The 71,465-nt window shown below is 44.0% G+C and overlaps 3 protein-coding genes and 3 pseudogenes across 9 annotated transcripts in view; 2 read left to right on the top strand and 4 right to left on the bottom strand.

The window, feature by feature from the left end:
- Positions 1-13,541: 13,541 nt before the first annotated feature.
- Positions 13,542-21,090, bottom strand: LOC136537440 (uncharacterized; annotated as a pseudogene).
- Positions 21,091-21,539: 449 nt separating this feature from the next.
- On the bottom strand, positions 21,540-25,798 carry LOC136540635 (uncharacterized). Of its 3 annotated transcripts, none has more exons than XM_066532636.1 (10): positions 25,732-25,798; positions 24,044-24,494; positions 23,768-23,965; positions 23,322-23,689; positions 23,107-23,235; positions 22,832-23,025; positions 22,465-22,759; positions 22,287-22,379; positions 21,862-22,199; positions 21,540-21,768 (listed from the first exon to the last, which is right to left on the bottom strand). In XM_066532636.1, the coding sequence occupies exons 7-9, from the start codon at positions 22,621-22,623 to the stop codon at positions 21,897-21,899; spliced, it is 555 nt and encodes a 184-aa protein (XP_066388733.1). In that variant the 5' UTR covers positions 22,624-22,759; positions 22,832-23,025; positions 23,107-23,235; positions 23,322-23,689; positions 23,768-23,965; positions 24,044-24,494; positions 25,732-25,798; the 3' UTR covers positions 21,540-21,768; positions 21,862-21,896. The 3 variants fall into 3 exon arrangements, with proteins under 3 accessions (XP_066388733.1, XP_066388734.1, XP_066388732.1); XM_066532637.1 differs by lacking the exon at positions 25,732-25,798 and adding an exon at positions 25,036-25,137 and having other exon boundaries at positions 22,465-22,747; XM_066532635.1 differs by lacking the exon at positions 25,732-25,798 and adding an exon at positions 25,036-25,137.
- A 174-nt stretch (positions 25,799-25,972) lies between these two features.
- On the bottom strand, positions 25,973-30,278 carry LOC136540636 (FH protein interacting protein FIP2-like; annotated as a pseudogene).
- A 27,221-nt stretch (positions 30,279-57,499) lies between these two features.
- Positions 57,500-60,925, top strand: LOC136537441 (WRKY transcription factor WRKY51-like; annotated as a pseudogene).
- LOC136535684 (ABC transporter G family member 22-like) lies at positions 60,509-68,808 on the top strand. 4 transcript variants are annotated; one of them, XR_010779031.1, is made up of 12 exons: positions 60,511-60,626; positions 61,254-62,279; positions 62,356-62,426; positions 62,531-62,754; positions 64,913-65,068; positions 65,152-65,335; positions 65,413-65,718; positions 65,805-66,092; positions 66,202-66,486; positions 67,058-67,165; positions 67,285-67,972; positions 68,082-68,808. XR_010779031.1 is itself a non-coding variant. In XM_066528048.1 (11 exons), the coding sequence occupies exons 2-11, from the start codon at positions 61,865-61,867 to the stop codon at positions 67,504-67,506; spliced, it is 2,196 nt and encodes a 731-aa protein (XP_066384145.1). In that variant the 5' UTR covers positions 60,509-60,626; positions 61,254-61,864; the 3' UTR covers positions 67,507-68,808. The 4 variants fall into 4 exon arrangements, 3 of the variants coding, with proteins under 3 accessions (XP_066384145.1, XP_066384142.1, XP_066384144.1); XM_066528048.1 differs by having other exon boundaries at positions 60,509-60,626; positions 65,413-65,655; positions 67,285-68,808; XM_066528045.1 differs by having other exon boundaries at positions 67,285-68,808.
- LOC136535685 (cell number regulator 13-like) overlaps positions 68,108-71,465 on the bottom strand; it is a 4,960-nt gene continuing 1,602 nt past the window's right edge. The window contains exons 3-8 of one of the 2 annotated variants that reach the window (XM_066528049.1): positions 70,169-70,617; positions 69,698-69,804; positions 69,364-69,435; positions 69,030-69,136; positions 68,618-68,711; positions 68,108-68,405 (exon numbers count right to left, since the gene is read on the bottom strand). In XM_066528049.1, the coding sequence (XP_066384146.1) occupies positions 68,356-68,405; positions 68,618-68,711; positions 69,030-69,136; positions 69,364-69,435; positions 69,698-69,804; positions 70,169-70,617 (879 nt within the window). In that variant the 3' untranslated portion in view covers positions 68,108-68,355. Of the gene's footprint in view, positions 68,765-69,029; positions 69,137-69,363; positions 69,436-69,697; positions 69,805-70,168; positions 70,618-71,465 lie in introns of both variants that reach the window. The other variant, XM_066528050.1, reaches the window with a different exon arrangement.

Consider the following 71,465-nt stretch of genomic DNA (forward strand, 5'->3'; position numbering starts at 1 on the left):
CTAGCTATTTGGGTGCATGGTGAATTGGAAAGGGATGGACTGCACACGGCCAATTTGAGGGGCGACAGCGTTCGGCTTAATGGTGACGATGGCGATGACGAAAGCTTAAATTGGCGCTCGACATCGTACTACCACCTAGGGCAAGTTAGGCACGATGCTATACCCCCACTCGTCCTCCAAATGTGGGCAAATGCAAGAGGGGACCGGCTCAGTGAGTTAGGCCTTGGCGTGGCGCGGCTGGCCAGTGACCCTCTAGATGATGCGATGGGAAAATGTGGCGTGCCCACGCGTGCAACCATGAAGATGAGGGCCGGCGAGGCCAACCCATGCACGTGCAGCCGCAACATCAACATGAGTAGTAGCTGTGTAGGCGATGCGCGTGAGCACACTTGGGCAAGCGGCGACATCGGTTTGGACGAGACGAACATGTAGGCAGACGCGACGGCGGGCAGTGACACAGGCGGACGTGATGGAGAAGGCAGAGCATCCAGGCCCTCTGGACCCTAGTGCGTGCATGTGTGCACGAGTCGCGAGCCAAGCACGCAATAGCGGTGTGGACCGGGCGATAGTGATGGCCGAACGACCAGCACGTGGCGATGACGTGTGGCCAGCACGACCAGAGCGTGGTGGCAGGAGGCCATGGCCAGCAACGTAGGGGCCACACATGCGGGCGTGCCTACATAGGCGCAGCTATGGCGATACGGTCGGCGTGGCAGCATGCGCTAGGCAGACTCGTGCAGCGGTGCTAGGCCGAACAGAGGCGGTGACCGCGCCTGGAGGTGGAAAATGTCTTGTGCACGCTTTTTAAAGCTGCAACAACAGCCAATTTGATGATCCAAAAGCCAAACCAGTCCTTCTATCCTCAAGAGTGTACATAGGGCTATCAAACTAAGCCAAAACATCTTGCACTTCTTAACCCGATCGTTCTACAAAAATTGTTGAACATGGCTTTGTTGACCTATTTTCAAACTTACGTGAAATGACTAAGATTCAAACGGTTTTGCATCGAATTCCTTTTCCAAGCTACTTGATATACTAGCTAGCGAACTCCATCCTCGACCGCACGTATTTTATCGTCGCCTATGAAGTACATACTATGAACTTTATCAAAGTTTCGCATAAGCGTTCTATAGCATTTTTGTTCGATAAAAATTCACTTAGAATACTAAACGATATAAAGCGACATGAAATGTAGCATTTGTTTCTTGTTTTAGATGAACATTTCATGTGTCATACCTTGATTTATACCCTATATTACACACATTTACACACAAGTATGATGCTCATACAGTGTTTTAGTAAAAACTGTACAATATAACACCGATAGTGTTACCAATCTACTCCCTAAAATAAAATCTCGACCTGAGATTTTATGTGCCTAGTGTGAGAAGGAGATAGGAGATACATTTCGATGCAGCAACTAACTATCAGAACCAGAGAGGAGGTGGGGGTAATGCTTCAATAGGTAACTCTCTTGTTCCCATGTGGCCTCATCCTCTGAATGGTTTTGCCATTGCACTTTGTAGAACTTTACCACACTATTCCTGGTCACTCTTTCTTTATCATCCAAAATTTTGACAGGGTGCTCAACATAAGTCAAATCTGGTTGGAGGGGAAGCCTTTCAATTTCCACAGCTTCATCTGGAACCTGTAAACATCTCTTCAATTGTAATACATGGAACACATTGTGTATCACAGATAAAATACCGAGAAGCTGAAGACGATAAGCAACTAGGCCACACTGCTCCAACACCTGATAAGGTCCCACATATCGAGGTGCTAGCTTGCCGTGGATACCAAATCAATGCACCCCTCTCATAGGAGACACCTTGAGATACACATAATCTCTAGTTACAAACTCTAAGGGCCTTCTTCGCTTGTCTACATAAGCTTTCTGTCGGCTTTGAACTACCTTCAAGTGACTTCGAATAATGCTTACTTGCTCTCGAGCCTCTTTGATGAACTCAGGCCCAAAGTACCCGTGGTCTCCCACTTCAACCTAGTTGAGTGGTGTCCTACACTTTCTTCCATATAGAGCTTCAAATGGTGCCATGTGGATGCTTTCTTGGTAGCTATTATTGTAAGAAAATTCCGCTAGCTTCAAGTAGGCATCCCACTTCTCAGGGAAAGAAATGGCATAAGCTCTCAACATGTCCTCGAGCACCTGGTTCACCCTCTTAGCTTGGCCATCAGTTTATGGACAATATACGGAGCTTTTGAGGAGACAAGTACCAAGGCATTTCTACAGCTAGTCCCAAAAATGGGAGACAAAGACTGACCCTCTATCAGAGATGATGGTGAGAGGAACCCAGTGCAGTGTCACAATCTGGTCAAAGTATATCTGAGCGTACTTCCTGGCTGCATACCTGGTGTCCACCGAGATAAAATGAGCAGACTTAGTCAGGCGGTCCACAATGACCCAAATGGAATCATAGCCCTTAGATGTGCGGGGCAAACCCACCACAAAGTCCATGGAGATATCTTCCCATTTCCAAACAGGAATGGGCAAGGGCTACAAATATCCTAGGGTATGCATATGATCTGCTTTAACCCTACCACAAGTGTTGCACTCCACGACATGTTGGGTGATGTCCTGCTTCATGTTGGACCACCAGTACAAGCAGCGTAGTTCATGATACATCTTGTTGCTGCTAGGATGAATAGACAGCTTTAAATGATGGGCTTCACTTAAAATCTTCCTTCTCAACTCCTCGCTGAATGGAGCCACCAGTTTATCCTTGTATCTCACTACACCATGCTCATCAATACTAAAGTGAGGGCCATGCCCTTCGGCAATCAATTTTCTAATGTGGGGAATTTCTTCGAGGTCTTCCCTTTGCTCCGGAATAATCTGCTCCAGCAATTCTGAGGTCAATGCAATGTGAGCCAACACCTCTGCATGGTTGAGAGACAAAGGTATTTCCTCAACATGGTGTGACTTTTGACTCAAAGCATCAGCCACAACATTGGCCTTGCCTGGGTGATAATGGATGAAGGGGACCGTGATGCCTAAGAGGGGGGGGGGGGGGTGAATTAGGCAACTTAAAATTCTAACTCTAAACTATGACCTCTTTTTCTAACCTTAGCAAAACCTATGTAAAAGACAAACTATCTAAATGTGCAACTACAATTTTGCTAATGTGTTGCTATCTCTACCTCAAAAGGAGTAATACAATCGATGTAAATGCGGAAGCTAAAGAGCAAGGTAGAGATATGCAAACTCCTATCGATGACTTCGGTATTTTTAATGAGGTATCGAGATGCGTGCAAGCTTTCCCCTAGTCCTGGTTGGAGCCCCTCGCAAGGAATCCCTTGCAAGGGCCAAGCTCCCGGTCGAGTAAGTCCGTGGATAGCCTCGGGCTTCCCCACGCACAAGTGGGTCTCCGATATGCCTTCCGGCAAGCCTCTCCTAGATGCTCCCCACCATCTTCACTATCAAGCTTCTGGCCAAAACGCCGTGGGCCTTGTTCCCTCTGGTACACGGTGGTGGCCACACTACAAACACGGTTGGTGTGATCTCATAAGACTACAAGCCCCTCTGATGTATAATAATGGTGCGCGCAAGCACCGAGTGGTAAGAGGTATGCAAACCTCACTAAACACTAGGCCTAAACCTAGAGCAAACGCATAAGCGGTGGTCTAATCAACCTAAGCACTTCGTAAAGCACCTACGCTAATCACCTAATAAAACACTAAGCACTATGCAAGTGGAGATCACTAAAATGATGTATCAACACCCTTGGTATGTTTTCTCAGCTCCACTCACCTCATTTGGCCGGTTGAGGGTTGTATTTATAAGCCCCACTAAGAAAGTAGCCGTCGGGGATAAAATCCCACTTTTCTGCTACTGACAGGATGCTGATCACGTCTTGACCGGATGTGTCCGGTCGTCCTGACCGTTGGAGCCGTGATCTACTGATCGGACGCTAGCAGCGTCTGGTCACATGCCACTAGACACGTCCGATCACAAATTCGCCGCTCTAGAACCTCTCTGTACTTGATCGGACACTGTTGTCCTATGTCCGGTCGGTTTGCCGCCAGCATCTGGTCCAGCGTCCAGTCGCTGCTGCTGTTGCCGAGCCTCTTGATTGGAGCGTCCGGTCACTTTTCTCCAGTGTCCGGTCCAGCGCCTGGTCACCTTTGGAGCTCATTTCTTCGTGATCTTGCGTGCGGCTTGGTTGTTATCTTCGTGCTTGGACTTTGCTTGATATCTTAGGTCTTCTCTTGTGCTCCTAAGGTCTTCTTTGAGGTGTTGATCATCGGATCATCACGTCGCCTTTGTCCAAGTCACATCTTGCATCCTGTTGAACTACAAAACAATCACTTACAAATTCATTAGTCCGATTTGGTTGTGTTGGTCATCAAACCCCAAAATCTAAAGTAAATGGGTCTAGGGTCTATTTTTCTTACAATCTCCCCTTTTTGGTGATTGATGACAACACGACCAAAGCAAGCAAATAATAAAAAATGAATTTAAAACCTATCTACTTGCTAGGATGCAATGCAAGGAGCAAGGTTATATGATGTTAAAAGATACTACTTGTAAGATTACATGAAAACTTATCTTGCCCTTGCAAATGTCCCCATGTGGTATTATGGATTTAAGCCTTGCTTCCTATAAATTCTTCCCATTATATAGGCTAATCCATAATCCATTATCCTCCCTTTCTTGGACCATTACTACAAATTAATGCTTGCTTTTGGTCCTCTAAATTCTCCCCCTTTGGAATCAAATACCAAAAAGGAAGACATTAGTAGCACAAGGGAGGGTCAAACTTTGTGATCCTTTGTGTGTAGAGTGAACTAGATCATAAAATTTGACTCTCACATTATATAGACTATGCTCTCCCTAAATATATGCATACATATGATAGAAGGCAAAGCATATGCATAATTGGCAAAGTATTGCATAAGGGAATTTAATCTATATAATGCACGGAGAAAGCATATAAATATCAAAATGAAATCAACATAATGATATTGGTTTAGAAATACCATATGTAGGAATCAATTTGATTTCTACCACTTGCAATCGGTGGTGGATATTTGAAGTATGATGCTTAACTCTGGGGACTCCATTTTCCTTGTAATGAGACTACTACACACATGATAAGCTTAAAAAGGTGTTAGTCTCAAAGCATCCAATTTGTAGTGTAACCTCCCCCTAAATTTGTGTACACAAGTATGGAATACTTGTAGGAAACATGCACATTGATTTTAGAATCAAGAATACCACTTGAAACATGACATCACATGAATGTGAGAGTCATTTTCGAAGGTGATATCGGGGAGAGATTATCTACAATTAGGACTTTGGCACATATTAGATGAACAATTGTAAGACAAGCTATGTGCCATGCTCCTAAACAATTTTAAACCATGTAGGATTGCTCTAAGGAATAAGAATGAAACCGAGCAAGCCTACCATATGAAATACCTAGTGTATACATGACAAAAAAAATAAGAATGCAAATGTAAACCTAGGCATGAAGAGTAACTAGATGCTAAAAGATACCAATTATAGGAAAAATCAAATCTAATACCAATTGAAATAAGTTGAATCTAGTTACGTAACATGGGAAGGGGAATTTGGGTCCATAGTATTCACTAACCCACTTAGCAATGTCTTTGTCCATCATGATGCACCCCATGAAATGCATCCACTCTTTGCCAAGTCTCCAAATTCCCAAAGTCCATAGGACTTCTCACTTCCCTTTCGGGATCCAAACCTTCTTGGTGCTCTTCATGTTGGAAATGATTTTCTTTGGCACCCAAAAGTGTTTGGCCCCATTGTTGGCTTGCTTATTCACCTTGATGGCCACCACCTTGTCATTTTTCTTCTTCTTCAAGAGATAAGGTGTGGAGGCCTTCTTGTCCACCTTGTTGGTGTAGGTGTTGGAGAGCTTGCTTGTTTGCTTCTTCTCTTTCTTCTTTGCTCCTCCCCTATTCTTTACCTTACACTCATAGGACTTGTGACCTTCCTTGTGGCACATGTAGTAAACCATGGTTTGTCCTTCATCAAGCTTCTTCACTCCCTTGATGGTGTTATCTTGATGAAGTTGGGCTTGCTTCGCCTTGCCTTTCACTTGAGTCAAGTCCTTGGTGAGGCAAGCTACTTCTTGCTTGAGTTGCTCATTCTCCTTTGCAATCTCTTGTGTGCATGTATCTACAACAACTTTCTCAACATAAACTTGGTTGCACAAAGGTGAGTCTAAACATAAATCATTACAAGAAGTAGGGGCATCCTTTTTAGACATGTTATAACTTTTCCTTTTAGATTCCTTAGTGGGAGTTGTACTAGCGGCTTCAAGATTAGCAACTTTATTAGTTAGCTCATCACAATGTTTGCACATGGTTTTCATTTTAGCAAGGAAACTTTTATATGCATCTTGTGAGCTAGCTAACTTTTTTTTTAATTTTTCATTTTTCTTTACAAGTTGCTCATCATTGATTATGCATGCATTTGTTGTTGCACTAGCCTCAAGTTGCTCAATTTTAGTAGATAGTTGAATATTAAGATTAGCAAAATTCTTATATTGTTCAAGCAAAGTTTTGTATGCTTCTTGTGAATTATCTAGCTTTTCTTTTATTTTTCCGAGCTTCTTTTGTTGACTAGTGCAAACTTTAGTATAATTAAGGTTTTGTTGCATAATTTCTTCATAAGAAGGCATATCATCATCACTATCACTCTCACTAGAGGATGAGCTTTCGTTACCTCGTGCCATAAGGCACACATGAGAAGAGCTAGATGATGAGTGCTTGCGCCCTCGCCTCTTGTGATGGTGTTCTTCTTCACTTGAAGAATCATCCCATGTCCTTATTGATGTGAGGGCTTGTTTCTTGCATGCCTTCTTCTTTTTCTTGGGCGTGGGCTTATTTGGACAAGCTTCCACAAAGTGCCCCAACTCGCCGCATTCATAGCATCATCTCTTTCTTTGCTCATTTCTTTGATTTGTGAAAATAAGATCTTGGATTTGGATGGGCACACCCTTGATATTGAGCTTTTGGATCATCTTCTCCACCTTGTTGATTAGTTTGATTGATTCTTCATCAAGGTCAAAGGTGGAGGAGGAAGATTTATTATCATCACTTGAGTCATCATCATCATCATCATCCTCATCTTCTTCTTCATCTTCACTTGAGGAGCTTGAGCTTGTCTCAACTTGCTTGCCCTTCATCTTCTTTTTCTCACCACATGCGAGAGCTTTGCCTTTGCTTGATGAAGATGCTTCTTCTTGACCCATCTTGCATGACATTTCAAATGTCACTATCTTACCAATGACTATGGTCGGGGTCATGGTGCACAAGTTTTTCATATTGTGAAGGATGGTGATGATGCTTGCATATTTCTTTTGTGGTAGCACAGAGATGATCTTCCTTACGATGTCTGCATCATCTAGCTTTGTTAGTCCTATTGAATGGAGCTCATTGATAATTAGATTCAAACGAGAATACATATCACGAACAAGCTCATCATCATTCATTGTAAAGGAATCATAATTTTGTTTAGCTAGACAATGTTTTTGCTCACGAACATTAGATGTGCCGTCATGGAGCTCTTGAAGTTTTAACCAAATTTCATGTGCCGTATTTAAAGTGAACACTTGGTTAAACACACCCATACTAAAAGATTTAAACAAGCAATTTTTAGCTCTAGCATTGAAGTGCATTTCTTTTTCATCACTCTTTGTGGGTTTTTTAGGATTCTTAATGGGTTTCATCACATCACGAGTGACTCTCCAAACACCTAAATCAACCACCTCAAGGTAGCAAGCTATTCTAGCTTTATAATAGGGGAAGTTAGTGCCATCAAAGTGCGGAGGCCTAGAGGTATCCATCCCAACCACTCTAAATAGCGTTGGCTCAACGGTGGTTAAGCCAAAGGTCCAAATTGAGCCAATCGGCTTTGATACCAATTAAAGGGGACCACGATGCCTAAGAGGAGGGCTGAATTAGGCAACTTAAAATTCTAACTCTAAACTATGGCCTCTTTTTCTAACCTTAGCAAAACCTATGCAAAAGACAAACTATCTAAATGTGCAACTACGGTTTTGCTAATGTGTTGCTATCTTTACCTCAGAAGGAGTAATACAATCAATGTAAATACGAAAGCTAAAGAGCAAAGTAGAGATATGCAAACTCTTGTCGATGACTTTGGTATTTTTATCGAGGTATTGAGAAGCGTGCAAGCTTCCCCCTAGTCCTTGTTGGAGCCCCTCGTAAGGAATCCCTCGCAAGGGCCAAGCTCCCGATCGGGTAACTCCATGGATAGCCTCGGGCCTTCCTCATGCACAAGTGGGTCTCTGACGTGCCTTCCGCTTCCGGCAAGCCTCTCCTGGATGCTCCCCACCGTCTTCACTATCAAGCTTTCAGCCGAAACGACATGGGCCTTGTTCCCTCTGGTATACGGTGGCGGCCACGCCATAAACACGGTTGGCGTGATCTCGCAAGACTACAAGCCCCTCCGATGTACAACAATGGTGCATGCAAGCATCGAGTGGTAAGAGGTATGCAAACCTCACTAAACACTAGGCCTAAACCTAGAGCAAGCGCATAAGCGGTGGTCTAATCAACCTAAGCACTTTGCAAAGCACCTACGCTAATCACCTAATAAAACACTAAGCACTATGCAAGTGGAGATCACTAAAATAATGTATCAACACCCTTGGTATGTTTCCTTAGCTCCACTCAGCTCATTTGGCCGGTTGGAGATTGTATTTATAAGCCCCACTGAGAAAGTAGCCGTTGGGGATGAAATCCCGCTTTTCTGCTACTGACCGAACGCTGATAACGTCCTAACCAGACACGTCTGATCGTCCCGACCGTTGGAGCCATGATCTACTGATTGGACGCTGGCAGTGTCCGGTCACATGCCACGTGACGCGTCTGGTCATAAATTCACCGCTCTAGAACCTCTATGTACTTGATCGGACGCTGCTGTCCTACGTCCGATCGGTTTGCCACCAACGTCCGGTCGCTGCTGCTATTGCCGAGCCTCCTGATCGGAGCGTTCGATCGCTTTTCTCTAGCGTCCGGTCCAACATCCAGTCACCTTTGTGAGCTCATTTCTTCGTGATCTTGCATGTGGCTTGGTTCCTATCTTCGTGCTTGGACTTTGCTTGATATCTTAGGTCTTCTCTTGTGCTCCTAAGGTCTTCTTTGAGGTGTTGATCATCGGATCATCACATCGCCTTTGTCCAAGTCACATCTTGTATCCTATTGAACTACAAAATAATCACTTGCAAATTCATTAGTCCAATTTGGTTGTGTTGGTCATCAAACACCAAAATCTAAAGTAAATGGGCCTAGAGTCCATTTTCCTAACAATGGACTTCCAAGTTATAATCATTTATCAATTCTAACCATCTCCTTTGCCTCATATTCCGCTCAAACTAAGTGAAAATATACTTGAGGCTCTTGAGATCTGTAAAAATATGCACTTTGTTAGTGCCTCCAAATCTTCAGAGCGTGGACCATCGCAACCAGCTCTAAGTCATGAGTGGGGTAATTCACCTCGTGCTTTTTCAGTTGGCGTGAAGCATAAGATATCACACGCCCATCTTGTATAAGCACACACCCCAGCCTCGTCTTTGAGGCATCACAATATACATCAAAGGGTCGGTCAATATCTGGTTGGGCCAACACAGGAGCGGTGGTCAGAAATGTCTTCGAAGCTTGGAAAGCTTCTTCACAAGCTGGACTCTAGTCAAACTTAGCTTCTTTTTAGAGCAGCTTCGTCATTGGCTGAGCTATCTTGGAAAAATCTAGGATGAAACGCCGATAGTACCCAGCGAGACCAAGGAACTAACGAATCGGATGCACAGACTTGGGAGACTTCCAATCCAACACATCTTGCACCTTGCTGGGATCTACTGAAACACCATCAGGTGTCAACACATGCCCCAAAAACTACACTCGATCTAACCAAAATTCGCACTTGCTGAATTTAGCATACAACTTATGCTTCCTCAGTCAAGCCAGTACTATCCGAAGGTGTTGGGTATGCTCTTCATTATTTTTAGAATATATCAAGATATCACCAATGAACACTACCACAAACTTGTCTAGCTCTGACATAAAGACCGAATTCATCAAGTACATGAAGAATGTAGGAGCGTTGGTGAGACCAAAAGACATCACTAGGTACTCATACAGCCCATACCTAGTAGAAAAAGTTGTCTTTGGTATATCATGTGGTCTGATCTTGATCTGATGATAGCCTGATCAAAAGTCAATCTTCAAGAACACCTTGACACCAGCTAATTGGTCAAACAAAGTATCTATGCGGGGCAAAGGATACTTGTTCTTAATGGTTACCGTATTAAGGGGGCGGTAATCCACACACATCCACAGAGTACCATCCTTCTTCTTCACAAAAATGGCTAGGCAACCCCATGGTGAAGAACTAGGATGGATGAAACCCTTTTTCAACAACTCTTCCAGCTGCTTCTTCATCTCAGTCAATTCCCTTGAAGCTCTTGCATTGGAGAGAAGTGAGATGGAATCCTTGCGCAAGGCTTTGGCCAAAGAGCAAGAGGACCATGCTATCACAAAGAAAGCAAATAAAGCTCTCAAAAAAAGTATTGTGACTTAGATAAAAAAACATAGAGAACTTGAGTGTAATATAGCATTTTTTGGGATAGCAACTCACATCTCACTAAGGCAAAGGAAACCTCTACTCCCTTCACTAGTCAAGGTTGTGGAAAATGTTTTAATCTTGATTTGAATGCCTATTCCACTAACCTTGCAAACATAAAAGCTATGAGAAAGGAGATTGTTAGGCTCAATGAAGTCATTGAAAAAGGGTGGATAAGTGTGACCCAATCCAATGAAAAGAAGGTTGATGAATCAAAAGGGCCACAATTCAAGCAAGAAGGCATATCTCAATCAAGCATGGGCTTGGACACACAAAAGGAGCCAAGACAAATGGAAGAAGAATAGTGAATGGCTATGAGTGTGTGCAGTTTGAGAGGAAGGGCAAAATTAGTACAGATCAGCCTACATAGACCGCGGTAGTGCAACGTCCCCGAACAGTAGTGCTGCACAGCGGCAGTGCTGCAGTAAAGGGCAGCAGTGCCATGCCTCACAAAAATGAGAAGGCTACCAATTTTGTTCCTGATCAAATTAAGCCCAAAAAGAAGGAGTACCAGGAGAAATAGGTTCAGCAGAAGCCAAAGGAATCAGTGTGGGGCACTATGAACAAGTATGCCTACCAACCAAAGTTTCAACCACCTCGACAAAGCTTGACTTCGTGTTTTGTTTTAAGGAACAACAACAGTGGAAAAGTGGTTGCCAAATATATTGAAAAGGAAGCCAACACATATATGAATACTTCTATTTTGGTTCCTAAATTTCTTGTGACTAACATGCAAGGCTCCAAGTCAAATTGGGGACCTAAATCAGGCAATTAAATCTATTTTGCAGGCATACTCCTCTGGTGGGTCAAGTTGGGTGCTTGATAGTGGATGTACAAATCATATGACCAAAGAAAGGAGTATGTTCTCATCATATACCCCAAAGATGGACTCAAATGAAAATATGCTCTTTGGAGACAACTCTAAGGGGGATATGATTGGTCTCGGTAAAGTTGCTATAACCATTGAGCATTCAATTACAAATGTTTTACATGTTGATTCATTAGGTTATAATTTATTATCCGTCTCTCAATTATACGAGATGGGCTTCAATTGTCTCTTTATGAATAAGGGTGTGGAAGTCTTTAGAAGGGATGATTCCTCTATTGTCTTTACGGGTTATTTAAAGAACAAGCTTTACCTAGTTGATTTCAATAAAAGTAAAGGTAATCTTGAGACTTGTTTAGTGGCAAAATCTAGCATGGGGTGGCTTTGGCATCGCCGACTAGCCCATGTAGAGATGAGGAACTTGGCCAAACTTCAAAAGGACGAACACATCCATGGGCTAACAAATGTTCACTTTGAAAAAGATAGGATATGTAGCGCTTGTCAAGTCAGAAAGCAAGTTGGCGTACCTCACCCACCAAAGAGCATCATGACCACGACGCAACCATTGGAGCTCATACATATGGATCTCTTTGGACCGGTCGCCTACCTAAGTATTGGGGGTAACAAATATGGTCTTGTTATTGTTGATGATTATTCCTGTTTCACTTGGTTTTTTTTTCTTGTTTGATAAGTGTCAAGTTAGAGACAAAGTGAAGACTTTTGTTAAAAGAGCTCAAAAGGAATTTGGTCTCCCCATCAAGAAAATGAGAAGCGACAATGGGACCGAATTCAAGATCACCCAAGTTGAGGAGTTTCTTGATGAAGAGGCCATCAAGCATGAGTTTTCAACTCCATACACCCCTCAACAAAATAGTGTAGTAGAGAGGAAGAACCGTACACTCATTGATGTGGCAAGAACAATTATAGATGATTACAAGACGCCGGACCTCTTTTGGTGCGAAGCCGTCAACACCGCCTGCAATGCCATCAACTGCCTCTACCTACATAAGAAGTTGAAGAAAACTTCATATGAGCTTCTAACCGATAACAAACAAAGGTGTCCTACCTTAAAGTGTTTGGGTGCAAGTGTTTCATACTTAATAAGAAACCCAAAACCTCTAAGTTTGCACCTAAAGTTGATGAAGGTTTTCTTCTTGGCTATGGATCAAATGAGCATGCCTATCATGTTTTCAACAAAACCTCTGGAAGAGTTGAAATAGCGATAGACATGACATTTGATGAATCTAATGGCTCTCAAATGGAGAAAGTTGATTCAGGTGTTGTAGGAAAGAAGGATCCACCATGTAAAGCAATCAAGCAATTGGCTATTCATGATATAAGACCACAAGAAGATGGAGTCACTGAAGTGGAGGTTCCTCAAGCTACTGATGAACAAAGTTCCACTGACGTACCTAATGCTGAGGGGGAGCCAACCTCTGCTACAAATCAGTAGAGCGATAGTGCCACACTCCCTCTGACAGTAGCAGCAAGTCCAACTCTGATTCAAGGATAGAACCTACAACCCATATTTGAGTAAGAAGATAATGAAGATCCAGAAGATGGACAAGAGGCCATTGATCATCCAAGACTAAGGCAAACAATACAACGGGATTATCCCATCGACAACATCCTTGGGAGTCTTCGAAAGGGGGTAACAACTCGCTCACATTTAGCAAACTTTTGCCAATATTACTCATTTGTTTTCTCTTTGAAGCCTCTTAAGATAGAACAAGCACTTGGAGACCCAGATTGGGTGATGGCCATGCAAGAAGAGCTCAATAACTTTGAAAGAAACTAAGTGTGGACTTTGGTGGAATGACCCAATATCAATGTCATTGGTACCAAGTGGCTCTTCCGCAACAAGCAAGATGAGAATAGAGTGGTGACAAGGAAAAAGGCAAGGTTGGTTGCTCGAGGTTTCACTCAAGTAGAGGGCTTAGACTTTGAGGAAACATATGCACCGGTGGCAAGACTTGAAGCAATCCAAATGCTTCTAGCCTATGCCGCTCATCACAATTTCAAGCTATATCAAATGGACGTGAAGAGTGCATTCCTCAACGGCCCCATTCAATAACTTGTCTATGTTGAGAACCACCGGGTTTTGAAGATCCCAAGTTCCCCAACCACGTCTACAAACTCCAAAAGGTGCTCTATAGGCTTAAGCAAGCACTAAGAGCATGGTATGAATGCCTTAAGGAATTCTTGCTTAAACAAGGCATTGAAATAGGTAAAGCCGACCCTACCATTTTCACTCATAAAGTTGGTAAAGATATATTTGTGTGCCAAATATATATCGATGACATAATATTTGGTAGTACTAATCATACTTTTTGTGAGGAATTGAGTAGGATCATGACGAAGAGATTTGAGATGTCCATGACGGGTGAGTTGAAGTTCTTCCTCGGATTTCAAATCAAGCAGGTGAAGGATGGAACTTTTATTAGTCAAACGAAGTACACCCATAAAAGCTCCAGTTTGGTTTTGGTGAATTGATAAAACCCTAAGTGCTAACCTAGTTTATCAAAGTGATTATGAGATAGGTAGCACTACTCCAAGTGATGAAGTAAATGAAGATCATGACATGATGATGATGATGGCATGGTGATGATCAAATGCTTGGACTTGGAAAATAAGAGAAAAACAAAAGGCTCAAGGCAAAGGTGAGAATTGTTAGAAGCTTTTTGGTTTAGTGATTAAGACACTTAGAGAGTGTAATCATATTTAGGATCGATAGTTGTACTATTAAGAGGGGTGAAACTCGTATCGAAATGCGGTTATCAAAGTGCCACTAAATGCTCTAACTTATTGCATATGCATTTAGGATATAGTTGAAAGCTAACACCCTTGAAAATGTTTGTGAAAATATGCTAACACGCATGCACAAGGTGGTACACTTGTTGGTTAGCATATTTAAGCAAGGGTGGAGAAGTTGGTGAATCGAAGGAGGTGTTTTCCACTGTCAAACAGTGACCGAACACTGGTCACGTGGTGACCGGACGTTGAGGAGCAGTGTTCGATCAATTATAAAAGAAGGTGGTACTCTCGGCCTAAGACCGGACGCAGGTGACCAGACTCTGGCTGAACACTATTCAATGTTCGGTCATGTTGATGTGGCGACACACAGAGAAGAGGGAGAGTGATCGGACGCTGGGCGAGTCCAGTCGGGCGTGACCGGACGCGTCCGGTCACGATTGGAACCTTACTGGAAGTGACCAGACGTTAGGCAACTGTGCGTCCGATCCTACACTATAGTGCGTCCGGTCATAACTTAAATGTATTGATGACTGTTGAGATCGGGCGATTAGCTTTTGAAGCAGGGGACACGTGGCGAAAATCTGAGGACCGGACGTTGGGGTCCTGCATCTGGTCAAACCGACCGGTGCGTCCGGTCGACCTGATTTTCCAGGGAACAGAGAGCCAACAGCTCTATTCATGAGGGCTCTCTATTTAAGCCCCATGGCCAGCTCAAACTCACCCTCTTGGTCATTTGCATTGACATAGCAACCTTGTGAGCTTAGCCAAAGCCCTCCCACTCATCTCCATCATTGATTCATTATCTTTGTGATATTGGGAGAGAATCCAAGTGCATTACTTAAGTGATTGCATCTAGAGGCACTTGGTGCTTGTGTTTCGCTGCCGGATTCACTTGTTACTCTTGATGGTTGCCACCACCTAGACGGCTTAGTGCAGCGGAGGAGGATTGGCACGAGTTGGTGATTGTTCGTGGCCATCTCCCGATGATTGTGAGGGGACTTATGCCTTTCCCGGCGGAGCGCCGAAAGGTAACCCTAGTGGATTGCTCGTGTCATTGAGTTACCTCCCTTGTGGGTAGGTTCTTGCGGTGTCCAATTGTGTGAACGAGATTCGTGCAACACCTCTTAGCCGCATAACCACCAAGTGTTGGTCGACACAATGGGGACGTAGCGTGTTGGCAAGCACGTGAACCTCGGGAGAAAATTGGTTGTCTCTTGCCCTTTGGTATTCTTCTGGTGATTGATTTAGTATTCATCTTGTGATTGGTTCACTCCTCTATACGGTGGTATAATCACCTTACTTACTCACTTACATACCCGTAAACTAGTTGTAGCAAGCTCTTTAGTATAGCTAGAATTAAGAGCTTGCTTTGTAGCTTAAGCTCATCTAGTGGAGCTCTTTAGTGTAGCAAGTGTGAGAGCTTTTAGTGAGTAGTAACTTAGTAAATTATGTGTCTAGTGATCATAGTAACTAGAATTATTGGATAGGTGGCTTGTAACTCTTGTAGAGCTAGAGCAAATTTGTTTTTCGCTATTCACCCCCTCTAGCCATATTAGGACCTTTCAGCCCATGATATGCTCAAGAAATTTAACATGGTGAATGTTAAGCCTATCAAAACTCCCATGTCATCCAATGGACATCTTGATCTCAATATTGAAGGGAAAGCCATGGATATCCAGGTATATCGTTCCATGATCGGCTTTCTACTTTATTTGTTGGCATTGCCGATGGGACCGACCAACCCCTGCATAGAGAAGGGAAGGATGATGGTTTAATCCAAGACAGCACAAGAAGAGCAACGAAGATACCAAGCAAAAAAAGTTAAGGAATTGATCGTACCACCAATACAAGAAGACTATCGGAGATGCCTTCATCCTTCATCCCTTCGATGGCAGCACTGGCAGCGGTGACTTCCCTGGCTTCACCTTTCACTTGATCGATCTTGTTTTCCAGGGATGCCAGGGGCTGCTCGTGGCTACTGGAGTCTGCGTCATGGTCTTTGGCTAGCTCCGCACTCAAAGGCGTGACATAAGATTTGCTTAAACCCTTGAATACATAGGATGCACTCAATCGGGTAATAGTGGAGGTCTGCTTCAGATTGCTTGCTAGTTGCTCAAGCACAAAATCACCTTTAGGCATGCCATCATACAGTGAGAACACTAAAAAGCTAGAAGCGGGCGGTGGTGACATCCGTAGCATCTCTCTTGCGGCGTGGAGCCTCATTACTCCCAATATGATTCTAGAGTGTACCTCCCATTTGTGAATGGGGGATACTATGTTGTACATTGATATAAAACGGTGGATAAAGAGTACTTCTCTGATCAGAGTAAGCCACATATCGCGCCTTGTTGAGCTAGTCATCTCGGGGAACTCCAAAACCAGAGGTTCTGATCTAAATGATCATTTAGCCTAAGCTGAACACCGAAAGGTTCTATTTAAGATGGAACTCATAGTGACTCAAACATAATGGCTTTATCAAACAATGGCACACCAAAAGGGCCTGTTGAAGCAGTGCTAATTTGGTGTTCTATTCTAGTGTCTGAAAGATCAACCTTGATAGCAGTTTCGTATGAAATTTTTCCGGAAGCCTCAAAATATAGTGCCTTGTTCGTCAGAGTCACTCGACCTAGAAAACCAAAAACACCAAAACATTGACTAAGGTTATATGTTATTTACTAATAAAGGAAACTAGTAATTCAGATTAGTAGAATATGAGAAATGGAAGCAACCAGAAACAAAGTGATCATATTGATTACCTGGCCAACTAGTGCTTCCAATGTGCCTCACTACCCTTTGTGTTCCTGCTGTGCCCTCCATGTGCAAAATGAATTCATCTTCAGCGAATTCAGTTCCAATTGGAGCTGGCAAATCTTGAAAGAATTTGAAGGACCTAAAAAAACATTAGAGTTTGTAATGGTTCATACATTTGACAATAATGTTGACAAATGAAGAATATTTGGTCCAATCATGGAACAGGCAGCATACTTATCCATTTCTTTCAGGAATCTGTCATCACCAGGATAATGCAGCCTGTTAGCTGTGGTAGCAGTGAGAGCTTCAAATGTGAATCGAGCATTAACCACGTCACAAGCCAAAGGGAATACAGATCCAAACCACACGTACGCTTCTTCCCTAACAGTTGGCTCTTCATTCACCTGGGTAACCAATTGATGGCTGCTTAGAGCAAATTGACCATAATACACTGGTAATCAGTAATTTATTTGACATGCTTACAAGAAGAGGCATAACTCCGCCTATGTTGTCTCAACATAGCAGGTCCCAAGTCCTGGTAAAGGAGGAGGGTTGTGATAGACGTGGCGAGCCAACGTTAAATCTAGCCATTCTAATGGAGATAAAACCCGAAAGAAAATCGTTGAGGCGTAACCCTCTTAGCGACGCGTCATATCGGAACCCGGGTATGGTGTTAAATGAGCAAGGGCCGGGTCGTCACCCCCGTGACGCGCCGTGTCGCGATCTAGGCACGGTGTCAAGTGATCAAGGATTGGGTTGTCGCATCCTTAGTGGCGCGCTACATCGGCGCCCGGGTGTAGTGAAAAATGAGCAAGGGTCTTCACATCTGATTCGACAGGTGTGAAGGGTAAGGAAGCTAGTCAAACCAACTAGAATCCGTTTAGGCAGTTGGAATGTAGGATCTCTTACAGGTAAGTTAAGAGAATTAGTTGATACCGCGACTAGGAGACGTGTAAATATATTATGCGTTTAAGAGACTAAATGGAAGGGTCAGAAGGCGAAGGAGGTGGACAATACAGGTTTCAAGCTTTGGTACACAGGGACAGTTGCGAATAGAAATGGAGTAGGAGTTTTGATTGATAAGAGCCTCAAGAATAGTGTGGTGGGAGTGAGAAGGCAAGGAGATATGATTATCTTAGTCAAGCTTGTCATTGGTGATATGGTCTTGAACGTAATTTATGCGTATGCCCCCCAAGTAGGCCTCGACGAAAGTGTTAAGAGACAGTTCTGGGAAGACTTAGATGGCCTGATTAGAGCTGTACCCAGTAATGAGAAGCTTTTTATAGGAGAAGATCTTAATGGGTATGTAGGTACTACAAGCGCAGGTTTCGAGGCAGTTCATGGAGGTTTTGGCTGTGGTAGTAGGAATCAGGAGAGAGAGGAAGTTCTGGACTTCGCGGTAGCTTTTGACCTGATGATAGCCAACACTTTCTTTAGAAAGAGAGAATCTCATCTAGTGACCTTCAGTAGCGAACAACACTTTAGCCAGATTGACTTTGTCCTCACAAGAAGAAAGGACAAACGAGCATGCTTGGGTCGTAAGGTGATACCAGGGGAGTGTGTTGTTTCTCAACATAAGCTTTTGGTGATAGACTTTCGTTTTTAGGTGCGTGCCCGTAGAGATAAACAAGCTTAGATTGAAAGAACAAAGTGGTAGAAACTGAAAAGAGAGACGTCAGAGATATTCAGGGAAAGGGTTATCAAAGAGGGCTCTTGGAAAGAAGAAGAAGACATAAACAACATGTGGGAGAAGATGGCAACCAACATTTGGAAGGTGGCCTCAGAGGTGTGTGGAGTAACCAAAGAAAGTGGAGGTGAGGCTAAAGATACTTGGTGGTGGAACGAGAAAGTCCAAAGGGCTATTAAAGAGAAGAAAGAGTGCTATAGACGCTTGTACAATGATAGGAGTGTGGACAACATAGAAAAGTACAAGGTGGCAAAGAAGACTGCAAAGCGAGCTGTAAGTGTGGCAAAGGGTAGAGCGTACGAGGATCTTTACCAACGTTTGAGTACGAAGGAAGGAGAGAATGACATTTATAGGATGGCTAAGGTTCGTGAGAGAAAGACAAGGGACTTCAACCAAGTTAAGTGCATTAAGGATGAAATGGAGCATCTTTTGGTGAAGGAGGATGAGATCCGACATCGATGGCAAGAGTATTTTGACAAATTGTTCAATGATGAGAATACGGACACAACTTTTCAGTTGGATGATTTTTTTGATGACACTAATAGACGCTTTGTGCGGAGAATCCAAGAATCTGAGATCAGAGAGGCACTGAAAAGGATGAAAGGAGGTAAAGCGATAGGACCGGATGGTATCCCAATCGAGGTGTGGAGATGCCTCGGGGACATAGCTATAGTATGGCTAACCAAGCTATTCAACCATATTTTTCGATCGAACAAGATGCCTGATGAGTGGAGGAGAAGTATATTGGTACCAATCTACAAGAATAAAGGAGATATTCAAAGTTGTACTAATTATCGGGAAATTAAGTTGATGAGTCATACTATGAAGCTATAGGAGAGAGTTATCGAGGATCGCTTGAGAGCGATAATCACAGCTTCATTTTCTCCGAGTGGCTCCTTCCTATCTTCCCTTTCTTTCGCTATGCTCTCCTGTAAAATTTAGCACGTGTCATTCAGTTCAGGACTCGAGCATTTCTCATGTGTGACATACATATGCTTAATCGCCAACCATGGTGACCTGTTGATCCGATGGAGTAGGGGTTTCCAAGCTAGCATCATATCGAAGGTGAACCGACTTAGCGAACCGTCACTTATCTTCTCCCCAATATCATGTGATGTGATAATTTGCAGGGCCTGAAGACTGCAAAACTCAACTAGTTTTGTTGAATAGTTGCCAACTGCTGCAGTCTTTAAGCCCAACTCGCAGTCTGCCACCAAATCATTGACACTCCTGTCCAATGTCCTGTGTGGCATTGACTTAATTGTTGTGAGAGAAAAATATTGTTTCGGCTGAAAAAACAAGCCGAACAAGCCATTTTTAAGACAAGCGAACGGGGCTAGTTGGCCAAATTTCGAAGTAAATTAAAGAGCATTTTAAGTTTTCTTTCCTTAAGAAAAGAATACGTCTGTTACTCTATGCTAACATATAGCCAAAAGGATTTCTCTAGAGAGACAAACCCAGATAAAACATGTCAATAAATTATACAGTTCAGGATGCTACACGAGAAGAGATTTTGCTTGCTTCAAAATAATACCACCCCTTCTAAACTGATGGAAATGAGAATTGGATTACAAGTTTTTGGCTTAAGCATTATTAAGTTGTCAAATACAAGATGCGTATATTCATGGGTCCCTGTATTCATTCATGTCTGTCTCCACAAATAATACTGCATCCGAACTAAACCTGCAACAAACAAGTATGGGTACACATCATAAAGCATGGAAGTTCAGATCACCGAGTGTCTAAGCATATTCCAAACTAAACCTGCAACAACTAGATTTGAGCACAACTGGAAAAGATTAGAAGTTCTGTACTTATGATTGACGTTGGTCCGATATGACAGCAAACGAATAAAGATCGAGAAGACGAACAGCGCACGCACAGTGAACATTGCCGGAGCACGTGGTTGGCGATGGAGGAGAGGTGCTTCCGCCCGCTCCCGTCTGGGGGGCTGCTTCCCGTGCCGGTCCCCGCCGCCGGTGCGGCCGTCAACTCCCGCTGGCTCTCAAGTCTCAACACCCATGTCCATGGCTGGGGTGGGGCGGGGTGTGCACTGGATGCGTCGTCCTTCTGCGTGGTCCATCGGGATGTGTTTTTTTTAGTTTTAACACTTTTTTTTTTGCAAACTAATTTTAAATTTAACACGGCCTGTTTTTTTTAATAAAAACTAACACTTTTGGACGCGCCTATTGCCCTGGCGTGACCAAATGCCTGTGCCGCGCCATGCATGGTGGCGCGACAGAGGGCTGACGTGGCGGCGATCAGATTCGCTGACCGTTGACGTGGCAGGGCCTGCCGCGCCACCGACCTTGACGCGGCAGTGCCGCGCCCTATTCTGTGGCGCGGCAGAGCCGAATAAAACCCCGCGGCCAGTCCTACCTGCCCGAGCAGCAAGCCCACCAGGTTGTCGCGCCCGCCGCCCGCCTGGCGGTACATAGACGGTTTAATCGGAACGCGTTGCGCCGATAGTGGGAGTTATTCTAAGTATTGCTTGACGTAAAATCAATAGTGAATTTGTTTCTGTCTTTTGTTGAATTTTTTTCACGGCCGAATAGAGAATTTGATAAGCCAATGATTTTTTTTCCTGTTTTTTATAATACGGTTAACCACCATGTTAACTAATCGATTAAAAAAAATTGGATCGGATTGAAACAAATATTTTTAATGGAACTTATTTATTTGGCTTTTTGGCCCCATATTATAGGATCGGCGGCAACGCGACCATAGACCCCGTCTTTCTCGACCCCTCGCGCATGACGCCGGCCACCAGCGTCGAGATACCCCGGAACTGTCGGTTTTCGAACTAGTTGCTACTTAATCTCGCATGCAGTGATGTCGCGACGCATTGAAACGAATATAAAGCAAATAAATGAAGTCCGTACGCAAGTTGACAAGCTGCCACATAATGTTTTCATTGGTTTGACATAAGTTCGACATAACATAACCAACTATGTCTGCAAGTTTTGGACGCCAATAATAGTTCGACCTAACAAACTAAGACTCAGGAGTGTAAGGATCCCTTAGACGTTTTTGTCTCTTCGGATTTATTGGCAACACATTGGGAGTGTAGCCAACGTCGATGTGGCCGCATCGCCGGTGCGTACGGCTCGTACCCTGCAAGTATATGATATGCACAATTACTTAAAATTCTTTATGATCGTTAGTTCATGTAGCCTACGTATTTAAAGAAACTACCTTTGTTAGTACCTGTGAGGCTCTTTATGTACCAAACGGGGCACCACCTAGCTGAGACATGCCGATCTCGTCCTGCGGCCAATCGTCCCACTGGTCGTGCTGTCTGCGGAAGCCCGGGGGTCGTCGTCGTCATCGTCGTCGTCCTCGGTTGCAGGGTCCTTCCCAGCGCTATGATGTGATGATGTACGCACCGCGGAAGTGGCACCTGTCATCGGCTGAGAAGGGTCGGCTGGTGTCCTCAAAGAGGCTAAAGACGTGCCACCCGACCGCGTCGGGAGTGGCAGTTCCTCATAAGGAGTGTCTATGCAGCTCAGCTTTTGGACTAGCTTCCTACAACTCTTCTTCACCTTCTGCATAAATAGACATTAAAATTAATACATTTTTCAAACACATATACACTAAAGAAATATTTTCAAAACAAACTAGTTTATGTTTACCTCCACAAAAGCCTCGAGAACGCCTAGCCCTTGCCCTCTAGACTCGTGAAGCCGGAACGCTGCTTCGTTGAACAGCCTCGACAATTGTGTCGCCTAGGTACAGAAACGCGGTTGAACAGTTTTAGTATACATACTTAATACCAAATGACTAACAAATTGTACCATTCAAGTATCTTACCATGTATTTTTGTAGCGGGGCTCTCTGTAGCTGTGTGTCCTCTCTAGTGGTAACGTCGTACACATCTTCGATCACATCTTCCTTCGAGTCCTCGTCAATTGCCTCCTTAATGTACGGGGGCTTGATATGTGTCCTCGTAGACTTGTGAAGCCAACGCATGTACTCATCGAAGGTGTGCTGGTCGTGTGGAGGACCCGCATGGACCGGCTGTCGTTCCCTGGTTTCTCACAAGTGGATGCGCGCGTTGTGTATCACACGCCAATCCTTGGTCTTGTACCTCTTCCTGCAATCATACCTACAATAAAACGATGTTAGTTGTACCACACACACCTCTGAATTGTAGCTTTGTTATTAATCGATAACGCACCTGTGCAATCCTTGGTTGGTGGAGTAAAGCAGTGGTGGGTAGCCTGTCATTCTTCCAAACTGTCTACAAACCCTGACGGGCAAGCGGTGGAAGAAAATAAGAGGGACGTTGTAGCGATACTCCTCTGACTCGTCTCTAGTGACAGGACTGAGATAGTACTAGAGCTCTGGAGCATCCCAAGGATACCAATGCACCTGAACATTTCGTAATTGAGTTAGGCTGTGATATAGTGTAGATCGAACAAGATACATGTATGATAGTAAAGAGAGTGTAACCTGATGCTATGTCAGGACGTCGAGATCGTCCGTGTACTCCCAGTACTTGTGCCTCGCATTCCCTCTAACTAACTCTGATTTCATTCAGATAAACAGAGTTGTAGGGAGTGTATCATGCCCGTTCCATTACTGCATTGAACACGATAATGAATTAACCATTAATAAACTCATCATATATAACCATATCGAAGAATAGAATGAACCGAAGTACTTACCGGTAAACCAGTATTAAGGGGCTTCCCAACAGGCCATCGTTCCCAACACCAAACCTAGAGTAGGTACGAGCAACCCCCAAGGTTCGCATATCCTAAGGTGCGACGGCAAGCAACGCATAGCTGTCGATATATCCATGCCAGGACTGCGTCACCCCCAGCTGTACGCTGCTATGTTCTCCCACGGCTGGCGTAGTATGTCAAGGAAGATCCAGCTGATGGTGTTGCCCGAGGCGTCTGGGAAGAGGAAAACACCAAGAAAGTACCAGAGCCACACTCGAGCGAACCTGTCGATCTGAGCCTCCTCAGCCTGTGGGTCTAAGTAATCAAAGCACTCCGTGATCCAGGACGACAAAACACCAGAAGTTTCCCTAAAATTGACCAAAGAAAATAAGACCCGATAGCTACAGGAAAGCAATGCAAGTATTAAATAGGCTTGAATTTCTCACTTATTTTTCTTGGAAGCCTCGTCGTCCGGTGGAAGAAAGCTAGTATACTAAGCCACCAACTCCCTCCAGTGATCGTTGTCAACTATCCCTGTCACTGAAAGTCCCCCCAACCGAAGGCTAAAAATAGCCTTCATGTCCTACATGGTCAAGGTCATCTCGCCACAAGGTAGGTGGAACGTGTGGGTCTCAGGCCTCCACCTATTATAAGAATAGAACGACTGATAGTTGCCTCAAATTTGTTACAAGAAAGTTTACGTACAAAGAATGCACTCGCACCTGTCTACAACTGCAGTAAGTAGTGTTGGGTCAAGGAGCAGAAGACCGTGGTTGATAACACGGACAAGCTTGAGGAAGCCAGCACACCGTATGTATGGCCAGGGGCGGATCTAGCACTGGGGCGACCGGGGCTCGAGCCCCCACTATCGTCGCCGGATGCATAGAGCCCCTCCTAAGCCCCTGCTATAAATTTATAGCCATTGAACTTTAGAAGGAGAGGCTACGTGTAGAAATTAAGAAGAATAAGCCCCTCCTAACCTATATCTCTAGATCCGCCACTGTGTACGGCGCATAATGCTCGTCCCACTAGTGCGCCCTAGTGTGCGTGCGGGGCCTCAAAGTAGGCAAGGTCACCTCTACGCCATTGTCACTCAAGATGTGTGCTCGGTGCTGGTCGTCGTACTCCACCTCAAGAATGTGGTACAATGGGTGCTGCATGGGAGGGGCCATCCTGTTATAAATTGATAAACAAAGCGTTAGAGAATTCAAATTAACATTATGTAGCATTGTAAAATTTGAACTACTTGTTATGCAATACGAACACAATATGAAAGCACATGTATATATTCAAAGTAACATTAACAGACATATCACACACTAGTAACATAAACAACTTCACTAGGAATATAAGCATTTGACGAAACTTCATGAAGTCATCAAAATCGACGTATCACGCACTGGTAAGTACCGATATTTATAAACTAGTATCTATACCCAAAATCCCTAACTAAATAACTAACTATAAATTAAATAATAAATACCTAATCAATCCCTAAACCCAAAATCCTAACTATACTAGAACATACAACCTCAAACCTAAAAACTACCTACGTAAATCACAAACAAATTCACTAACCTAACTATGCTAAATCACTATCATAAATCAATAACAATCATGAAACCCTAACTATCCTAAATTACTAACTATCCTAAATCACTAATTATCCTAAATCAATAATAATCAAAATAACTTAAAATCGAGAGGGAGGTACCTTAGGAGCAAGCGGCCTTGACGTGCCGGTGTTCGTGGCGCGGCTAGCGTAGGCGCTGTTTGGGGAGTGGGCGGGCGCGGCGTGGGCGGGCGGGCACAGGCGTGTGCGGGCGCTGCGCTGCGGCGGGCGGGCGGGCGTGCGGGGGGGGGGGGGGGGGGGCGGGCGGGCTCGCTCGCGATATTTATTTGGCCCTACCGCGCCATGCGCCGTGGCGCGGTACTGCCGTGCCAAGATCGGTGGCACGGCAGAGCCCTACCACGTCAAGGTGACCCATCGTCAAGGTCTCCTTCGTCACCACGGGGCCGCGCCTCTCACTTCACTTGTGCATCCACTGCCTCGAGCTGAAGAGGCCGCGCGTTACTGCCCACGCGGTGGACTACCTCGCCCTCATCGTCGTCGTCGTCGCCTTCGGTTGGGGCCTCACCTCCATAGCCGAGTACTTTCTTCAACGAGCCGCCTTTGGCAGCACGACGCACATTCCATGAAGTACTCTACCTCGGGTCACGAAAAGACGCATTCAAACGCAGATGAACTCCGGATCCGGTGGACATGGAAGAGGATGTAAATGGAGTGGCACAAGGAGTGCTTGCCCATGTCAATGCCTAAGACCCCAAACCCAAAAAGGGTAGCAGAAGATGTAAAATCAACCTCTAACAGAGTATCTATACGGGAGATCTATTTTGGATGAGAGAGTACCTGTACAGGAGATCCATTTTGAGTTACCTGAGAGGCACAACTTAAATATAAGTATCCTCTCTCCTGAAAACCTATTTGCAGAAGAAAAAAAATTATCTTTTTAGTCCTGTTGTTGGAGAGGATGTTAAATAGATATTGAACCCTTTAAATGTAGCGCTATTCAAACGTTGAATAAGTCTTATTTTAGACGTTGTTGTTGGAGATAGTCTTAAGGTGAAACTATGATACAAATACGGGATAGTTGTATAGCATTTGCTGCCGACGCAGGAAAGTGACAACCTGGTGATTCCAGCCGGCGACCAATCCACCTTCACCGTACTACTATACAACGGTGGCCTGGCCTGATCCGAGCCAGCGTAGTAATACACATGACGACCTATCAAAATAGTGTGCATACCACCTCCACATGATATGACAATGACACCAAGATCGAAAGCAACAACGATACAGGTACATCAGTCCACTTGCAATCGTGACCCAGGAAATGTGCCTGCGGCTTACTTCAGATTTAAGAACAGCCATACCTTATACTCCACTGGTGGACAGTGGACTAATGATGGTTTCAGCTCTGATCGCTAACAGCTAAGATTGCTAAACTTCCAATCAGAGGACAGCGTACAAAGAACTCCATAGATGGTGTACTTGACAGGATTGAGCCAATACTTTTCTCTGATGTGCTCCCTCCGTCACAAACTAAATCAACTTCTAGAGTCGTCCTAAGCCAAACTATTTTAAGTTTGATCAAAATTGTAAAAAAGAGCACCAATATTTATGACACCTAATTAGTATCACTAGATACATATGAAATGTATTTTCATAATGTACTTATTTGGTGTCACAGATACTGTTACCCTTTCCTATAAAGTTGGTCAAACTTAAGATACTTTGACTTAGGGTGATTCTATGAATTAATTTATTTTGGAACGGAGGGAATATTTGTGTTCTCAATCATGATCGAGACCAGTATTGCACAGATGATCATGCCTCAGGCATTACCTCCAATGAAATTGTACAGTACAGTATACACAGTATGAAGCTACACGGACAAACTGTAGATCATCTGATAGCTCCAAGCAGATTTGCACCTCCAAGCTTAGCACCAGTCAATTGCTGTTGACCAAAGTAAACGCAATTAAAATTCATCCTTCGATTTCTATATGTTGGTATCATGAGATGTGTAGAAACTACTTGCACAGAACGTGAGGTACTGTAAAGTGTAAACAGGAGGACCCAAGATCCTTAGTAAATGGGACAGGACGCAAGAACATACAGTGTCACGCAAATAAACTTCTCGCAAGTAAGCTCTCTGAAGATTTGCGTCTTGCAAGTTTGTACCAGACAACTTAGCACCCTGAAAATAAAAATAAGCTTCAGCACATGCTCACAAAGTAGGTTTCACTAGGATAAGTAATGAGTATTAGTACAACTGCAAATAAGGACTGGTGTCAATGCTCAGGACTGTATGTTTCAGTAACAAAAAATGGCTTCCAGGGCACATCATAGGGCCTGTTTGGTACAGCTTATAAGCTGCTTATGGCCAAAATAAGCTGAAATCAACAGCCAAACGCCTACGCTTTTCAGCAGCTTATTCTGGCCACGCTTATTCCCACAGCTCCCATTTGTACTAAAAAGCAGAAGCTGGATCAGACCAGCTTATTTTGACCGCCGCTTTTACTCTATTTGTGCAGCTTATCTGGGAAGCGCTTCCCATATAAGCTATACCAAACAGGGCCATATTGAATGGTTATAGACAGTAACAAGAGGTGCATTCAAAGTGTCACTTATGTAAATTGTTGAATGCTTATCTGTTGATATGACTAGTACGCATATTCCCCTTGCTGCCCATATTAATTAAGGAACTCACAAATTTGATCGAAGTCTAAGAACCAATTAATGCTTTACCCAAAAAAAAAACACCCAACTCATCGATCCTATGCCATAGATAACATGGGTGTAGTCACATAGATGTGTGTAATAAAAATAATGATTTTGCTAAAAGGATGTTTGCTCCTTTGTCAGATAGCATACTCCAGTATTATTCATGGCGTGTGGAATAGATAATGTAAAGGAAGCAAACAATAGTTTTGAACTGCATGGATATTTTTTACCACGCTAAGAGTATGAACATGATAGGCTAAAGCCTTCACCATGATGGTTAGAGATTATACTGTCACAAACTTGCTTCAGTTCTAACAGGCAAAAAAAAAAATCAACATTCCTAGGAAATTGTGTCACATGAAGTTTCACTTTACCTTGAGATTGGCTGCTTCAAGGTTAGCTCCTCTTAAGTTGGCTTGTGTAAGATTAGCAGTCTGAAAATCCAATTGAATGGGCAATAAGATGCACAGGTAATAATCAGATTTCAATATTTATGGTTTACGGCCTACTAAAAGCCAGTTGATATGAATCTTTTATTTGCACCAATATAGGTAAATAATACAGCATTATCCCTATGAAGGAAAACAAACAGGCATGTCTCCTGAATGCACTTCAGCAAACACTGGATTCTGCTGCCACATTTTGGATGCTGATATATAAACATAGTATCACTGCACTAACATCCAACAACAGAGCAAAAATAAAAATACACTATGATTTATTCCACTGTCCATAAAGATTTTGACATGGAGTATAGTGTATGTGAACAGGAACACAATATGCTGAGTAGCATGCACAATGGTTTGCATACCTGTAAATGGGCAGAAGTGAAGATCCGTTTCAATGAAGCTACATCGTGTTAAGCATGCATCTGCAAAATAGACAGAGCATATGTTTTTCTTTTTATAATCACTTGCTACTGAAACTTAGAACCAATATCACTTATAGGCCTATAGCAACTCAACAATGGTCCTTGCAAAAATACGGAAGTATCAAAATTCATACATAGTGCTAGAGACATAGTACAATTGACAAAGATATCCAACAATAGTACAGTTGTCAAGAACCAAGAAATGAAGGAACATGATTAATGTGAGCACTGCTACCTTGCAAGTTGGCACTTCGAAGGTTTGCTCCATCCAGAATAGATTCTTGAAGATTCGCTCCAATAAACTCACACCTGTTATTCCGAAGCGGTGAACATGAATGCTAAATTCTAGAGAGATAGAAGAAGCCACGCAGTTGCTGATAAGTAGAATGGTTTCTTACTCACGCAAATTTGCGTTTTGGAAAGATGAAGACAATGCTTCCACCTGCTGATAAGAATATAGAGGTATGGTATCATCAGTAAAATGTTTCATTTTATACAGCAAAAATCTTAGCCAAGAACTATACTAAGAAGCTCTTTTTAAGAAATATGAGACGGAATTGAAACATTTATACAGTCACAGACAAGTAAATTAGCATAGTTTCTACAGGCTGCTACTCCTAAGAAGATGGCAAACAACAATAAAGGATTTTGGTGTAACTGATTTACCCCAAATTTTGCTTTGTAAAGGTTAGCACATGAAAAATCAGTGTTCTTAATGCATGCATAACTGAAGTCCACCTCTGATAAGTCCTGCAGAGCATTGAAAAAACATATTTTCAGAGTGCAAATTGTAAACTACAAAAAAACTGAAAAGAGAGTTAAACACTGTCAAATTGATCATGGACACCACACAACGATAAGCTAGCAGAGTGGTAGAAATCAGAGTAACAACAGCTCCAATGACAAAGGAACAATAGTCAATAATGTGGATAGATAACAACAGGAGAAATTCTACCAAGATCTTACAAGCTTAGACAGATCAAGGCCAGACAAATTCACGCCACGGAATCTGACTCTTTGCGCCTGTATGCTCTTGATCACGTCCTTTCGTGTCAATTCAGCCTCCAAACTGTCGGCTTTCTTCCAACCCAGCCTCTCGTTTATGTAATCAGCTAGACCCTAGAGCAGAAACCATCGCCTTATGGACAACAGTTGAATGAGATCAGAATTTGTAAGGAAACGAGACGCGATCGAGCGTTATTCTATTTACGAGCAACTGGTAGTACTCTGCCTCTCGCAGCAGCTGCTGGTAGTCGGACTCCGACAGCACGGGGATGGCGCCGTCCCTGAGCCAATTGAGCACGTGCCGGAAGTGCTTCCCGTCCCTGTCAACGAACACCATCCCCTTCCCCTAGATACAATGGCAAAAACCATTCAACCCATCAGCTGAGACCACAGTCCCACGGGAGTTGCAAGAACCAGCGGGCGTACCGTGGTTGGGTGCTGCGGGAGCGTGTGCCGCCCGCTGAACATGGCGGCGAGCATGGAGTCGGGCTCCCGCTGCGTCAGTGTCTCCACGGTGGTCGCATACTTCTTGCCCCCTGCATCGACGTGAATAAAATGGTAAGACCAGAGATACTCTGATTCGCACCCTGAACGGCAAAGGGGGCGGTGGATCAGGCAAGGGAAAGGCACGGACCTATATTGAGGAGGACCGGGGAGGAGGAGGAGGGCTCCGGCGACTGCATGGCCACGGTCGCCGGCTTCGGCACCGGCGCCGTGGTAGGCACGCGAAGGTGGATTGCGGAGGGGGATCTGGAGAAGTGGAGAATGGAGATGGTTGGGTAGCCCGTGCCTTCCTTCGTCTACCTGCTGGCCGGCTACGGCTGGGTTTTACTTTTTACTTTTACTTTATTTTCTTTTCTTTGTTATAAATAAAAGGAAAAAAAAAGGTTGCAAATGTCTTCACTCTCCGTCACTAAAAAAACAAATCTACATTTTGGATAAGCCAAAGTTATCTAAATTTAACCAGATTTATAAAAAAAGTATCAGCATTTATAAAAATATATTCTATAATCGATGTAATGATATTTATTTGATATAAAAATGTTAGTAATTTTTATATAAATTTAGGTTAAACTTAAAATTGTTTGAATTTTCGAAAAGTGAGAGATACGTTCTTCTTAGAGTGGATGGAGTAATTTATACATTAATTATGAAACTATCAACTCTAAAACATGTTTACTTTCTCCAGGTTCAACTGTTACTCTTTTTCCTCGACGCTTCCAAATTTTTTCTAAGTTTGTGGTACTTTTTATGTCTAGAGTATACCTTAGTTGAGTTTGACAAGTATCTCATGTAGATTCAATACGAGTGTACGAGTACATCCTTATATAGCTGAGCATACGACGTGTTTTACGTGGCAGAATCGTCTGAAATAACACACCTTCAGAGACGTTCGTCTTCACCAGACACTAAGCACCCTGAAAGCAAGTTATATCGGATGAATTCCGTCGAGCACACTCCAAGGGAGAACTCGAATAATCCACGTTTTTCCTTCAGGATCCAATAATGAGAACGAGTTTACGATACTTAGTCCATTTCATACGACCAGAGTTCTTAAAAAATACATTATTACAGTACCAAGTTCAGAGTGCGGAATCTAAACAGCGAAATTACAATAAACATTTAACGATAGAATACAAGAATCCGTCTGTGCTCACCAGAATAATCCTCCACACAACAGCTACTCTTCAAGCTGCACCTGCAACACGGGTAAATAAACCCTGAGTACACAAGGTACTCGCAAGACTTACTCGACTAGTGGGAATAATTTCTTAACTCCAAAGGATATGATATGTTTTATGGTTTGCATAGTTTTCTTTTTGCAAAAAGCAATACTAGTAGTGAATCCTTATGTATGTGTTTTATTAGCAGTCATGATTAGTTCATTAGCTAATCATTCTATATAAGCACATGTTCTACTTTCAAGTAAGAGTTGAGCAATCAGATCCATTTCACCATATTTTATCTTCCAGTTCTTACTACGGTGCTAGATTGTAGACAAGTCATACTAGATTACCCAGCGATTCGTGAATCAATGTGCCCAGCTGGGTACTCCGAAACACATGCCCCCGCTTGTATCACAGGCACAAGCAGAACCAACCCACCACTCTCTTGTTAAGGGGTTCAGGTCCCCATCCAAAATTGGACTCTAAGCCCCCACACCTGAGTCCTAGACTCAGTGTGGTGCTTAGACCTCCACCGTCCCCGCCTCCAATCAGTCGGTCCAGAAAGAGCCGGAACCCACGATAAAAGAGCATCGAGCCTTTCCTGCTCCTATAAATAAGTATGTGCTTAGGATAATAAGTCTGTGACCTGACTAGAATCCAATGCAACGCCCGGTCCTTAACCGACACGGACAGGAAAAACAGTGTAACCAAGCTATGCCCCGTTGACCGCGGGACACATCCTCTTACACCCACCAATACCCGTAATATATCCCTGCTCGGTCTCCATTTTCTTTCACCATTTTATCATGAGAGTAATAATAGTAATCACATATTATGAGTAACGACAAGTTACTCACGCTACCGAAAAACCTAAGCATAGCAGCTACTCGACCTATGCTAGTAGGACTCGTAGGTAGGTTTATCTATGCATGTAGTTTCAATATAATTCATTTAACGTAAATACACATCACACACACACACACACACACACACACACACACACACACACACACACATATATATATATATATATATATATATATATATATATATATATATATAGGGAGAGACTATTCAGCAGCCGGCTACAAAATAAGTTATTTTGTAGCCACCTCTATTTACCATAATTTTATATACTAATTTACCATAATGTCAATACATATTTACGATAGTTGGGTTACTATAACACATGGGAATATTTACCATAACGTTATAGTAAACCACTTAGTAAGGAGTTACTGTAAATCTCGTAAATTAACATAGTAATTATCGTAACTCAAAGTGGCTACAGAATAAGTTATTCTATGGCCAGCTACAGAATAGTAGTTCTATATATATATATATATATATATATATATATATATATATATATATATATATATATATATCCAATGATGATTCAAAATAAGGGTTATGCACCGGGGCATGCCTTGGATAGGCACGGCATTAGCTCAGTCAGTCTGCGGTGGCTCTAGGACCTCCTCCTGCACGAGGATCTCCTCCTCGTAGTCTTCAATCACCTCGTACTCCTACTCGCCCTCGGTCACGAACTCCACCAACTCGTTCTCTACATGCATGCAATGACGATGCAACACCCAATATTAAGGCAACAGTAGTTCTTAAAATAAGAATACATCTACTAGGCCACTAAGCTAGCACTAATGACTAAGATACCTTGCTAATCATCATTTCCATCAAATCAGCAGGGTTTCACCTACAAGTGCTACTTAGCAACTAAAATATATTCTTACTCTTATTAACGATTTCCTGTATACTACAACAAGGAGTACTTAGCTACCATATTTTTCAACCTATTCTAAAGCTACAAAAATTATAGTGAACACAAAATAATACAATGAATCTACTGTAAAAATTTAATGGTAAAAGCTATTACCAATTTACCACAAAAATTCCTACAAATACTAATCTAAATAATACTAAATACTCACAAATAATTTAATAGCCGTTGGTATCAACAAATATATATATATATATGAACTAAACACACTAACAGATAGAGCATAATTTTTGGAACTTAACAAAATTGGTTTCATATTTTTTTGGACATCTACATGATTTTATATGATTTATTAAAGTTCAGCTCAGAATTACAAATGAAAAGCTATTTCTATTTTCCACAAAAAATCTAAACCGATTTCGGCCCACGCGGTCCACGCGGCGCAACGCGAGTGCGCGAGCGCTCGGCGGCCCACAGGCGAGGTGCGGCACACGCACGGAGGCGACCCACGGTGAGAAGGGCTGCGCGTGCTGGCACATATGCAAAAACGCCCCTAGACTATGAGCAAAACAACCCGCAGTCCGCGTTACTATTCCTATAGACAACACTTATGCAAGAGAACCCTCGGACCTTTCTCCTCTTTACAACGCTGAGGCCCTCGGCCATCCCCGCGCGCTCCGACACGGCGAGCAGTGGCACAGGTGCCTACGTCGGCCACGCGGGACCAACGCTGACCTAGCTACGAGGCCAACGCTCACCTAGGGTTTGACGCGAGACGATGGGCAGCGGTTGTGTGAGCTGAGACGCCATAGAAGGATCTCTCCACGATGGCGGACACCCTATGGCAATGGCAATGGCAACGACGTTCAGGTGAGTCGCAGCAACAATCAAGGCAGTAGGGCAGCGGGTGAGCAACGACAACTCACCGATGACCTTACCAAGAAGCTGGCTTGGTTGAAGATGACCCCCACGAGGCTGGCCGCGTGCGCGCGGCGAGGCGAATGGCGAACCATTAAGGCACAGCCACGTCAATGGCGAGGAGGCGGTACAAAAGCTATGACTAGCGTGCGCACGACGAAGAGGAAGCCAAGGCGAGCTAACGTTGCAAAGGAATTAGCGTGGGGTAAGGTGGTGGAGACTGGCCACGACGCGGGCGGTGACGAGCCTTAACGGCACGGCGGCGGCAAGATTCCAAAATTGGAGCTTGGCGCAACACGAGTCAAGGTGAGGCGGGGTCGGATAGAGAGGGGGTGTGAAGGCAGAGATGCGAGCACGAGGAATTGATAAGAGGTGCTCGCTCTCTGGCTTCACCGCGATACGACACGACGACGGCGGAAAGCAGAGGGAGGGAGAGATGGGTGTGGCAGTGGGTTTGGCTCATCTACGCCTTGGCGGGACGCGAGCGGCGAGACCGGGAGGCCCACGCGCCAGTGCTAGCCGACGGGCGCGCGCCCGATCAACATAGCCCGCGCGGACGCAGTGCCATAAATGGCAAAGCAATGGCGGCGCGCACGGCCATGTGCAGACGGCACCCAACTGGGCCAGGGAGGGGCAGCACGATGTAGCACGCATACTGGAGCAACATGATGGCAGCGGCAGCGGCGCGATGCGTGGCAACAGTGGCGAACGCGACGGCATCGCAGCGCGGGATGGGGTAGGGCAACGACAGCGTGACGGCGCATGGCTGGGAGCTAGTGGCGATGTAGTAGCGCGACAGTGAGGTGGGGCAGCCGTGCGCCAGGGCTGTCTGCCACAGCGGCCGGCGCGCCGACGTCGTGGCTTAGGAGCGCGGTGACCGCACCTACGCGAGGAAACCGACCGAGGACGTGCCATGCACGCTTTTTAAAGCATCCAAAACAACTAATCGGTTGGCCAAACACCCAAACCATCTTCACCATACTTTAGAGGGTATATTAGGCTACTAAAACAGGCCATGACACTACTCTTCTTCTTAACTAAATTTTTCTACAAAAATTGATGAACAAAGCAAAGTCTACCCTTTCCAAAGTTTAAGAAATTTTGTAAGTTCGGAGTTGAACTCTATTTCAAATTGCATTTCTAAGCTATTGGAAATCTTAGCTAGTAATATCATTTTTCGACCATAGATATTTCATTGTCATCTACAAAGTTTGTACTTCAAACTTTATTTAAGTATCACATACATGTTCTATAGCATTTTTGCTTAATAAAAATTGGTTTTAAACCCAAAGTGATATAACATGACGGGAATTAACTTTCATTTCGCATTTCCGTTGATCGTTTTGAGTTACGAAAATTGATCTACACACTCTATTACATGCATTAACACATAAACATGATGCTCATGATATGTTTAGTAAATGATTTACGGTGTAACACCGAGGGTGTTACATTTTATGATCATATACTTATATAGAGAAGAGATTGGCTTGGCGTCACTCTAGTCCAAGACTCTAAGTAGAGAAGAGATTGCGACAAATAAGGGCAGCATCAGCGCAAGCTAACAATAGTGTTAGTCTGAAGGAAAAATAAGATTAGAATGTGACCTGTAGCGTTAGCACGAGCAATATGTCATAGCGTTAAATATAAGATCAGTATGGCCAGTAGAAAGCATCGTTGTCGTACTTGATGTGGCCTAGCATGCAAGGATTCGATGTGTTTGATTGTTGGGTTCCTCTAAAACATGTGTTGAGGCTATTTCCTTTCTGCAATGCACATTCTACCGGGTGCATGAACTTTTTGTTAGACGAGTGTTATGAACCTGCTTGATTGTCTCACTGAATGCATAAATTAACTTCAAGCAATTGTGGGTTTAAAGCCAAATCTCACTACATCCAAGAGTATTTGAAAATACAATTTGGGGGCAAATCTTAGAACTAAAGGTAAATACTAGGTGGTAGAAACAATGAGAGAAGGGGGTCAGATGGAGAGCATCAAGAGAAGGGGATCCAAGAGAGAGAGGAAGAAGGGGCTGCAACCTTCTGGTTCATGTCAATTTTCTCCTGTACAGTTGTCCCTTTATTTCTTTGTGGGTCTTCTCCTAGTTGATCGAGCAGGTCCAACGCCCACCTAGATATGTAGCGGTCCGGCTTGATTGCCCGCGCCAAAGGCCCGCTTACATTTGAGTAGAATACATGACAATGAGGTCCTCGGTACCTCTATAGGCTTCTTTGGAGCAATGTGAGGCCACCGTTCGATGTGATATTTATGTAGAAGGTAGACATGGAGCCTGAGACCACAAGACATGGTGTCGCATTAGGAAGCACTAAGCGGTGAATCAGTGAAGAGAAGCTTAGCTATGAAGGGAGCCTTAGAGCAGCCACAATGTGTGAAAAAAAGTATGGTTCAAAGAAGAGAAGATCCAAGCATTGTTTTTCACAAGGCGCAATGCTTGTACCTCAATTTATCTGCATTCATCGATACTCACGTAATAAAAAATGATTTTGTTCCTACATTGCTTGCTTTTGAACAAATTAAGAGGAAATCAAGCATGTGTCTCGAAGAGATTCCTTTTCCTTTTCTATTATCCCAGGGTCTCACGAATGTCATTTGCTTCCACGCTCCAGCGAAAAACAAAGTTAAAACATCACTTTCTGCATGGCGTCTAAAAGCCGCTACTATAATCACTCCTCCCTCTCATGATCTCATCTCTGTAGATCCCATTGCAGCTATGCTCGGCTAGCTTCACCATTGTTGACTTTGTTAAGGGCAGCAACAACGTAGACCTACACCATCATTAGCCATATAGGGTAAAGTCCAGCGTAGCCAAAAGGAATGCATGCACCGGCTTTTCTCCCTTTCTCCTCCCAAGGCGACATTTTAACACGCTTTTCAGTCTTCAAAATTTATGTATGCTCCACGTCAGACACGGATACTAGTGCCTCTGCAGTTCACTATAAACGTCTGCGAATTCGTAACTTGAAACTGAACACATAGGTGGACACTTAGGCCTTCCGTAGTGTAGTGACGAGGTGACGCTCAAAATCACTTTTTGGTTTTTGAGCATCACTTCTACCGATGCTTAAACATTGCAGATATTGATGACCAAAATAAAATTTCTTGGCATCGGCGCAAGTCGAAGCGCTGGTACTTGCTCCTGAAAAGTTCTTGCTGTCGCTGGACTGAGAAGAAGAGAGCACGTGAGTTAAATTTTTTTTTAGTCCTATATTGTAGGTCCAGCTACTGAAGCAAGTGATGCTTCACGTTGTGGAAGTAATAAAGCCGTAAAGGTGGCATTGTTTGTGACATGATGTTCCAAGCAGCACCAGTGAAGCAGTAAGCACACCGCCGTGTTGCGTTGGGGCTCCCTCATGCAATGCAGCATCAACATCCCATATTGTTTACATCAAAATTTAGAAGAAGAGTCCCAGGACTCGAGAGCTCCCAAGATCATGTCAGCAGAGAATTAATTGCGTGCAGATCATGATCAACTGATTCGAATGCAGCACTGAAATCGGCTTTCTCCAGGCAGCGCCAGTAGATAATGACAAAGGCTACGATCGGCACCAGGATGAAACATGATAGACTCTATAAAAGGAAAAATATTAGAGTCCAAGTTATCTTAAATTAGAAATATTTTCTCTATGGTCAAAAATTGTGATGAGTCGTGCTTAGACAGGAGTCATGCGCAGGTCCCGGGTATAAATATCAAACTCCGGCTATTGTAAAGGACACAATCAATCAAATACAAGTTATTTACTTTTTCGGCTCCGGCCACCCCTTAGGAGTAGGAGTAGAGTAGATCTCGGCGAGTTCTTCAGCAAGTACGGTTACATCGATCCAGTCGACCTCCACTGCTTGTCTGTAAGTACCGTCATGGTTTATACCTCTATTCGTACGGCTGCATCGATCCGGTCGACCTCTACTGCGACTCTGGTATGAGTTAATTATCGACTCTTGTCTAGTTCAAGTACGGCTGCAACGAGCCGGTCGACCTACACTGCTCAAACTAGATTAAGGTCAAGTTATCGGCTTTATCTAAGGGTGGCGTTCCTTCGGATAGATTCATTAAGTTACCGATATTGTTTATTGCTTCCATTATTTATTTAATTATATCAATATCACTTTGTGCGATTGAAATTGATCTAGATCGGCCTTACATCTTTGTTAACCCATTGTTTGTTAGTCTAAACCGATTTAATTTACACTTTAAACGATGAGTTATGTTTTATCGGCTGTTTTATGTCAATCTTGATCGTGCATAGCGTGCGGTTAAGGCGTGTTTGATCTTGAGTAGATATATTGGCTAGCGAAAATTATTCCATGGCCCGTTATCACGGCCTGTGTGATTCTGCCTCACACCCCACTGTTAGCACTGTGGAGTGGGGACCGTTATTTGGCAGATCTGTTCCTGAGATGGCACGACCTTAACTGTGCGTTATGCCTGAATCGGCTGTTTTAGCCGATATCGAGAGCTTTCACGAACGATTCGCATCACGAGATCGTTAAAGTAGTGATAGGCTAAAAGATGTGTTAGCCCCATGATCTTATTACTGTATTACGGACTGCATGATTCTGCCTCATGCCCACTGATATTAGTAATAAGTTAGGGTCGTCGAGTCTATTGTTGTTTCTATGGCCTGTATGATTCTGCCTTATACCCCACTAGTCATAGCGATAGATGAGATCTAATATGTTTATTAGATTTATCTCTATTAAATGGTTGAATGATGATGAATTATTTCTTTCATAAAAAGGGGTTCGGTTATTTGCAGTTATTGACTTAGCATAAACTAATTACTGTTGATATCTTTTTGCCTGTGACCAGTATTTGTTTAAACAATGATATTCATAATAATAACCAATTCTTCTTACACAACATAATGAGTTTTAACCGATTTATTCTTACGAATATGCTTGAATCGGCTATTTAGTCGATCTCCTTTTATATCGGCTCTTAGAGCCGCATATTCGGGACTGTCTGGCAACACCGGCATATTCCGCCCTTAATTATTGATAAGCTTTCTCTCCTTGTCAATTACAGGGTCAAATTATCTGACCACCCTTGCGCTGAAGCTAGACAGATCTTCATCTCTATCGAGCGGACCGTTCTGGCTTGCTCGTGTGTCCTCGACACAGGACGAAATTTCGTGTCGACATCTATCGTTATTTTCCAGAAAAAAAATCCAATATCGTTCCTTCCCTGCCTCTCCCGATCTGGTGCAGTTGGTCTCCACCATTTTGGGACGAAAATTTCTGCCAACTTGCAGCAGAGCGTCATCCGCTGACAAGTCTTTGGTCCTCTGCCATGGCCCATGGGTGGCTTGTTCCGTCCCATTCCGTGCATGACTGTCTGTGGCTCGATCACCTCACCATAATGGGGGCACAATGTGAGGACAGGATCCAACGGCATGCCGATGCCATCTCCCAGTCCCATCTGGGCAAGGCATGCTAGTGGTCGGTGCACGGTGCTTCGTCAATGTCTGTCCCATCATTCTCCCCGCTCCCCGGCTCCTCTCGCTGTCGCCGGACTCCCGTAGTCCCATCTCCCATCTCTCGTGCCTAGCATTCACAGGAAAAGACTGGGTCGCCGCTCCGAGCTTGCAGTCCACCCCCACTTACCACTGTTCGGCCTGTTCGTTTGGCCCTAAACGATTGTAAATTTTTAGTAGTATTTTTCTCTCACATTAAATCAGTCAATAGTAATAATCAACAATCATATATGATTGTTTCAGCTCCAGCCGAACAGTTGTCGACCGCAACCCCTACAGCGAGGCTGCACGCAACAGTGCTCGGTTCTGTCAGCAACCAACTAGCCATGGCCATTCAGCGTCAGTCAGTCCACTGCTGCCGCTCTTTGCCGTTTGCGTGATGGTCTGATGGATGAACGAGCAATTGAAGGTTACCGTGCTGTGCTGGGCGACTGCTGTTTCTTGTGTGAAAATGGAAATCGGTAAGCAGGACGGAATGAAGAGGCGTGCTGTAACACTCTGAGTGTTACCTCCTAAACCAACTACTAAATTATGTCACGAGTATCGTATTTGTGTAATAATGCATGTGATATAAGGTGTTGATAAATTTTTGTAGTCTAAAATATCCTATTTTTATTGAGCAAAAACACTATAGAACACACATGTGACACTTAAATGAAGTTTGAAATATGAACTTTATAGATGACAGTGAAATAATTGCTGTCGAAAAATGATATTACTAACTAATATTTTCAATAGCTTAGAAATCGCAAATTGAAATCAAATTCAGCTCAAAACTTAGAAAATTTCCAAGTTTGTCAACAGCTAGACATTGCTAAGTTTAGTAATTTATTTAGAGAGATTGGGTTAGAGGGTGATGAGGTGTTTAGCTCGGTTGAGCAACCTCATGTATCAGTTTGATCGTGGTGAAGTAGGTTTCGGTTTAGAGGCAACAGTTTAGTGGTAGTCACTGCTTTAAATCTATGCATAGCACGTTCTTGGGCTAGCCCTCTAGGCTGGGCGCGGTCACCTGGCAGCGAGGGCGCGCCGTCGCAGCGTTGGCGCGCTCTGCGTGCACATGCGTGCTGCCGCGCTTGGCCGGCTTGGTCGCCCTGACCCGACCACGAGGAGCCACCGTTGCTGTGGCTTGCCCGGCTGAGCGGCGCTGCCCCTATCCCGCGCGCTGCCATGTCGCCGACCCACCTCACGTCGAGACGCAGCCGCTGCTGCGGCTGTCGCATCACGTCGCGCTCGCACCTGCCCACTACATCGCACTGCGTCGCCTACCGCTGCACCACGCTACATCGCTGGCCCGCTTTGATGCCTCGCGCACGAGGCCGGACCGTCGTCGCCATGCCATTTATGGCACTACGGCGCGCGGGCCACGCAGGTCGCGAGCATGCGCGCCTATCGATTAGCGTTTGGCCACGGGCCGCGCTGGTCGCGTCAACCGCGTCCCGCCAAGTCTCGCCTCGCCCAGTCACCGGTCGTACCCCGTCTCTCTCTCTCTTTCCTTCTCTCTGCCGCCGAGCCACGCCAACGCGTCTGTCTGCGAGGGGTCTTCTCCCATCAATTCTATGCACCTACAGTTCTGTCCTCACAGCCTCTCATCAACCGTCCCCACTCCGCCTTGATTACGGCCAGGCGGGGCTCGAATTTTGGAGCTTTGCTCCCGCCACCACGCCATTAGGCCCAGCCCGCCGCACCATGGCCAACTCCAATCTCACCATCTCGCGTTGAATTGACCACACCACTAGCCCCGCCAAGAACCCCTCTTCGTCGTGGGCACCCAAGTCGTAGCCCTATAGCTGCCTCCACGCCGCTGACACGGTCGTGTTGCTACGGTTCGTCGTCGAGCTCGCCGCGCGCACGTTGCCAGACTTGCTCAGGGCGTCTTCGGCCAGGCCACGCCTTGCATTTGATCGCGATGTGTCACTGATGCTTACCCGTCACTTCTATTATCTGTTGCACACTGTGGCTCACCAGAATGCGGTTGCCACCGGCGCAAGTCACCCGCAGTCGGGGAGAGCTTGCTCTGCTTCACCTCCGTTCATGCAACCACCGTCCATCGTCGTGCGTCGGCCCATAGATGAGCATCGATCCCATAGCTAGGTCTATAAGGGTCCTGGTTGACCGACGTAACGGGGCCGTACCGGTCCATTCCGCTCCGGCGAGCGCGGGGGTCGTGGACCTCCTCGATGCGTAGACAGCTTCTCTCAGAGTCTTTCGTGCATAAGTGCTGACTGAGTAAATAGGATAAATAGTGGTTGTGAGAATAGTAGAAAGCTTGGGGGCGTTTTCGCTAAAACGCCAGTGCGTGCGTGAGCTCCCTGTCGTGGGTTGCGCCCCATGTGGGCCGCGTTGGACCAGTTTAGTTTGTCTTTTTAGTAAAAAATTAGAAATGGTTTTGTATTTTTATTTAAGAATCAGTTTTGTGTAATTAATCTAAAATCTTGTAGATGTTCAAAAATTGTGAAACAAATTTTGTTAGGTTCCTAAAATTATAATCTATCTGCTAGTATATTTTGTTCATATAGTTTTGTAATATTTCCAGGAGTTATCTAATTAATTTAAGATGCTTAATATCGTAAGATATAAACTTATAGGAAACTTTGTGATGAATTGGTGATAGTGTTGGCTCTGAAACTTTTACAGTAAATCTCTAACATTATTAGATGCTCACTGTAATTTTTGTAGCTTCATAATAATTAGTTTGCTAAGGTAGCTAAATGAGTCCTTGTTCGAAAATATATGTTTAATCAATAAAATGCCAAAGCACCTTGAGATTTTAAAACTAGAACATTTTTCTAGAGACAAAGCATTACTTGGCGACGTGGATACATAGCCTAGCACGTTAGTTATTAGAGCTATCTCGTTAGTTTGCGAGGCATAATCGTATATCTAAGAGTTTCAGTTTCCGTTGATTATTTACATCTCTGTGTTGCATCCACGTATATCATAATAGGAACAACAATTGATCATGGAGTCGACTGAAGTAGTGGAAAAAATGATGCCTTGATGATCGTGTCACTATGATGGAATGCGAACTTTTTGGTTACGACCCTGTTCGTTTCTCTTATAATTCGTACTTTTCAACTTGTTTTTTTAGCCATAACAGTATTTTTCTTTCACAATAAATTAGCCAAATAGTGTTTCGGCTTGTTTTTTCAACAAAGCGAACGGGGCCTGTATCTTACCTAGGCAAGCCCTGGTGCATAACCCGTATTATTCTGCACTTTATCTTATGCTTGTGTATTAAGTTTTAAGGAGTTGAATGAAAACCACTTGCATATATATATATATATATATGTATATATATATATATATATATGTGTGTGTATATATATATATATGTATATATATATATCCTTATCCCATGAGTCCTACTAGTATGTCAGGATCGTATAGATTGCTATGCTATAGGATCCGGTGGAAGTCGAGTGATTACCTGTTACTCGCGAGAGATAGGAAATATATTATTGTTATTATTATATTACTATCACATGGAATACATATGGATGATAATTGAAGACCGGGCGGAATGGTACTTTAGATCTGGTCTTGTTAGGCATTCGAGCGAGGCTTGAATTACACTTATTCTGCCTGTGTCGATTGAGGACTGTCCGTTGCTGTGGATGGTAGTCAAGTCATAGACTTATTATCCCGAGCACATAATTGCTTATGGGAACAGGAAGGCTTGTTATGATCTTGTCGTGGGTTCCGGCTCTTTCCGGACCGACTGATTGAAGGCAGGGAAAGGTGGAGGTCTAAGCACCATACTGAGACCGGGTCTCGAGTGTGGGGGCTTGGAGTCTAAGTTTGGACGGAGACCTAGACCCCGTAACTGGAGTGGAATGTGTTGGTCTTGTTTGTGCCTAGAGTACAAATGGAGTGTGTGTTTTGGGATACCCAGCTAGGATACATTGATTCGTAAATCGTCATTTCTGTGAGACGGTACCGACTTGGCTATGGTCTAACACCGTAGTAAGAACTAGAACTATAAAAGATGGTAAAATGGTTCCAATTGCTCACCACCTGCTTGAAAGTAACATATGTGCTTATATAGAATAGTTAGTTAATGAACTAATGATGACTGCTAAAAAATTGAATATAAGGATGTCATAGAACCGACCAATTTATAAGAATAAAAGTACAATGGTAATCTGCAAGCGGTCGCACTGTCATACTTGAACCCATATAAACCCGGTAGTCCGTCGAGTACCACGATGGGTCTCGATAAATGATTTACAACAACCAAGATTGTACATGATTCAACATACATGCCACATATTACATAAAGTTCACAGATACTTTTCGTCATCAAAGTACGAATAAAAGTTATTACAAACCGAGTTTGATAAATAAAGCGGAAGCAAATAAGTTCGAAGATAAAGTTTCCAACATAGTTTGATATAGTGCCAAGCCAGATCACGGTCCACAAAAGCAAGGATAGGAATTAATAAAGAAGCCTGCCCAAGGCTTACTCCTCATCCACAGCGGGATAGAAGCAACTCTTGCAATAACCATGATACACAGTGCCATCTACAACAATGGAAAAATAAACTCTGAGTACGAGAAGGTACTCAACTAGACTCACCCGTCATGAACTAGAAATAAAATGACTCCAAGGATTATGCAAGGCCATATAAGTGGACGTAACTTGACAATATTTTGCGTAAAAGGCAATTTACCCGTTGTACAATTATGATTCCTTTATCAAGTTAATTATAACTATCCATTTCTAGATTAGCAACTATCCTGTGCCAAACAGGTGGTATATCATTTAGAAGCATACAATAGTAACCATAGCAGGTATTGTAATTTCATTTTCATCCGAACCATCATGTTTCATAACACAATTACTACGATATTGGGACTAGCCAAGTTTCTCACTATCCGGGAGAGACGGCGATTCGAATCGATTTCAACCAGCTGGGAATTTATTCCTAACACAAACCCAGGTCTACCAGCCATGATAGCCTTAGGTCACCTTTGGTACAACTCTGGTACACATTTCGCGAGTCTGTACTACGCCGCACAATCTAGAACACCAGATGCCAGGATGCTCAGGCCAAGCCTGCCCTTGGGCTCAGTCTGATCGTTCCCCGGAAGGAGCGCACAACAGAACGATTCCCGGCCTGAGTTGAATTACTCGGCTTCGCGGTCGGAACGAGTTATCCGGCCAGCTAAGTGAGAGGCATGCGTTCAATCTTGTCAGAAGCGCCAATAACGGTACGGTCTTTAATCGACACAGACGGGGATAAATCCACACCCAAGACCTCCATGTCTTGTCGCTTCTTTATCAACTTCCCGTCTGGTCTTGATTTACTTTTACCCCATGGTTCTTGTTCCACGATAGCAAATATAGCCAACCGTGCTCCGATATCCACCTATATCTCGCAGGTGACAGGACATCACCCGACTTCTACCGGTCTAAGCATGACTAAGCATATATATTTGATCCTGGACCTATACCGGTTAAAGGTGTAATATCTGGACAAGGATGTACATGCATCAAGTGGTTTTATTCAACTCTTATAACCTAATGCATCAACCATAAATACGTAAGTAAACATTTGTAAATTACTGGGAGACTTATAATGCTCTGGGGCTTGCCTCGCAGAAAGGAAGTAGGGCGGTGGTCAGGGCACTCCCGAAGCTCTTTAGGGTTCTGCTCCACGCCTTCGGGAGCTGCGGCTTGCGGATCCTCCTGCTGGTTCCCTTCCTCTGCTTCTTCGAATTCCAGCAACGTGATCTCTTCCTCTGATCCTAGATGCATGAGTATGGCATAAGTATTACGAATGCATAATGTTAACAAGTGCATCATGTTTATTGAGTAGGTGCATATCTCTTCTCGATTATTACTGAATCTACTTCGACAATGCATCGACTATGCCACAAACAGTAGTTACTTGTTTCACTCATAACTGGAGTTCTACTAATCCAAAAATAGTGATCCTGGACTTGCTGGAAAGCTTATCAAATTCTCTACAACTTTGTTATTAACCATTTTTACAGTACATATCAGTTTCAACATGCAACTCATCAAACCCTAGAATCAGTCCGGAAACAATTTAATATGCAACATAAAGTAATAATACTTCTACTTCATGTAATCATGCAAAATTTGACAACATAGGATCTACCAACAGTTTAAGCATACCAAATACATTTAAGATAATATAATGGTGAAGCCCAAACTATTTATTTAATTGCCTTTATTATTTTATTTAGATATCTAGGTTAAATAATAAACATATATTAGATATACTTCATAAATTCTCAAAAATTTATAGTGCCTTACTAATGCTATCAAAGGACTACTATAAAAATTTCATGTCATTTTACTAAGTAGAACACTCTATACAAAAATGATAAGGCAACAAGGCTTGAAATAGCATAAATGGAAAATCCTATTGAAAAGTGTCAAGCAACAGATTTCCTATTTTTCTTAACATCCATATGGTACTAGGATTACCTCCAACAAATTTCATGAATTTTGGACTCATAAATAATTTATAAAAATTCATGCAAGGATTGACTATTCATAAAAGAAAAATCTATAACTATAAATCTACCCATGCACTGGTCCTCCAATTTTTACCAGAGTTCATATATGACAAGAATAGCTTACCACAAAATTTCATAATTTTTGGAGCACAAGAACTCTAGATATAAAATAAACAAATTTGAATGCATTCAAAAGCACATTTCAAATCCCTATTTAAATCTCCAAAACTTTCTACTGTAAATGTTAAAAACATATTTTTCCTAAATACTACACCTCCTAAGGAACACTCACAAATTTATTTCATAATTTTAGGAGCTATCAAACTGAAGATACAAAAATAACAAAACACACTTGAATCTGGAATTTTTGAACTATCTTTAAAACCTAGAGTCACTGACAGCAGGGACCCACGCGTCAGTTGGACCCACCGGTCAGCGAGACCAAAATAGAGCCGGCGGTGCTGAGCAAGCTCACGCGGCCATAGCTCGTCGATGGCGAGTTCGCCGGCGGTGACATCATCACTGAGTGATCCCTATGACCTAACGCGTCGATTGGTCTACTTAGCCGGCCCTATCGTCGACGCTAGTGACGACGGCGGCGGCCATGGCGGCTCGGCGAGGTGGGATGTCGGCGGTACGCCGGTGATGACCTCGGTGGCTCAACCTAACGTGCGGACAAGCACCTACGAACGTTGGAGGACCTAGTGCGCTAGCTAACGGAGCAGAAGGTGGACTATGGTGGCGTGGCCACGACGACGGAGTTGGCGATGGGGCTCTAGTGAGCATTTGCACGGCGCTGGCGCTTACCGAACTCGAACAGCGGGCACTGGGAGAAGCAATGGGGTGCTAGGGAGACGGTGGAGGGATTGCAGTGATGAAGGAGCGGCTAGGCATGGCTTGTGCCATCAACGACGACGGTGGCGCTGCGGGAGCTCAGTGGCTGCGCTTGTGGGTGCTACGGACGGTGAAGGAGGAGCGGGAAAGCGAAACTAAGGGCGCGGACGGGAGCGGGCGGGTGCTGGCGTGATAATGCCGCGCTCAGGCGCGTCATGGCCGGCGCGGTCAGGGCACTGGCAACGCGCGGCCATGGCAACCTCCATGCGGCACATAGTGTCTGAAGCAGCCTGACAGTGAGTTTTCACGTTGATTTAACTGCTAATCCGTGGCTCTAATTCGTAAATGATCTAAATGACTTTCATAGTCCTAAGTACCAGCTACAAATGTTGTTCAATCATCTCGTGCTAATTCACAACTGAAACTGAGAAAAATCATCCCCAAAGTGAGCCTGTCAGTCGGTCAGTGACCCACGACTTAGAAAATTTTGTTAAGTATTGAAATGTTAATTTGCTGATTCTTGTGATCCAAATTCAAGCATGTTAGGAGCTGAATCAATCAATGACCCAAAAATAAAAGTTGTTCCTTATACCAAAAACTACAACTTTACTTTAGTGATCTCCTCCATGCAAGGTCTCTAACACCTAGTTCCAAATTGGTCAAACATGTCACATTTAAAAGAGGAAACACATCAAAGCATGGCTTAATGACCAAACTAGCCCTAGCCCTAAATACCAAAGTTGTTCATAATGATATCCTAAGCATGTTTAAGCAATTTGCAAGGCCATTCAATCATTTCATGTAGTAGTCACTCATAGAGCTATTTAAAGTAATCACATGAAATATGCCTTAAAGACTTGACCATGAAAAATGACATTCATGATCCATGTTCCATTTGTGAACCTAAGCATTGCCAAAATATTTTGGTGACTCAAATCTACCAAGTACATGTTTACATTCATGATCATTTGCATATGTATAAAGAAACATGCAATAACAAGCAACGTTGCATATGTTTCAATTCAATGTTTCAATTGTAAATGCTTGTTTATGAATGCGTGATGATCATGCTCATGTTATGCAAGTCAAGTTATGCAAGGCTAACACCCGAGGTGTTACAGCCCCTCCCCCTTATAAAAATCTCATCCCAAGATTTGCAAGACCTACCATTCTTGGAAAAAGGCGGGATAAACTTCTCATAGATAATCTTCTCTTTCCCACGTAGCATCTTGTTCACTATGATTGTTCCACACCACCTTATAAAACTTAATAATCTTACTCCTTGTCACTCTCTCCATCTCTTCTAATACTCGAATTGGCTTCTCTTCATAGGTCAAATCCAATTGAAGCTACACGTTGGTGGGTGCAATAGCTTCTTCCGGTACTCGAAGACATTTCTTTAACTGAGAAACATAGAACACATCAAAGATTGCACTCATCTCTGGTGGTAGTTATAGTTTATATGCAACATTTCCTTTTTGTTCCAAAATTTTGTATGGCCCTACATATCTTGGTGAAAGCTTCTTTTTCATCCCAAATCTTTTCACACCTTTCATGGGTGATACTCTCAAGTTACATAGTCACCCACTTCAAAAGTTAGTGGTCTTCTTCTTCTATCGGCATAACTCTTCTGTCTTGATTGAGCTGCCTTCATATGTTGTTGGATGATACGTACTTGCTCTTCGGCTTCATTGACAAAATAAATACCAAAGTATCTCCTTTCATCGGGCTCAATCCAATTCAATGGAGTTCTGCACTTTCTGCCATACAAGGCTTCAAATGGAGCCATTTTGATACTCGCTTGATAACTGTTGTTATAGGAGAATTCAGCTAAAGGTAACCATTTCTCCCATGAACCTTTTGAAGATATAACACAAGCTCTAAGTAAATCTTCTAGGATTTAGTTCACTCGCTCTATCTGTCCTAAAGTTTGTGGATGATAAGCTGAACTTCTGATTAGCTTGGTTCCCAAAGCCTGGTGTAAGTGCTCCCAAAAACAAGCTATGAACTATGGTCCTCGATCTGAGATTATAGTCCTGGGTACTCATGCAATCTCACGATCTGGGAAACATATATCTCAGCGTATTTCCCAACTATACACCGTGTGTTCATAGGGTATAAAGTGTGCTGACTTGGTGAGACGATCAACAATGACCCAGATTGAATCGTGACCTTGTGGCGTCGTTGGAAGGCCTATGATAAAGTCCATGCTGATTTCCTCCCATTTTCATCCTGGAATAGGCAATGGCTGAAGTAATCCAACAGTTTTCATATGGACGGCTTTCACTCTACTACAATTATCACACCTAGCAACATAGGCTGCAATCTCTTTCTTCATCTTAGTCCACCAAAAACGGGTTTTCAAATCTTGATACATCTTACTACTACCTGGATGGATAGACAATTTGGATGAGTGAGCCTCATCTAAGATTTGATTTCTTAGCTCACGGTCTTTTGGTACCACTAGCTAGTCCTCAAACCATAATACACCTCTTTCGTCCAATCTAAAATGTTTGGTTTCTTGCTCTTGCATTTTTCTCTTGATGTGACTTATTCCTACATCTGTCTGCTGTAGCTCTATAATTTTGCCCTCAAGCAAACAACTAATTGTGATATTGTGTAGTACAGTAGGATGTAGCAAGTTGAATCCATCTTCCAACAATGCTTCCACAGTGTTGCAATGGGACTTCCAACTGAGTGCATCGGCTACTACATTAGCTTTACTCGGGTGGTAATGCACTTCTAAATTGTAGTCCTTAATTAATTCTAACCATCTTCGTTGTCTCATGTTCAGCTCAGGCTTGGTAAAGATATACTTGAGACTTTTGTGGTCAGTATAGATATGACATACATTGCCCAACAAGTAATGTCTCCATATTTTAATGCATGAACAACGGCTGCAAGTTCCAAATCATGTGTAGGGTAGTTGACTTCATGTTTTCTCAATTGCCGAGAGGCATATGCAATTACTCTCCCTTCTTGCATAAGCACACATCCTAAACCTATTCCAGATGCATTACAAAATACATCAAAAGGCTTTTCAATATCTGGTTGTGCTAGCACAGGTGCTGTAGTCAACAAAGTTCTGAGGGTGTGAAAAGTTGTTTCACATTCTTGTGCCCATTTGTACTTCTCTTCTTTCTGAAGTAGCCTGGTCATAGGCTTAGCTATCTTTGAGAAGTCTGGAATAAACCGATGATAGTACCCTGCTAACCCTAGAAAACTCCAAACTTCATGAACCGAAGTTGGGGCTTTCCAATCCATGACCTCTTGTACTTTGGATGGGTCTACTGAGATTCCATCTCTTGATAAAATGTGACCTAAGAAAGGTACTTTGCTCATCCAAAATTCACATTTGCTAAACTTGGCATATAGCTTATGCTCCCTCAGTCTAGGATAGGACAATCCTCAGATGCTCCTCATGATCTGACTCATTTTCTGAATAAATCAATATGTTATCGATAAACACGACCACGAACTTATCAAGTTCGGGTATGAATACCGAGTTCATCAGGTACATGAAATAGGCTGGAGCATTTGTTAGTCCGAAAGACATAACCAAATACTCGTATAAGCCGTACCTAGTAGAGAAAGCAGTTTTAGGTATATTCCTCTAGTCTAATCTTTATCTGATGGTAACCTGATCTCAAGTCAATTTTGGAGAATACCTTTCCCTTCGCTAGCTGATCGAACAAGATGTCTATGCAGGGCAATGGATATTTGTTCTTGATGGTCACCGCATTGAGGGGTCTATAATCTACACACATTCTCAGTGACTTATCCTTCTTTTTCACAAACAAGGCTGAACATCCCCACAGGAGATGAGCTAGGTTGGATAAGACCCTTGTCCAATAGATCTTGCAATTGAACTTTAAGTTCTGCTAACTCATTGGGTGGCATTCTATAGGGCCTTCTGGATATGGGTGCGGTACCTGGCACTAATTCGATCTTAAATTCCACGTCCCTATCCGGTGGTAGACCTAGTAATTCCTCTGGAAATACATCCAGGAAACTCACAAACCATGGGGATATCACATATTGTGGTGGTTTGGATAGCATAGGACTAAATGTTGGGGTTCGAAATCACGGGAGAGTGGGACTAGAAAAGCATTCCCTCCCGTGGGTTCTCTCAACATGATAGTATGGGTGCTGGTGTCAATAAGAGCACCATTATACTTCATCCAATTCATGCCTAAGATTACACTTATCGACAACCCCGACAATATTATCAAATCTGTTGTATACTCCCTCCCTTGTATCAAGATGAGTACATTTTTACTATCTTTTTGGTAGTAACAGTTCCCCCTACTGAACTTATGTTAAAACCCCCTTTGCTTACTTCCAATTATTTCTTGATCATGTCTAGATGCAAATGCTTGGCTCATAAACGAATGAGAAGCTCCCGAATCAAATAAAACAATAGCGGGATGCTTGTTGACGAGAAACATACCAGCCATGACAACTTCTTCAGCGGGCACTTCCTCCACAGCGGTATAATGTACTTGTCCCTGTCATGCCCTGGCATTCACCTGCCTCTGATTGTTCTGATTCTAGGTTGCTATTCCTCTTGGGGTGGGGGCATTCCTTGGATCCAATGACCTAGTTGGTTGTAGTTGAAACATGGTTGATTACTTCTGAATCCAGTGGAGCTGTCCTGATTGCCATTTCCTTTTGGTAAGGCAATAGTGAACGCCTTACGGAATGGTTTCTGTGGCCTATTATTCTGAGCTTTCGGTGGTGGAGGCCTAAACTTGGGTGCAGGTGGACGGAATTGTGGCCTAGCTGTGATAGGTGCTTTTGATTGGAAGGATCCGGATGCACCGGCCTCATATGCCCTCTTGCGACCTTTAGCAACTGCATGCATGTTGTTGTGGTTTTCTTGGGTCAAGGCATCACTAATAAATTCATTGTACTGTGGCACATCGAGAATTTGCCATAGTCTTCATCAGTTTGGTACCCAAACCTCGCTTGAAACTCTCTATCTTTTTCTCCTCGGTATCCACGAAACTGGGAGCATATCTTGACAAGTTGTTGAATGCGTGCATATATTCTGTGAGTGACTTTGTTCCCTGAGTGAGCCTCATAAATTCGGCTGCTTTCATGCGCATCAGGCCCGGGGGAATATGGTGTCCCCTAAAAGCTAGCTTAAACTGTTCCCAGGTCACTCGCGCATTAGCAGGTAGAGACAATAGGAAGTGCATCCACCAGATTCCCTGCTGGTCCTTGCAGCTGATGAGAGGCATATTCAGCTTTCAGGTGCTCTGTGACCCTTAGCAGACGAAATTTCTGCTCAATGGTATTCAGCCACTCATCGGCCTGCAGTGGTTCCTCAACCACCTTGAAGATCAGGAGGCTTCGTGTCCAGAAACTCCTTGAATGTACTATGCTGATTTGGCTCGGCCCCTAGGTTGATGTGGGTGGCCACGAGCAGTGTTTTGCGTGATAAGGCGCAAAGCTTCTTCCATTGTCCTCTGGCTCCCCAGGAACTGGGTAAAGAATTCCTGAGCAGACGGCGGTGGTGGGGGTGGCAAGTCATCATGGTTGCCATCCTGGCTGCCACCAGCTCCAGCATGGGTGCACGTCATCTGCGAATTTGCAACAATAAGCTGATTATTAGGTTGATGTCAAGAGATTGCAGATGAATTAGGTACTCATGCCAAACTGAAATTACTAGAGAAAATTCTCAAAAGCACAATAAAAACAGAGGCATAATAATTTATTCTCGCAACATGACATCCCCAATTTGACCACTTATCGTGCTCATAACGCATGCAAATTTAATCGTGATTACCGACAAAGGACTAGAATTGCACTGATGTTCATCCAAACGTGCGATTAACATTACATAGTAGTCTGGGTACTAATGCCAAATTCGAACTACAGGCCCATTACGTGAATAAAGATGATACATTAGCCCTTCCACTAAGTGCTAGGCGATCTAATCCTCCTCATGATCACTATCGAGGTCGGACGCAGAATCATCTCCTTCCTTAGGTTCTACTTCTTCTTCAGGCTCCACTTCTTCTTCTTCCTTGTACCCTTCTAGATCCATTTCTGCGGCTCCAGGTGAGACATAAGGGTGGAGCTGATTGTTTAGTAGATGAACCTCTTCATACAGATTATCGTTGTATTCTTCCACATTGGCCAGCTGCTGTCCCAGCTCAAACTGTTGAGCTCTTAGAACATCTTCCCTGGACCAGGCTGCATTCCGCTGGTGAGTTAACCGAGTCATTTCTTCAGTGAGCCTTTCAATCTCAGCATCGTGCTCCCTCTGAAGCTGACATCGATCCTTGTGGGCATGACCAAGAGCACCTAGACACATGTCTGAGGCTACCTTCAACTCCATCTAACACTCTCATCATTGCGAACATGGCACTCATGGAAGGGTTATCACTGTTCTGCCCTTCTGCTGCACCAATCTCCAAAGATCTTCCTCTTGCCTGCTGCCATGAGTCAGTGGAGGGGTTACCTCTTGGAAAGACTCCAACCAAAGTGGCTGCTAGCTCTTGAGGAAAACGATCCATGATATTCCTCAAGATCCCAAAGGCTGCCCTGCCAGCTGCTTCTTTCAGCAGTCCTGCCAGTTGACTCATAACACCAGCCTGTCCACTCAGAATTGTCACCTCGGGGACGAACAACGGCCTCCACAGTAACTAAGAGACCTTCTCCCAACCACTCATTCGCCCAGAAGTAGCGGGGTTCCATTCCATCAGGATAGCCTACATAGCTGAGCACTCTCCACAAGAGTGTAGGCATCCCAAACTCTCCAAGGAACGTGTGACGTTGACGGGTACTGGGAGCAAGCTGACGGCTAGGAGCTCTGCCTCCGGTGGACTTGCGAGCAGTCTGCTTGGTGCGTGCCATCTGCACCATTAACATGTACCCTATGGTGAGACAATGCCATAATGGATAAGAGTTACATAACCGAGTAAGAATTTTATAAGGGGAGGAACAATGTAATTATGTGAATGGTAATTTAACATGATGCATGCTCGTGCCGTACGTCCTCACAAACTTAGGAAAAAATTTGTTTCTAACGGTAGACACGGTGGCATACATACGTTCTCTCATAAATAGCGTAACTAGTCGAGCTACACGTTTCGTTGTTAGTGTACCTGCATAAAATTTCATTTCAGCCCTAAACCCATAATGAAATATGCAGAATGTAATTGTAAATACTTTCATATATGTATACCCATACATATACTTCCGTATCAATCTACCCGACAATAATTTAACCCACAATTAAATACGTACCATATACACATGCAAGCATGTATACATAGCCGTACCAAAGCTAACTCTTCCCGACCGCACGCTTACCTCTTGCGGTCATACACTCATCATCTTACCTTGGCGTAGAGGCATTTGATCCATACATTACCACTCAAGTGAATGGCATCCATACAATAGCACGCCGTATGGACGACGAAGTAAAAACCCCCATGTTAGTACTTAAATAGCCACCTAATAGTCCTTAATTTGGGCATAAGGAAAGTGATCATTGGCACACTTTAGATTTCAAATACCTACTATATCACTATTAGTTGCTAGAGAAGGGTTTTTGGAAAACAAAAACTTTTGTTTTAAATACACTTGTGACAAATAACGTTGAATCTTGCTCCGATACCAGCTGTCGCAGAACCGACCAATTTATAAGAATACAAGTACAATGGCAATCCGCAAGCGGTCGCACTGTCATACTTGAACCCATATAAACCTCGGTAGTCCGTCGAGTACCACGACGGGTCTCGATAAACGATTTACAACAACCAAGATCGTACAGGATTCAACATACATGCCACATATTACATAAAGTTCATAGATACTTTTCAGTCATCAGAGTACGAATAAAAGTTATTACAAACCGAGTTTGATAAATAAAGCGGAAGCAAATAAGTTCGAAGATAAAGTTTCCAACATAGTTTGATACAGTGCCAAGCCAGATCACGGTCCACAAAAGCAAGGATAGGAATTAATAAAGAAGCCTGCCCAAGGCTTACTCCTCATCCACAGCGGGATAGAAGCAACTCTTGCAATAACCATGATACACAGTGCCATCTGCAACAATGGGAAAATAAACCCTGAGTACGAGAAGGTACTCAGCTAGACTTACCCGTCATGAACCAGAAATAAAATGACTCCAAGGATTATGCAAGGCCTGTATAAGTGGACGTAACTTGACAATATTTTGCGTAAAAGGCAATTTACCCGTTGTACAATTATGATTCCTTTATCAAGTTAATTATAACTATCTATTTCTAGATTAGCAACTATCCTGTGCCAAACATGTGGTATATCATTTAGAAGCATACAATAGTAACCATAGCAGGTATTGTAATTCATTTTCATCCGAACCATCATGTTTCATAACACAGTTACTACGATGTTGGGACTAGCCAAGTTTCTCACTATCCGGGAGAGACGGCGATTCGAATCGATTTCAACCAGCTGGGAATTTATTCCTAACACAAACCCAGGTCTACCAGCCACGATAGCCTTAGGTCACCTTTGGTACAACTCCGGTACACATTTCGTGGGTCCGTACTGCGCCGCACAATCTGGAACACCAGATGCCAGGATGCTCAGGCCAAGCCTGCCCTTGGGCTCAGTCTGATCGTTCCCCGGAAGGAGCGCACAACAGAACGATTCCCGGCCTAAGTTGAATTACTCGGCTTCGCGGTCGGAACGAGTTATCCGGCCAGCTAAGTGAGAGGCATGCGTTCAATCTTGTCAGAAGCGCCAACAACGGTACGGTCCTTAATCGACACAGACTGGGGATAAATCCACACCCAAGACCTCCATGTCTTGTCGCTTCTCTATCGACTTCCCGTCCTGGTCTCGATTTACTTTTACCCCATGGTTCTTGTTCCACGATAGCAAATATAGCCAACCGTGCTCTGGTATCCACCTATATCTCGCAGGTGACAGGACATCACCCGACTTCTACCGGTCTAAGCATGGCTAAGCATATATATTCGATCCTGGACCTATACCGGTTAAAGGTGTAATATCTGGACAAGGAATGTACATGCATCAAGTGGTTTCATTCAACTCTTATAACCTAATGCATCAATCCATAAATACGTAAGTAAACATTTGTAAATTACTGGGAGACTTATAATGCTCCGGGGCTTGCCTCGCAGAAAGGAAGTAGGGCGGTGGTCAGGGACACTCCGGAAGCTCTTCAGGGTTCTGCTCCATGCCTTCGGGAGCTGCGGCTTGCGGATCCTCCTGCTGGTTCCCTTCCTCTGCTTCTTCGAATTCCAGCAACGTGATCTCTTCCTCTGATCCTAGATGCATGAGTATGGCATAAGTATTACGAATGCATAATGTTAACAAGTGCATCATGTTTATTGAGTAGGTGCATATCTCTTCTCGATTATTACTGAATCTACTTCGACAATGCATCGACTATGCCACAAATAGTAGTTACTTGTTTCACTCATAACTGGAGTTCTACTAATCCAAAAATAGTGATCCTAGACTTGCTGGAAAGCTTATCAAATTCTCTACAACTTTGTTATTAACCATTTTTACAGTACACATCAGTTTCAACATGCAACTCATCAAACCCTAGAATCAGTCCTAGAAACTATTTAATATGCAACATAAAGTAATAATACTTCTACTTCATGTAATCATGCAAAATTTGACAACATAGGATCTACCAACAGTTTAAGCATACCAAATACATTTAAGATAATATAATGGTGAAGCCCAAACTATTTATTTAATTGCCTTTATTATTTTATTTAGATATCTAGGTTAAATAATAAACATATATTAGATATACTTCATAAATTCTCAAAAATTTACAGTGCCTTACTAATGCTATCAAAGGACTACTATAAAAATTTCATGTCATTTTACTAAGTAGAACACTCTATACAAAAATGATAAGGCAGCAAGGCTTGAAATAGCATAAATGGAAAATCCTATTGAAAAGTGTCAAGCACTAGATTTCCTATTTTTCTTAACATCCATATGGTACTAGGATTACCTCCAACAAATTTCATGAATTTTGGACTCATAAATAATTTATAAAAATTCATGCAAGGATTGACTATTCATAAAAGAAAAATCTATAACTATAAATCTACCCATGCACTGGTCCTCAAATTTTTACCAGAGTTCATATATGACAAGAATAGCTTACCACAAAAATTTCATAATTTTTGGAGCACAGGAACTCTAGATATAAAATAAACAAATTTGAATGCATTCAAAAGCACATTTCAAATCCCTATTTAAATCTCCAAAACTTTCTACTGTAAATGTTAAAAACATATTTTTCCTAAATACTACACCTCCTAAGGAACACTCACAAATTTATTTCACAATTTTAGGAGCTATCAAACTGAAGATACAAAAATAACAAAACACACTTGAATCTGGAATTTTTGAACTATCTTTAAAACCTAGAGTCGCTGACAGCAGGGACCCACGCGTCAGTTGGACCCACCGGTCAGCGAGACCAAAACAGAGCCGGCGGCGCTGAGCAAGCTCGCGCGGCCATAGCTCATCGACGACGAGTCCGCCGGCGGTGACATCATCACTGAGTGATCCCTGTGACCTAACGCGTCGATTGGTCTACTTGGCCGGCCCTATCGTCGACGCTAGTGACGACGGCGGCGGCCATGGCGGCTCAGGCGAGGTAGGACTGTCGGCGGTACGCCGGTGACGACCTCGGCGGCTCAACCTAACGTGCGGACAAGCACCTATGAACGCTGGAGGACCTAGCGCGCTAGCTAACGGAGCAAAAGGTGGACTATGGCGGCGTGGCCACGACGACGGAGTTGGCGACAGGGCTCCGGTGAGCATTTGCACGGCGCTGGCGCTTACCGAACTCGAACAGCGAGCACTGGGAGAAGCAATGGGGTGCTGGGGAGACGGTGGAGGGATTGCGGTGATGAAGGAGCGGCTAGGCACGGCTTGTGCCATCAACGACGATGGTGGCGCTGCGGGAGCTCGGCGGCTGCGCTTGTGGGTGCTGCAGACGGCGAAGGAGGAGCGGGAAAGCGAAACTGAGGGCGCGGACGGGAGCGGGCAGGTGCTGGCGTGATAATGCTGTGCTCAGGCGCGTCGTGGCCGGCGCGGTCAGGGCGCTGGCGACGCGCGGCCATGGCGACCTCCACGCGGCGTGCGGTGTCTAAAGCTGGTCGGTCACTGTGCCGGTCGATTCAGTTAGTTCAGACGCGATAGGAGCAGCCTGACAGTGAGTTTTCACGTTGATTTAACTGCTAATCCGTGGCTCCAATTCGTAAATGATCTAAATGACTTTCGTAGTCCTAAGTACCAGCTACAAATGTTGTTCAATCATCTCGTGCTAATTCGCAACCGAAACTGAGAAAAATCATCCCCAAAGTGAGCCTGTCAGTCGGTCAGTGACCCACGACTTAGAAAATTTTGTTAAGTATTGAAATGTTAATTTGCTGATTCTTGTGATCCAAATTCAAGCATGTTAGGAGCTGAATCAATCAATGACCCAAAAATAAAAGTTGTTCCTTATACCAAAAACTACAACTTTGCTTTAGTGATCTCCTCCATGCAAGGTCTCTAACACCTAGTTCCAAATTGGTCAAACATGTCACATTTAAAAGAGGAAACACATCAAAGCATGGCTTAATGACCAAACTAGCCCTAGCCCTAAATACCAAAGTTGTTCATAATGATATCCTAAGCATGTTTAAGCAATTTGCAAGGCCATTCAATCATTTCATGTAGTAGTCACTCATAGAGCTATTTAAAGTAATCACATGAAATATGCCTTAAAGACTTGACCATGAAAAATGACATTCATGATCCATGTTCCATTTGTGAACCTAAGCATTGCCAAAATATTTTGGTGACTCAAATCTACCAAGTACATGTTTACATTCATGATCATTTGCATATGTACAAAGAAACATGCAATAACAAGCAACGTTGCATATGTTTCAATTAATGTTTCAATTGTAAATGCTTGTTTATGAATGCGTGATGATCATGCTCATGTTATGCAAGTCAAGTTATGCAAGGCTAACACCCGAGGTGTTACAAAGGACCCACGTTTAGTCATGCTTCCTGCAGATACAGTAACCCACAAGCCAGGTATCCTTGCATATTCTCGAAGTCTTTTTGTTTCCTCTTGTCAGGTAAATCTTGCATAGTACAATCGGGTACTCAGGGTTTTATCCCCCTGTTGCAGGTAACTGGAGGATACATAGAGCTGACTCTTGTGTGTGAAAACCACCTGGTAGGGCTTAGAGAGGATTCCTTTTCCCACTACGACCGTAGTGTTTATTTATAACTCTCACTAAAGGTTTTTATAAGAAAAGATCAAAAATCGGCTAGCATCTCTATATAAAAATGTCCACTATATTAATGCTTCACCATGTCATTAAATTAATCCTGCTTCCTTTTGTAACTCTGATAATATTTTTATATTCCGCTGTTATAATTAATTAAGGTAATATTCTAGTACTGATATAAAGTGATGTAAGAAATGACTTAAGAATATTGTAAGCTTTATTCTCTCATTTATGATCTTGATGGAAAAATATAGATTTTCGAGTTCTCCCTTGGGGCTGCTCGACGAAACTACGTAGTTTAGTGTCCCTTTCTTAAGTACTTAGTGTCTAATGAAAGACAAGTACTCCTGGAAGATATTGGATCAGGTGTTCTGCCTCACGTGCCCGGCTCGTGTCGTGTCATGTCGTCGTCACGTTGGCCTGTCCTGTACTGTGCTCGGGTGTCGTGAGCCATCGGATGGGAGCTCAGCTCAGATAGAGTTGCCATCCGTAGGCGCGTGCAATTAATTACTGTGCATGATGCCACAGACACTACCGGAAATCGACTCTTTGTCGAGTGTTTATATGTTTGGTGAGTGCATTTCCTCGGACACTCGGTAAACAAGCTCTTTGCCGAGTGCTACGAAAAAACACTCAGCAAAATAATTGCACTCGGTAAACAAACTCTTTGCCGAGTTTTGAAAAAAACACTCGACAAAGAAGTAAGTTTGCCTAGTGTATTTTTTTTGGCACTTGGTAAAGAAGTAAGTTTTTAAAGTAAATCAGAACAAATTTAGAAAAACACGTTATGAAAAAGAAAGAAGAGGAGGGAAAAAAAGGTTTGCCAAATGCCCTCAATCTAGCACTCAACAAATACTGCTTTATCGAGTGTCAGATTAGGACACTGGACAAAACTCCTATACTATAACTCACGCACCCCGCCGCCGTCCCCGGCCCCCCACGCACAAACGCACCCCGCCGCCGTCCCTCCCCTCCCTCCCTCTCCCGAGTCCGCGTTGTCAAGGTCGACGTGTGTAACGTTGGATTTCACCAAGTCGGTGTCCGGCGGGTACAGCCAGGACTCCGGGGTTCAGCTTGTCCGGCGCGAGCTCGTCGTTCCTGTCGTTGGTGACGACCTGGGGACGTGAGCGTGTCGAACGAGCGCGGCGGAGGTTCGTCGTCCCTCGTGCTCCCACCGGCCAGCTGCGGGAAGCCGCCGCTGTCGTCATATTCCGACGGCGCGGCGCAGAAGCGCAAGTGCCATGACCACGCGCACTCGGAGAACGTCGCTGGCAGCAAGTACGGGGCCAACAGCGGGCACTGCCACTGCTCGAAGCGCAGGTCTGTATCTCTTCTCTTGTGGATCGCTACTACTTTTACTTGTGGTGGCTTGTTTCCAACCTGATTGTATTATGAAATGGATGTGGTGGTGCCCCCAGCCCCCCCACACAAATGCAAGAAGACGAGGCTGGCCCCGACGACCCCGAGCCACGAGGAGGTGTCGGCGGCACTCCTGCCAGGTCCCGAGAGGGTGGAGGAACGGCGGCCGGAGGAGTTCAACCGTGTGTTCCTAACGTACGCAAGCAGCCGCGACGAGCGGTTCTTCGGGTTCGGCGAGCAGTTCAGCCGCGTGGAGTTCAAGGGGAAGCGGGTGTGGGTGCTAGTGCAGGAGCAGGGGATCGGCAGGGGAGACCAGCCCATCACTTTTGCCGCCAACCTCGTCAATTACAGGTGCGATTCTTTTCTTTTTTCCACGGTGACGGCGTGGCGGGGGATGTGGTGGCGGCGGCGGCCACGGCGGCATGGTGGTGGCGACGGGCGGCGTGGTGGTGGCGGCCTGGTGGCGCGGTTTTTTAATATTTTTCAAAAATTCTTCGTCGAGTGTCGGTTTAGCACTCGATAAAGTGTTTGCTGAGTGCACGACAAAAAAAACATTTGGTAAATACAGTTTTATCGAGTCTTTATTTATCAAGTGCCGTTTACTGAGTGTAACACTCACTGAGTGTAACACTCGACAAAGCCTGTGCCAAGTATTTTTTAGGCTTCGCCGTATCCTGAACACACGGCAAAGCTATGATTCCGGCAGCGAGAGTAGAACAGCGGAGGACGGAATGAATCTCCTCAGATTTTTTCCCTGTAGAAGATCCTTTGACTAATTAATACGGAGTACTACAGTACGCCCCATTTGTGTTGCGATGCTGAAAATCGAACGAATCTATGTGAAATTTCGTCCCTCCCTGGATTCGCCAACGACATACTCCACCTCAGCAGCAGTCAGCAGTGTAACCAAACAAAACCAATATGTACATAATAATTATTAGGCAAACAAAATGATTGAATGCGCAAATATCTATCCAGGTCCAAATTTAAAGATGAGGAGAGGACGCCGGCCGGCGAGAGGACGAGCCGTCCCGAGCAGACGGCGCAGGGAGGCAATGGAACAACGGGAGGCCCCCCGATTGAATTGGAGCCAGGAAATCATCCGCCAGGTGGCTGGATGGCAGAGGCGATGGAGAGCGCGGCGGCATGGCAGCCCGATCCCTGTCGCTCGACCGGACCCGCCAGCCGCGCGCAAGCGCAGGTGCAATGCCCTGCGCGATACGTCGTCGTGAGGCCGGCGTGTGTGGAGGGTGGCAGCCCTGGCGCGCGCGGCCACACCCCCCACTTTCCCGCGCCATCAATGCGCGGGCCGCGGGCCGCGGGCCACCCGTCGCGCTCGCGCCGCGCTGGCGAGCCCCTGCCCCTCCGTCGCCTCCGCCGTCGCTCTCGCCACCGCCAGAGCTCGCCTCCTCCTCGCGCTCTGCCTGCCTGCTTGTATCTATCTAGCTAGTCTAGTCGCTCGCGCGGGCCGGGTCTGTCTGTCCCTGGCAGTCGCAGACGTATATATCGCCCCGCCCGTGTAAAAGCTAGTTGTATATAGCCGTGCGCGCGCACGCACGCACGTAGACACAGCAGACTGCTAGGTGACGATGGAGAAGCCGATGATGGACGCTGCCGCGGACCGCGGCGGCGGAGGAGGAGGAACAGGGATCGGGCGGACCAAGTCGGAACAGCTGGCGCCGTCGCAGTCGCTGAGCCGGACGCCGTCGGCGGAGACGGTGCTGAGCACGCCGGCGGACGCGCCCAGCCTGTCGCGCAAGTCCAGCTTCGGAAGGAAGCGGCGCTCCGCGTCGGTCGGCGGCGGCAACAACAACAGCCACATCCGCAAGTCCCGGAGCGCGCAGCTGAAGCTTGACGTGGAGGACCTCATCGGCAGCGGCGCCGCGCTCAGCCGCGCCTCCAGCGCCAGCCTCGGCTTGTCCTTCACCTTCACCGGCTTCACCCCGCCGCTCCAGCACATGTGCTCCGCCGACCCACCGCCCTTCAGCGACGACGACGAGAACCGTACGTACGCACCATTTCATATCAGTCCATCCGAAGCTAGCTAGCTCACTCTACATGCATGCATGCCCCGCGGCAGCGATGGACATCGAGGCCGGCACACGGCGCAAGAAGCTCATGACCGAGCCGACCTTGCCGATATACCTCAAGGTAAAACCGATCGAAACCACAACCAGAAAATATACACCTTGCATGCATGCATGCTGCAGCAAAAAGCTTCGATTGTATCAGTGTCACTGTGAGTATGCATGCAGTTTGCGGAGGTGAAGTACAGGGTGGCGGGGAAGGGCTCGCCGCGGGAGATTCTGGGAGCGATATCCGGGTCGGCGTCCCCCGGCGAGGTGCTGGCGCTGATGGGCCCGTCCGGCAGCGGCAAGACGACGCTGCTGAGCATCCTGGGCGGGAGGGCCGGCAGCGGCGCCGTCAAGGGCTGCATCTCCTACAACGACGAGCCCTACAGCAAGTCCCTCAAGCGCAGGTAACCAGCTACCTACCTGCTGCCGTGTCCTGGCCATGACACGACTCCGGTTGATTTGACTCGGTCGCCGGGCTCATTAATAATTGGCTAATTAATTTCTCGGGGCGGAATTACTCATTATTATTAGCTGATTAAATTGTGTGGTCAGTAGCTTTCGGTAAGTTAAGTGGGCCCGTCGGTCGCCGATGAGGTGTTCCTCGCTGCTACAGGTGGGTGCCTGTGCTTGTCTATGTCTAGCATGCACGCGGGTGCCTGCTGCTTGTCTATGTCTAGCAGCTGATAAAAGCATAGCCTAGCTAGCTAGTGATAGCCATGGCTGGTCACGGTTATCCTGCTTGTTTCGTTACTGTTCAGCATGCATGACTGCTTTGTCCTTGGTTCGCTGTTCATGCAACTTTCGCTGTGAGTGCATGACTCGCGAGTCGTCGCTCTGTTGTCCGTACAGTGTCCGGTGAAATTGACCTGGCAGTGTTTTCCCTTGTCGTTTTCGCCTCCTCTAGCCCAGCAGCAGGACTGGGCCAAAACTGGGTATCGAGCCACTTCCCTTCGTCGGCATGGCGCCACCCCTCCCCGTCGTCTCCTCCAGAGAATCGCAGACGGCTTCCGCCGAATGAATTGTCCGTAGCATGGTGCGGTCCTCCGGCGACTACCAATGTCCCGGTGCTCCATCCTGTCCCCTACATGTCACACGACCGGACAACCCGCTATCTCAGTCTCATGTTTCAGTTGCGACTCGCCTGTCGCCATTACCATGTGTAATTCTGTATGATGGGTGGGCCGTGGGTGCCTCGGTGGCCCCAATCCCAACGCCCAGCCTATCAGCGCTCCTTCATGGTCATGGATTTCAGCAGGTTGAGATCCAGGGTCGATTCTTCGCAGATCCAATGAGCAAGAGCCACTAACTAATCAGTGATCTCCTGGCTAACAGAGCAGCGTGTGGTATGTTGCCAATCCCGCGTGGCCGCGTGCCTTGCAACCTGTTCGACAGATTTCCGTAGCCAATCTGGTTAGAGGCTGAGCCTTCGCGCCTGTTAAACGTAAGTCTATGTGTTCAGATGTCAACGTCTCCTGAAAAGTCAGATTCTCGGAACCATCATTCCTATGAGTGATGATGCTCCTCCTGAGCCTGTCACTGGTTACAGGGACTGCCTCCCTGTCTACTTCTGTCCAGTCCTAGTCGTTTTAGTTGTAGCTGTTGATAAGGCCCTGATTTACTGGTCTTCACTATTCAGGAGCGTCCTTGGGGAGACACCGAGAACAGTTTAGGTCTGGTTTAGTTCCTAAAAATTTTCACCCCAAACTATCACATCGAATCTTGCGGTATATGCATGGGGTATTAAATATAGACGAAAAAAAAACTAATTGCACAGTTTGGTTGGAAATTGCGAGACGAATGTTTTAAGACTAATTAGTCCATGATTAGCCATAAGTGCTACGGTAACTAACATGTGCTAATGATGGATTAATTAGGCTTAATAAATTCGTCTCGCAGTTTCCAGGCGAGCTATGTAATTAGTTTTTTTTATTAGTATCCGAAAACCCCTTCCGACATCCCCGAAACATCCGATGTGACATCCAAAAATTTTCATTTCGCGAACTAAACACAGCCTAGTAGATCCACTAATTCTTAACTATATGCTTGTTTTCGCTACTTCCAGTTGGTGAAATTAATAAGGTAAAACCAGCACTTAATTTGCAATTTAGAATGTGGGATGTAACATCTCATAATTGTCAGGTGGCATGTGCAATTCTCTGAAGGAAGCCTCGCAACGTCTTAAAAAATGTTGAGCCAAGATGAGAGGGCTAAAGTGTTATATTCATAAATGACATGAAACAATTTTGGGGCCTTTTATGTTCTCTGTAGAGTGTTCAAGTTGAGGCATTGAGAGACAGTTAATGGATGTGTCAAGTTTCTTTTCTCCAAAAGGGAGAATTTGAGAAGGTTAAAGAGCCGAGTAGATATAAATGAACCTGGAAGTTTGTGGCAGCACATAGACAATCTCTCCTTTAGTAATGTTTTTTCTTTGGCTCCAGGGCTGTACTGTGCTGACTTCTGTAAATGGTGTCCTGCAGTTTAATAACTGTTGCTTCATAGGTTGTGAGTTGTGACTTATGAGTACGCATGTTGACATATACTTGGACTCATATTTGCTTGCAGGATAGGATTTGTGACTCAAGATGATGTTCTCTTTACCCATCTTACTGTGAAGGAGACATTGACTTACGCGGCACTACTTCGTCTCCCAAGAACAATGACACGACAACAAAAGAAAGAGCGGGCGATGGACATCATATATGAGCTTGGTCTTGAAAGGTTGACCACACATCTTATATTTTCCACGTTTTTGCATCTTTATTACTGTTCTTACAAGGCAGCTTAGTTTTATGCGTACAAAGGTGCCAGGACACAATGATCGGAGGATCATTTATACGTGGGGTTTCTGGGGGTGAAAGGAAAAGAGTTTGCATTGGAAATGAGATTTTAATCAATCCATCTTTACTGTTTCTGGATGAGCCAACATCTGGGCTGGATTCAACTACAGCTCTAAGGATCGTTCAACTTCTTCATGACATAGCTGAGGTGATGTGGAAGTAACAAGTAACGTCAAATAAGACGTCATCAGTTCAGTTCATATTTAATTTAGTTGATTTCTGCAGGATGGGAAGACGGTAATCACCACAATTCACCAACCATCTAGCAGGCTGTTTCATAAGTTCGACAAGCTTATCCTCTTGGGAAAAGGAAGTTTGCTATACTTTGGGAAGGCATCTGAAGCCATGCCATACTTCCAGTCCATTGGATGCACCCCACTTATTGCAATGAACCCTGCAGAGTTTCTACTGGATCTCGCCAATGGAAACACTAATGATGTCTCAGTCCCTTCAGAATTAGATGACAAGGTGCATATGGAGAATAATAATTCCAAGAATGACCACAGGCCATCAGCACAAGATGTTCATGAGGTGAAGCATGAAATCAATGTGCTGATGTTATGATGTATGGATTGGTTTTTAACTGTATTGAATAATTTATTTATGATGTTCTGCAGTATTTGGTAGATGCCTATGAGACTCGAGTGGCTTTTAAGGAGAAGAAGAAGCTTCTAGCACCACTGCCTATTTGTGATGATCTGAAGGCAACTATAACATCATCGAAGCGAGAGTGGGGCACTTCCTGGTGGCAGCAATACTCCATCCTCTTTTGTAGAGGGATCAAGGAACGACGACATGATTATCTGAGTTGGATGAGAATCACCCAAGTCATAGCTACATCGATTATCTTAGGTTTATTGTGGTGGCGCTCTGATCCCAGCACACTAAAAGGTCTAGAGGATCAGGTATGCACACAGAACCAGCTTTTTGATTCCAGACTTCAATTGGTTACACTAATTACCATATGACTAATAGATACATCTTAATGTAAAACAATGCCATTTGTGTGTACAGGCTGGCCTACTGTTTTTCATTGCTGTGTTTTGGGGTTTCTTTCCTGTGTTTACTGCAATCTTCACATTCCCTCAAGAGAGGGCAATGTTGAACAAGGAGCGTGCAGTTGACATGTACAAGCTCAGTGCATACTTCTTGGCGAGAACAACAAGTGATCTACCGCTTGACCTTTTCCTCCCTGTCATATTTATGGTGATCGTCTACTTCATGGCAGGCCTCAAAGCAACTGCTTCACATTTCTTTCTTAGCGTGCTGACTGTCTTTCTCAGCATAATTGCTGCTCAGGTACTAAATTCAGAGCTAGTCTCCTTATGCAGTACTATTCCAATCTCTTGTTTTACCCTTTGTAAAAGGAGAAACCTGGAGGAGTAACGTGATGCTTGCATATTTAATTTTCTAAAAGAAAGTTACTGACGGTTAACTAGTTACAGACTTACAGTGTGACCTGCATTGGTTGTAAGTGAAGAACTCAAGAACACCTGATCAACCTCAAACCTGTTCCCTATATTTATAGTCAACATCGTTAGAATAGTCATTTGATTTCACGCACAAGTTTGTGAGAAACTGAATATAAACCATTTTTAACACCTTTAGTTGTGGGTTGGAAAGGAAAAGAGATGAATGAGAGACAGAAATTGAACGTGATGATGCTCTCTAATGATTAATGTTAGAATGTTAAACCGAACTTATCTGTTAATGTTAGGATGCACTGAAAAAAGGTATCAACAATCGCCCTGTTCTGTAGCACTACTTTAGCAGTACTTTTCAGCGAACGAACAGTGTCTTCCTCTCACAACAAATCAGCATAAGCCAAATTTCGATAAATAGTAGAATTTCAATAAAAAGTGATGTGCAGGGACTAGGATTGGCAATTGGAGCTACCCTGCTGGATATCAAGAAGGCAACAACTCTAGCTTCAGTTACTGTCATGACATTCATGCTAGCAGGAGGCTTCTTTGTAAAGGTTAGTGCACTACATAATTCAGTTCTGAAGTAGTTACCACACGCGGAAATGTGTGTGGCTTGGACCACTGAATATTTCTGTTCCCTGCATTGCCTTCATTCGACTCTGATGGTCTGCAGAGGGTTCCGCCGTTCATCTCCTGGCTGCGCTACCTGTCCTTCAACTACCACACCTACAGGCTCCTGCTGAAGGTGCAGTACGATCCCGTGCCGGACATCCTGACCACCACGAAACACATGGACAACGGTGCCACTGAGGTGGCAGCTCTCGTCGCGATGATCATCGCGTACCGGGTGCTGGCCTACCTGTCCCTGAGAAGGGTGAAGGCCGGAAGCAGCTAGCGCATCGCTTCACTTGCCTGTGCGCGCACTGACTGAAGCCTGAGCTCCTGGAGGCTGCAAGGTTGGGTGTGTAGGGAAGTTTGTGTTATATTGCGCTTGTGAAAAGATGGAATTCTTTTTTTACTTTTCTGTCTTTTTCAACTAAGTTCAAAGCAAAAACCAACACTGAACAACAAGAATCTGTAGCGAGTATCGGAGACAAGGTGTGCTGTAAATTTTCCGTCATAACGAGTCAACGATTACGTGTTTAAAGTGATTTGAAAATTAATAAGCATGAGTTTAGATTGAGGGCATAATCTTAGGATGGGTAGCTTTAGGACAAATCATGCTCATATACTCCCAAGAATGCGTACACTTCAGTGACATTATACAAGTTCTTCGCGATGGAAGCACAGAATGAAGGCCTGATGTCCCATAGCTCAGAAGGAAGATATAAATCAGTGTTTGTTTCATCTACATCACCCATGTAAGGTCCCATTTCTGCAATGTTCATCTGTTATACTACTAAAATTCTGGGCTCCATCGATCTTTCCAATTTGTGACTAGAGCTCTTCATTTTTTGTAACTGCTATTAGGGTAGAAAGGCACACGCACAGAGAACTTTCTTGCCAAGAACTGACGGTGTTAACCGATGTTAGGCTCTATCGGCCTGTAACTGATGTGTTTACAAAGTACATACTCTGCTGCTATGCCCCAACATATACATGGAAGTACCAGGACGAACAATGGACAGTAAGCATAAATACTACACAGAAATAGTGTAGTATCACTACTCAGGCAGTACGATATCAGATATTCTGTTAATATCTTTACAGAAGTTCAGGTCTACCCATACGGGCATACGGCTGTTTAATGCTCCATATATTGACATGGCGGTGGGGTAACCTTCGTCTTTTCGCCTGCACGAAATGAGGCACACGGAGATTAATATTGCTGAATCGAATGTTGGAAAACAGTGCTTACAAAGTACTAGTGGTAGATACAGGGCGTTTTACTACAATGTTTTCATTTTATTATCAGGAGGGCAGCTGGCCCTTCTGTTTCCTGAACCTGAATAACCCAGGCCTAATTTAGCCATGGTTTACAAGAAGCATTCAAGTAGGAAACTCACTATATGCTCCACGGATCTCAACTTCCCGCCATTCTTGAACAAGTGCACAGCAACAACACAGCAGATGTGAAAGAAAGTCATCACAGCAGCCTCCCTGTTAGAAGCACACCATTTAAACTTCTGGTACTGAAGGCTTCAATAAGTTCGCTAGTATATAAAGAAAGCTATTGTCAAGTTACGTATGTACACAATCTCTTGCCAAACCTCTTCAATAGTAATGGGTAAAATGGACATGCTGTATAAGTTAATTTCATCAAGATAATCGAAAGCTGTTTTTGCTGGATATTCTGGTTTTAGCAATTAATCAGTCACTTGCATATGGTATGGTCAATCCCAGAGGTAGTTCAGTGCCAAGTTAAGAAATGAGCATTTCTACTTAATATCAACTAGTAACACATTCTGAAATATTTACCGCAATGTCCATCTTTTGGCGAAGCTTTCTCCTTACACAGCATGTATAACAGCAGCAGGACAATATTAGGGAGTATGCCATAATGTCATTGCAAGCCTCTCCAGAAGCTGAAAACAACACAGAAATACCGTGTAAAGAAGGCTTTAGCTCACAAAAGGTGTGATAGCATTCTACTTGAAAGGATGTATGATTTTACTTGCTTTAAAGAAAATTTTGGACTCAAGATGGAATGCCACATGGTTGAAATTAAGTAATTAACAGATTACAAATTTACTATACAACAAAAACTTGGCATAGTTAAGGCGATGACTATTTTCACTTTTCAGATTCTTACACATTGGCCTGTCCTTGGCGACTGAAGCAATTCTCGAGAAGGTTCCACAGGGGAAGAACAAGGTCTTCAAACCTATGTTATCATAACGAACACATGCAAAGGAAACAAAATCATGTTAGTAAAAATCCCCATGCCTGGATTGACCAATTATAAACTGACAACAATACAAAGGAAAACCAAACTAAGCTAGATACAAAGCTGAAAAACTATCCACAAAAGTCAAAATAGCATGTAAAATGGTACAGTAAAATTATTGAAACATTATACTAAACAGAGCAAATAAAATTATAATAATAAAATTTCCATAGTTCAAAGATAAGGTTAATAGACATACACAAAGCCGGTTCTGAACAGCAGCCAAGTAAATCTGCATGCCACTCATCGCTGTATGATCCTCTACTTGAGACAAGATCATGACCATATGGAACTTGTGAAGAACATCTGCATCGGACATACATCATCAGAACTACCAGATGTTTTATAGTATGTATTAGCAGCTGCGTGGTGTGCACAGAGTGGACTGTTCTTTCCCGTTTTACTTCCATTTGTCAACGATAACCTAATTTCTCTTTCATCTTTAAAAAAAAGATATGCACAAGAGTCAGGTTTATTATTGTGTACCACAATTACATCAAGGCAATGGTCAATGACATGTATACAGATCTCATATCACTCGCAACCCACACAATTCACAGATCAGATTGATGTTAATCCCAAGAGGAAAATGGTTATGTGCACCATCTTCTATGACAATATCATATCATAAAGAAAGAGTCATCAGAACTAACAAATCTAATTTACTCACCGTTGTGTGCTGCAGGTATCCTTTTGCTTCTTAGGATAGTCATCCTTTTGCTTCTTAGGATAGTCATCATCATCATCAAACGATTTTGCACTATCTCCTTTGGATTCACTGTAGTTTGAACCCTTCTTTTCCGAAGCTTTGGCATTTGTTTCTTCGTCTGGAATTGTAGATTCCACAGTTTTGGTTACTCCAAGCAGGTGTTGAATAACCTCACACGAACCCAGATCCATGTTGCTCTGTGATCTTTGAAGCTCAACCTGAAGCTTCTCACTTTCCTTTCGGAGGGCGTCATTGAAAGGCAAGTTTGGATAGGAACATGACAGAGTCTTCTTGAGCACCATTGTAGGATTCGTGCAAGGGTCAGGATTTAACAAAGCATCTTGCACTTTCTTGTCTTCCTCGTCAAAAGAATATTCACATTGGTCCCTCTCAATATACTCAAGCCGATCCTAGGAAAAGAAAAGATGAAGAATAAGACAAACAGGATATACTCCCTCCGTCCCTAAATGTCTGTCATTTTCACTTCCCGAGAAACAACTTTGACTAAATATATATTAAAAATATTAATATTTATGATACATAATTAGTATCATTGGATAGATATTTGAACCTAGTTTTTTAATAAATTTACTTAGAGATAGAAATGTCGCACGCATTTTCTATAAATCGAGTCAAAGTTATCGACACGCAAATCGTGGTGTCAAACATTTAGGGAGAGAGAGGGAGTAGGTAGGAAGATCAAAAGATGGTATGGTATTTCCCTGGAGCAAAACAATTGGCTACACTATACCGAATTCAGCTTAACCTACTGTCTACAAGTTCACAGGCATTCGGCCTGTTCGCTGGTTGGTTTTAGGAAAACACTGTTGACTGACTGATAAGCCCTAGCTAAAACCAACGAGCGAACAGGCTGATTATCTATAAAAAATAAAACTACAACTTAACAGGTGTATAGAAACAATGAAAACGACAGCATAAAAAATGTATCCAAAAACATCAGAGATTCTTGGTCCTACCAGCTTCATGGCCAACTAACAGAAAACAAGAAACCAATCAGATCATGCAGGAAAACCAACCCTAGTGACTCTAGAACCTCAAAAGAATATATTCCAGGCAGCACGTACCATACGTACCATACGTATACTACTCTAGTACTAGAACCAAAGAATGGTGCACATCACCTTTCATCTAGTAGTGTCTAAACCAGAATATCCCCATCATCAGATAGGAAATCAGTGTTTCTGAAAAAAACCTGCAAGGACCAGATCCAGTCTAGGTACCTACCTACCATAACACT

The sequence above is a fragment of the Miscanthus floridulus genome, chromosome 2 (assembly GCF_019320115.1).
Source record: "Miscanthus floridulus cultivar M001 chromosome 2, ASM1932011v1, whole genome shotgun sequence".
NCBI classification, from domain to species: domain Eukaryota; kingdom Viridiplantae; phylum Streptophyta; class Magnoliopsida; order Poales; family Poaceae; genus Miscanthus; species Miscanthus floridulus.

Bases quoted from the DNA above. Each gene is read 5' to 3' on its own strand.
- LOC136540635 (XM_066532636.1), bottom strand. From the start codon at position 22,623: ATGCGTTGGCTTCACAAGTCTACGAGGACACATATCAAGCCCCCGTAC. The intron at 22,380-22,464 runs GTAAGATACTTG...TTCTGTACCTAG, and splicing joins CCCCGCTACAAAAATACATG to GCGACACAATTGTCGAGGCT. The intron at 22,200-22,286 runs GTAAACATAAAC...CTATTTATGCAG, and splicing joins TTCTCGAGGCTTTTGTGGAG to AAGGTGAAGAAGAGTTGTAG.
- LOC136535684 (XM_066528045.1), top strand. From the start codon at position 61,865: ATGGAGAAGCCGATGATGGACGCTGCCGCGGACCGCGGCGGCGGAGGA. The intron at 62,427-62,530 runs GTAAAACCGATC...GTATGCATGCAG, and splicing joins CCTTGCCGATATACCTCAAG to TTTGCGGAGGTGAAGTACAG. The intron at 62,755-64,912 runs GTAACCAGCTAC...ATTTGCTTGCAG, and splicing joins AGCAAGTCCCTCAAGCGCAG to GATAGGATTTGTGACTCAAG.